General features: G+C 42.4%; 1 long non-coding RNA gene across 1 annotated transcript in view; it reads right to left on the minus strand.

Moving 5' to 3' along the window:
• Nucleotides 1–72,052: 72,052 nt before the first annotated feature.
• Nucleotides 72,053–72,089, minus strand: part of LOC311248980 — a 17,811-nt gene continuing 17,774 nt past the window's right edge. The window contains exon 7 of the long non-coding RNA XR_014620982.1: nt 72,053–72,089. This exon is cut by the window's right edge and continues 241 nt beyond it. This is a non-coding gene — a long non-coding RNA (uncharacterized lncRNA).

The following is a 72,089-nucleotide window of genomic DNA, read 5'->3' on the forward strand; positions in this document are numbered from 1 at the left end:
CAGTTTCTACACTGGTTAGGCTTAGTTACTCTTCGAAGTTGGTTAAGGTTAGAGTTTGTCTTAGAGCATGACGGCAAGTTCTTTTGACGGTTAAGCTTAGGCACTCTTTCAAAGTTGGTTAAGGTTAGAGTTTGTCTTAGAGCAGGGCGATAGAACGCCAGGTAGTTTGCAGGCTGTTCGATGCGGAAATGGGCAAAGACACAGCTCATCACAGTACTTGTGTTGGTGTGCCTAACTTGGCTAACAAGAAGCTATTTGGCTAGCTGGATGCAGTCTGGACAGTGGATATACATCAACAGTCTGGGACTGTGGGACAGTGGACATATACACTTTATCAAGCCCTCCTGGACCACGTTTCAAATAAACAAAGTGAGTTAATGCAGTCTCTCTCTCTCTCTCTCTCTCTCTCTCTCTCTCTCTCTCTCTCTCTCTCTCTCTCTCTCTCTCTCTCTCTCTCTCTCTCTTTCTCTCTCGCTCTCTCTCTCGCTCTCGCTCTCACTCTCACTCTCTCTCTCTCTCTCTCGCTCTCTCTCTCTCTCTCTCTCAACACAGCGTGTTGTTGTTGAACTATAACATTTAATTTCGCCGCAGGTGACGCATAATGGCTGAATGAATGAATGGTAACTTGTTTAAAATGACAAGATATATATATGGGTTCATTATTGGATTGATCATACGTGTACTAGTGTAGTATGAATGAACTCGACTTGACGTTGGAAACGGGGTAATGTTATGTCGAGACTCGAGTCAGTATTCGCTTGGTCAGCTGTCTGCTTGCTTTTTCATCAGATTGCAACGCCGCAACGCCGTTTATTGCTAGACGTTCACAGAAAGGTAGAGAAACTAACTGTGTTCTAATTCATGGCAATAACAAATGGGTCTCATTCCCAGTTATTCTGGAAGACTTATCTTGGAACCACTGAGACAGAATCAATGACAAGTTCACTCTGAGTCCTGAACGTGCTGGTAATATGTCTTAAGTGGCTGAAATGGTCGCACAAATTATATGATCTGATATCTGCTTGGAGAATGGCATTCTGTCTTAAACTCGAAATGCGCGTTCCCGTTCAGGTCATACAAAACAACGCTTCCAGAGCTCCTTATAAGGCAACTAGTGACGCAGCTGTGTGAAAATGGAATGGCGGAAGTGCTTTGCGAGTCTTGCGAGCCATCAAAACTAGATTAGATTAATGTATTGGCATCATATACAGCTCGTGGTACACCTGCCGCAGCGCGCGCGCACACACACACACGCACACGCAGTACTGTATATGAATGAATGAATGAAATATAATATATATAGCCTACGGCGGGCGTAATGAATGAACGCAGTATGGCTTATTATTCCATCATTAAGCCTATACTGTTCATTCGTAGGCGCACACAAGACTTGTTATGGAATATTAATGCAGTCTATTTCCACCGATAGCTTTAGTTCTTATTTATTTATACACTGTCATTTCAGTGTTGGTGTATAGGCTATATAGTGTATTTCAATATAAGTTTAATTGATTAATGATATATTCGAAGGAATGCAGGTTTATAGCTATATCAACCCCCTCCAATGTACAGTAAATGACCAAGTATGGTTTTGTCAATAATCCAATGTACAGTTTTGCTTGTACAGTGTAAGTCTATCCCCCACCCACCCCTCCTAACCAACCTCCTCCAACAGTTTCTACGTCAAATGTACTCTCTTTTCTGGACTCTTTTTGTATAACAAACAGTGGCGGCCGCTGTGAACTACATTTGGGTGGTCGCGAGTTCATTCATACTACACTAGTACACGTATCATCATCAATCCAATAATGAACACATATATATCTTGTCATTTTAAACAAGTTACCATTCATTCATTCAGCCATTATGCATCAGAAATGAACACGCTGTGTTGAGAGAGAGAGAGAGAGAGAGAGAGAGAGAGAGAGAGAGAGAGAGAGAGAGAGAGAGAGAGAGAGAGAGAGAGAGAGAGAGAGAGAGAGAGATAGAGAGAGAGAGAGAGAGAGAGAGAGAGAAAAAAATATATATATTTCTTCTTCTTCTCTCTTTTAACCAGGGAGGGCGGCGCTCTAGCGCCCCCATTGACCAGCCGCCACTGATCACAAACAGTACGGTATTTGCAAATCTGGTATGTCATAAATGTATAGATGTAGCAGTACTGTCTATCTGTGTCGTGTGTGTCATATATGTTATGATGAATTGAAAATGGGGGACCCTGATGTAAACAAGACGAAAGTCTTTCTCTTGTCTGCATCCCCTTAACAATTGTATGTAATTGAGCTGTACTGTACTGTACCCATTCTGCAATCTGTTAATAACGTTTTCAATCAATCAATCAATCAATCAAACAAAGGTCTGTCCCATTGTATACCAATCAATGGGATACATTGCATGTTGACCTGCATTCTTTCAAATGTATATAATGAATTATTAAAACAGATGTGTAACAAATAAGAAATACAAATTCCACAGAAGGCATTAAATAATTATTATTTTCAATCATTTCACAATAATTGCATAATTGTGTTTGAATATCTGAGTAATTAAAGTAATTATACATGTGTCCAAAATAGCTGGTTCAGATATGGTTAAGCAGCTGCCCTGTGATCAGATTAATCCATATTATTTATTTTTCCGACATCAAATGCGTAATTTCTTATCGTACAAATATTGTCATATTTATTTTAATTATGATTAAGTAATTAATTCCAAGGAGGCCTGTAGCGTTGACATGAAGGAATCACTATGAGAACACAGTCTGTCAAGTTAATACAATTTTTAATTAGTCAATCAATCATAAGACTGCTCCTCAGCACTCTTAAATCTGCTCTCAGCCACGATCAAATCTGATCTCAGGAAAATTTGGGGACTCCCGCTCCCAGCCCTAATATGTCTTAAATGGGCCAACATCTGGCTAAGACGACATTTTTAGTCGTAAATTCGTTCGAGAATGAGACCCATTCAGGTTGGTTCCACCTGTGAGATATGATTCCGAAAATAAAGAGGAAAAAATAAACAGAAAAATAAGTCAGATGATTGAGAGGGGCTGGCGTGAGCTGGGAAGTGTAGTTTTTTTTATCCGAAAGCCCAGGGTCTCTTCTCTCAAAAGACTACACTCAAGTTAGGTTGCGCCAAATCCTCACATCAATCCTCACCTTTTTCCGACTCGATGCCCTGAGATTTCTATAAACTAATATTTCACTAATAACAATTAAATTGGTAAACAAATGTACTGCTGAAAATTTACTATTTGACTGCTGTTTTGACTGGGTTAGGGTCTTTACTCTTTACATTTGAAAAATAAAATGTTAATCCATTAATTCATACATTCTGTAGAGACAGTTCTGTATCACATTAGCTCACGCTCAGCGTTTCATGCATATATCTCGCTTCAGCATATATACACTGAATAATTTCACAAATGTACCTTTAAATGCCAGCATTCATCTGGCCACACCCCCATCCGCTTACCTATATAAGCAGGGATGGTGCCACACACTCATCTCCTTCTCAAATTTCATCACAAGCAACGTGTTGCTCATATGCCCACTTGACGTAGAGAAAAATATTTGCTGGAAAAGCAATGTTTACGAGGAGAGGAAGAACAAGGAGATACGTTGACATCATATCTTTATTTTCTCTCTCACTATTTTCGAGAAAATACGGCGATGTTGTCTTTGTCACTGGAGTGTCTGGAAGATGGTGATCATTCTAAAACCCTCCACCGGTTTTCGTATTGGGAGCACGCCGCTGCATGCTTCTCAACTGCAGTTCCTTGTTGTGTTGGTTGGGGTGAAACCTTTCAGGCCACAGCTGAACTGTAGGACGCGCCGCTGTTGTGAGAAGCGGTGGGTTTCAGGTTGGGTGAGTACTGTTGCTGGCAGGCTTCACTTGTCTGTTAGTGCTATGGGGGCTAATTGACAATGTTTATGAAAACCGGCCCCAGGCTAGGGTCCTTTGTTCAGCCTCCTAGGCGACAGAAGACCTTGGTCTGAAGACCATTGTAGTTTTAACTAGTGGGCCGCGACCATTAACACTGGTGATCCCTGTGTTTTCTGGACGAGTGGGTATCTCTCTGTCACCGTGTAGCCCCTTCTTTCATATCCAAATGAGAGTATTCCTTCACGAGGAGATATGTGCATAAGATGTTCGATAGCGGAAGATCTATGTTCAAGTCAGCTACACAGGCCAGTTTGGTATTGTGCTGACTCCGTCGGGTGTTGGTAAAATCACCGTTGTAAAGCTGTGTTGACATCTTGTTTCTCTTTTCTCTTAAAAAGTGAGGAGGGTTTCAGAACGGCGGCCTGTCTGGGTGAGTGTTATATCATTGTGTACAAGTTCAGGTGATAGCTGCTTAGCTTACGGTTAGCCAGTCAGCTGTTAGCTGCGGCGTTAGCCTGCTGGGATCACTGCGTGGCCTACAGAGGTTGGGCCTACTGTTAGCCAGTCAGCTGTTAGCTGCGGCGCTAGCCTGTTGTGATCACTAGGAAACGTTAGCTTGCTGCTATCGGACAAGGCCAGCGCGGGGTAGCTCCGGCTACTCGCGCGCCGCCGCGAGCTCCCCTCTGGTCGCGTGCGCCGTTCGCTCGGCGTCTCGCGAGCAGGGGCAGTAGCGACCGACGGTTGGAGCGGCCGTTAGCTTAATGCTACTCTGTTGAACGTGCTTTGATTATAACATGTTTTACACTCTTGACTACGACGACGTCATCTTTGACAGGGGATGTTCGTCGACCCTGCCCTGAGCCAGGACGGCAAGGATTGCGTCAACAAAAGGGACCGTAGCGACGGGTGGAGCGGCGACGCTGCCCAGATCGAACAACACAGGATGGCTGTGTTTCTACGGTGTCTTGAGACTGCACTTCGCTGATCTACGCTCCGGGTAGGACAAAGGTTTGACCAGACCTTATACGCGTCATCCGGCTTTACCTTCTACATGTTTTGTAAATAACGCTGTTTTCCAAAAACGTGTGTTGCTGCAATGCATTTGGGATACGACGCAAGTTTTGTGTGAACTGTCTTGTCACTGGTAATTAGCTTCTCCGGGCAAATCGGGTTGTTGTTACAGATGTGAAAATGATCTGGTTGTTGTGTGAGAAACATCATGTGTGTTGTTATGTACCGTGTACTCACAACTAAGGTAACTAACCTATGAAGCTATGCTTAGTGACAAATGAGTGAAAGAATATTCTTTTCTCAGCCTGTGATGACAATGAACAGTGTGTTCACATATTAACAGGTTCCTGTTTTAACTGGCCGTATTAAGGGTAAAGTAGGAGGATTGTGTTTTTCCCCACGGTTCCCTGGGGACTTCTTCATCCTCCTATCAGACATGTTGTTGCACTACATTGTGTCTTTGTGTGGTAGGGATGCGATGTAACCCTTAGCTTGATTGCTGAGGTTGTGCTATGACTGCTGGAGAAACTTTATTTTCCTAAAAGAAAAGATTGTTTGGTCGCTGTCGTGTGTGCTTAGCAAGGCCTGTGGCCGATACTAATCGAGAATTATGTATTCTCTCATTATGAAAAAAGGCGTTCCTCTGTAGAGTGTTTTTGCCATTTTTTGTAGGTGATGATGGGTTGTGTGTGTCATGTGACCTGCAACTGGGTTGGACTGGCCACAGAAGCACATGTGTATGTTGGACCGGGGCTCTTAGAGAGCCCTCTCTATTCTGTGTTTTTTCCTTAGTAAAAATCAGATAGCAGGTTAGCTCATGCGCTGTGTGAAGCTGTCAAACGCTTCATAGAGCTGACTATGACTGTGTCATATTCTTTTTTTGTCATTACATCGTATCATGGGTGTGGGGTCGTAAAGGGGTGAACTGGTAACCTTTCCTCTCCCCCTTGTTTCTGTTGGTCAGGGGTACACCCCCTGTCCTTCAAGGTTCCTGTCACGTTGCGGTTCGGCACGTTACGGGGTGGGGGGGAGTTTCCTGGTCCCACGGCCTGGAATATTGGGCGTGTGCACCGCAGAAATTCCCCCGCCATAGAGTACGTCACCGTGCGCGTCTCTGTTGGTAGGACTTCCGTGTGCTGTTCAGGTCCATGTGATGGATCTGTTTCGGGGCGGGTGGTCAGGGCTCCTCCTCACCAAGCGCCTATTCGGGCCTTCTGTGAGTTCGGACTCCTCCTTCCATGTGAGGGAGCCTCCATCAGAGTACAGAGCCTTCCTCCTCAGATTGTCAAAGTGAGTGGACCCTCTAGAAGGTGTCCTATTCTATTGTGTATGTATTCGATTCAATTCGATTATTGAGTGTGTATGGGTTCAGTGCCTCTTCCCCGGAGAGCCCTAAAAAACAATTTTTTACATGGCTCAAGGTGCAATATATTCTTTTCAATCTGTACAGCTCGCGTGGGAAGTCTCTCTGGGGATTCCCGTCTCCTTCCTATGGGAGGGTGGTGGGATGTAAAAATGTGAAAAATGTTTACCCCCGGCTGTGTAGACTGGGATACATACTGTTGGTGCTTCCTTCTTTTCTATTAAAAAAATAGTTGGAGTTAGGAAGTGTCACACCCCTCTTGTCGTTCCCCTGGGCGCCTTGGGGATTCAATGACAGGTCTAAATAGCCTGTTCATTGATGTGGTTGTGTCCCGACGCACGTATAGTGCTAGCTCGCTATAAACAGGCGACTGACTGGCACGCCTTGGTTGCTTGAGGTTAAAACGGCGTTTTTATAGAGCAACTGAGATGGAGGTTTTTCCTCTTCCGACGACCACATCCCACGACCTGGGTTGGTTATCGGCGGATTCTCGTTCATGTCTGGGGGATGATGACGGAATGGATCTGAACATATGTAGAGGGGTCTCACGCCCTGGGGGTGGGCCACCGGGCGCGGTTCGCCCGAACGTCTGGGTGGCGCCTTCTTTTCATGTTAAGACCAACACGCATATCTGTCCTTTCTCCTGGAGTAGGCATGTCGGCGTGGTTAGGGCACGGGACTGGTTCTGGTCACGCTGGTCCGGATCAGTTGAACCCGTTGTCCGCCGGGGATGCAGATCTGCTGTTCTGGTACCCTGAGGGACTTGGGCTTTTTTCAGGGGGGAAAATGCCAGGTCGGTCCGGGTGTCACAGGGTTAAGCACTATGGAGACCCTGGTTGGGTACGTTTTTACTCAGCACTGTCGTAATGGCTTACGGCCGTGCCAACCTGTACACGCTCGATCTCGTCGGATCTCGGCCGTTACACAGGTTGGTCCTGGTTAGTACTTGGTTGGGAGACCTGGGAATACCAAGTACGGTGTGCTTAGGGGCTGGTTCTCCATTCTTTTTCGCTCCTCTCTCACGCATGGCGAAGAGGGGCCTGTTGGGGTGGTCTTTGACCTCCTCTGGTGACCCTGTGCTTCCCGTATCGCCAGGCCCGGTCCGAAGTAATGTTTCGTCGACCCGTAGGCCTGGGTTAACCCTTTTTTGAAAACTGAAACACTTGTACTGCGGTATAGCCGGTGTATGCCCGCAGGTGTGTTTTGGAGTTTTTTCTTGAGGGGTTATAGGAACAACCACCGCATTGGGTAACGCCAAGGTGGTTGATTCCCTGGTGTGTTGGAGCAGTGTCAACTCCCGGGTTCACCGTTTGAGGGTGCCCCTGCACGTTCATGACGTCTGCCAATCGTGTCAGCCTTCTCTGCCTCAACCCCTCTGGGTGGGGTTTTTTAAATGGAGGCTTGGTCATGCAACACCGCCAGCTTACGCTCCTTCCGCCGGGGCGGCTGTGTTCAGCTGTCCCCTCTGGCGCCTGTCTCGTCCGCAGTCTCCAGGCTAGGGTTAATAGCCTGTTGCCTGGTTTTTCCCCGGTGCGCTGCCTGCTTCCGTTGGTTAACCTTTTTTGTGTGCTTACGGCCATGCTGACTGCCTGTTCTGCAGGGTCAGTGTGCCAGGCGGTGTACTATTGGGGGGACAGGGCCCGCTCAGCTGAGGGGCCTTTGTCCGAATACGCTGGCGATGTGGGGGGCGGGGTCACTAAGTGCCCACCTGGTGGGGTCTTGATGCTGGCATCATGGACTTCTCCGGGCCCCCGTTCCAGGGGGTCCAGTCTCTTTGGTGGGTCTGGGTCTTCCTTCACGCTCCGCTGCTACGGCCTTGCCACGGGGTTGGGTTTACCCTTGACCCCGTGATTCTGGGGGCAGTAACGAGGTTTATCCCTCCGTTCGTTCCCGGGTGGCATGCGGGTTGTGCGTGTGTGTAGTCGTGGGGTCAAGCCACGGTCTGCTCACCCTGTGCGTTGAGTTGCTTGAGTGCCTCTTCGCACGGTCGGGTCCGTCGCCCTCCCGTGAAGCCACCAATAGGGGGGGTGCCCTCCATTAGGGTGGGTCGGGGGGGCTCGGCCCTCCCTGATCTGATGGTTGTGGGGGGCCTCAGCAGGGTACATTTGTCGAGCTTCTAGCTCCCGCTCAGCTCCTATTATGCATGAAACGCTGAGCGTGAGCTAGTGTGATACAGAACGTTAGGTTATGACTATAACCAAGTTCTGTTAACACTTAGTGAACGCTCAGCGTCTAGACGCCGCTGCGGCCCTTGATTTTTCATTGTGGTGAAATTTGTTGGGAAGGAGATGAGTGTGTGGCACCATCCCTGCTTATATAGGTAAGCGGATGGGGGTGTGGCCAGATTAATGCTGGCATTTAAAGGTACATTTGTGAAATTATTCAGTGTATATATGCTGAAGCGAGATATATGCATGAAACGCTGAGCGTTCACTAAGTGTTAACAGAACTTGGTTATAGTCATAACCTAACGATTTATGGCGTGATGTCATTCTCGTACCGGTACCGGACCGCTCTGGCTTAAGAGGTTAAAGATGCTATAGATAACGTTTTATATTGAGTAATTGTGACTCAGTCTAATGGTAAATGGCTGCATTTTTATATAGCGCTTTTATCCTAATATTTTACCCATTCACTCACACATTCACACACCAACTGCGGAGGCAACCATGCAAGGTGCCAACCTGCTCATTGTGAGCAATTAGGGGTTAAGTGTCTTGCTCAAGGACACATCGACACGCTGCCCGGGAGGAGCGGGAAACGAACCGGGAACCTCCGGATTGCCAGACGACTGCTCTACCTCCCGAGCAATGCGCTTTGAGTGACAGTCACCCACCTGCACTGGCAGATAACTTTTGGGGGAGAGAGAGATAGAGAGGGATAGAGAGGGATAGAGAGAGAGGAGAGATCGCTCCGTATGAGCCTCTCTCCCTCTCTCTATCTGTTTTCTCTCTCTCTCTCACTGGAAAAGGCCATTTATAAGATAGTTCCCCTTTAAAATCTGAAAATGATCTGCACATTAAAAATAGAACCACAGGTTCCATTTAAATTAGACTCATTGATCACATGCTCTTAAAAACTGAATAATTCTCCTCCTCAGTCCTCGGTTAACTGGGCCTATTTTTACCCCTCTGAAAATAATGTTGGATCATCCTTCATTAACATTACTGTCTTCTGAATGGCCGTAATAGGCTCATTTTCTACAGTACTAAGGCTACAGTAGCAAGTGGTACCAGTGGGATCATATGAAACATTGAGAGGAATCCACAGACACCAAACAGGAATGATACCAAGATATATTACTGGTGACAGATATGATGATAATAATAATAATAATAATAATAATAATAATAATAATAATAATAATAATAATAATAATAATAATAATAATAATAATAATAATAATAATAATAATAATAATAATAATAATAATAATAATAATAATAATAATAATAATAATAATAATAATAATAATAATAATAATAATAATAATAATAATAATAATAATAATAATAATAATAATACTAATTATAATTATAATTATAATAATCATAATCATAATAATAATAATAATAATAATAATAATAATAATAATAATAATAATAATAATAATAATAATAATAATAATAATAATAATAATAATAATAATAATAATAATAATAATAATAATAATAATAATATAATAATAATAACTTTATTTGTATAGCACCTTTCATACAAGAATTGCAGCTCAAAGTGCTTCACAGCAGTAAAAAAAAAAAAGACAGGCATAAAATAAGCATAAAAAGAGCATAAAATGGATAGCAGCAAAATAGACAAAGTCAAGGTAAGGCATAGGGGAGAACGGGGGACATTGTCACAATGTAAACATCCATAGTTTAGATTGTTGTTAGCTAGCTAACTAGTTGTTAGATGCAGACCAGGCTGCAGAAACAAATTAGTGGGGGGGCATAAAATGTTCTCGGGGGGGCACAATGGTTTTTCAACACAGGTTCCTTTTTATACGTTTCAGCTGGGACAGCGGTGCTGTGGCTTGCTTGGCGCTGCCCACCGTGCTGAACGTTAGGTTATGACTATAACCAAGTTCTGTTAACACTTAGTGAACGCTCAGCGTTTCATGCATATATCTCACTTCAGCATATATACACTGAATAATTTCACAAATGTACCTTTAAATGCCAGCATTCATCTGGCCACACCCCCATCCGCTTACCTATATAAGCAGGGATGGTGCCACACACTCATCTCCTTCCCAACAAATTTCACCTCAATGAAAAATCAAGGGCCTGCAGCAGCGTCTAGACGCTGAGCGTTCACTAAGTGTTAACAGAACTTGGTTATAGTCATAACCTAACGTTCTGTATCACACTTAGCTCACGCTCAGCGTTTCATGCATAATAGGAGCTGAGCGGGAGCTAGAAGCTCGACAAATGTACCCTGCTGAGGCCCCCCACAACCATCAGACCAGGGAGGGCCGAGCCCCCCCGACCCACCCTAATGGAGGGCACCCCCCCTATTGGTGGCTTCACGGGAGGGCGACGGACCCGACCGTGCGAAGAGGCACTCAAGCAACTCAACGCACAGGGTGATCAGACCGTTGCTTGACCCCACGACTACACACACGCACAACCCACATGCCACCCGGGAATGAACGGAGGGAAACAACCTCGTTACTGCCCCCAGAATCACGGGGTCAAGGGCAAACCCAACCCCGTGGCAAGGCCGTAGCAGCGGAGCGCGAAGGAAGACCCAGACCAACCAAGGGACTGGACCCCCTGGAACGGGGGCCCGGAGAAGTCCATGATGCCAGCATCAAGACCCCACCAGGTGGGCACGTAGTGCCCCACCCCCCACATCGCCAGCGTATTCGGACAAAGGCCCCTCAGCCGAGCAGGCCCTGTCCCCCCAATAGTACACCGCCTGGCACACTGACCCTGCAACAGGCAGTCAGCATGGCCGTAAGCACACAAAAAAGGTTAACCAACGGAATCAGGCAGCGCACCGGGGAAAAACCAGGCAACAGGCTATTAACCCTAGCCTGGAGACTGCGGATGAGACAGGCGCCAGAGGGGACAGCTGAACACAGCCGCCCCGGCGGAAGGAGCGTAAGCTGGCGGTGTTGCATGACCAAGCCTCCATTTAAAAACCCCCACCCAGAGGGGTTGAGGCAGAGAAGGCTGACACGATTGGCAGACGTCATGAACATGCAGGGGCACCCTCAAACGATGAACCCGGGAGTTGACACTGCTCCAACACACCAGGGAATCAACCACCTTGGTGTTACCCAATGCAGTGGTTGTTCCTATAACCCCTCAAGAAAAAAACTCCAAAACACACCTGCGGGTATACACCGGCTATACCGCAGTACAAGTGTTTCAGTTTTCAAAAAAGGGTTAACCCAGGCCTACGGGTCGACGAAACATTACTTCGGACCGGGCCTGGCGATACGGGAAGCACAGGGTCACCAGAGGAGGTCAAAGACCACCCCAACAGGCCCCTCTTCGCCATGCGTGAGAGAGGAGCGAAAAAGAATGGAGAACCAGCCCCTAAGCACACCGTACTTGGTATTCCCAGGCGGTCTCCCAACCAAGTATTAACCAGGACCAACCTGTGTAGCAGCCGAGATCCGCCGAGATCGAGCGTGTACAGGTTGGCATGGCCGTAAGCCATTACGACAGTGCTGAGTAAAAAACGTACCCAACCAGGGTCTCCATAGCGCTTAACCCTGTGACACCCGGACCGACCTGGCATTTTTCCCCCTGAAAAAAGCCCAAGTCCCTCAGGGTACCAGAACAGCAGATCTGCATCCCCGGCGGACAACGGGTTCAACTGATCCGGACCAGCGTGACCAGAACCAGTCCCGTGCCCTAACCACGCCGACATGCCTACTCCAGGAGAAAGGGCAGATATGCGTGTCGATCTTAACATGAAAAGAAGGCGCCACCCAGACGTTCGGGCGATCCGCGCCTGGTGGCCCACCCCCAGGGCGTGAGACCCCTCTACATATGTTCAGATCCATTCCGTCATCATCCCCCAGACATGAACGAGAATCCGCCGATAACCAACCCAGGTCGTGGGATGTGGTCGTCGGAAGAGGAAAAACCCCCATCTCAGTTGCTTTATAAAAACGCTGTTTTAACCTCAAGCAACCAAGGCATGTCAGTCAATCGCCTGTTTACAGCGAGCTAGCACTATACGTGCGTCGGGACACACCCCCATCAATGAACAGGCTATTTAGACCTGTCATTGAATCCCCAAGGCGCCATGGGGAACGACAAGAGGGGTGTGACACTTCCTAACTCCAACACTTTTTGAATAGAAAAGAAGGAAGCACCAACAGTATGTATCCCAGTCTACACAGCCGGGGGTAAAAAAATGTCACATTTTTACATCCCACCACCCTCCCATAGGAAGGAGACGGGGATCCCCAGAGAGACTTCCCACGCGAGCTGTACAGATTGAAAAGAATATATTGCACCTTGAGCCATGTAAAAAATTGGTTTTAGGGCTCTCCGGGGAAGAGGCACTGAACCCATACACACTCAATAATCGAATTGAATCGAATACATACACAATAGAATAGGACACCTTCTAGAGCAGTGATTCCCAACCTGGGGTCCGCGGACCCCCTGGGGGTCCGCCAGGGGGCGCAGGGGGTCCGCCAGACCACAGATGATTTTTTTTTTTTTTTTTTTTTTTTTTTTTTTATATTTTTATCATCAGAAGCATGAATAGTCTCTCCACTACAATAAAAAATAAAGATAAATAAATAAACATCTAGACATGATTTTTGAACGTTAACAGTAGGCTACCGGGTAGCCGCTAAAACGCGAATCAGTTGACTGTATCACTTTCTGTAGCTATAGTAAGGGCATTTTATCAGATATTTGACCGATCTGCAAACTAAATCCTTACCAACCAATTTCTTCACTAATGTGTTTGTAAAGGTGTGTAGTAAGATGTATTAAAAAGTTGAAGTTCAAATCCTGTATGTTTTTTCGTAACAACTACTCAAAGTTGAGGTACCGAATACCGATTTTCGAACAATCTAAAATGTTCAGTTTGGCCTTGGGTAACTTGTGAGGGGTCAAACTATGGGGTTTTCATGATTCTGAGTTGATTGCAATAATTTATTTTTCACTAAAATCATTCCTTTGTGGAAAAATGGCTATGCCCACCTTTCCCGCTCGGCCCCCCACCCCCCCACAATGCCTTTCCACTGCTAGCATAAAAATTGTTTGATTACTTTACTATTTGCCCTTTTAGGACTTATAATAATATATTATTATTATTATTATTATTATAGTTGGTTGGCATTCAGAGTGAGGAAGTTTAGAGTTAACATGCTGAAGCCATTTGCAACCTTCATTTGATCATGGACAGACTGCTTTTTACGCCTGATATGTAAGTATCTACATTTTTTACTTGAAATATTTCATGTCACTACTTTGGTAATGAAATGTAACATACTGTACAAGTTGTCAACTTTGCTTACTTGTTAGCTGTGTAACAGTAGGCGCAATAATATGGTTAGCTAGCTAACGTTAAATCCATGATGTATTACTCCATGATTAGTTGTCAACTTTTCTTACTTGTTAGCTATGTAACATTAGGCGCAACAACATGGTTATCTAGCTAACGTGAAATCCATGATGTATTACTCCATGATTGTATCCAACTACCATGATGTATTACACACCTCAAACTGAATCTTATGATAATTTTATTTTCTTGAATGCTAGCTTTCTGGCCCATTAGGTTACAGTGGTGTATTGTCTGACAGGATCTTTTGTGTTTAACGTTACTGTGAAGCAGATCTTCTATTTTCCTTTGCAATAATATCTATTACAATGTTAATCATCTACTGTACATGATATTGTCTTTAATGTCACAAAATAATGATATTATGACTGAATAATACAATGTTTATTCTACTTTGTAGGACATATTAGTCTAGCTGCAGTATGGATGGACTCGACTCCACCTTTGCTAAATTGTTTCATCTGAGAAAGCCCGGAGACACCAGCTCAGAGGCTGATACAGCCAACTCCTAAAGGCTACCCTACTTTTTTGGAACAAGCACAAGTAGTTGAAAATGCTAAGATTTTGGAGCGTTTGAAGGAGGCTCAGAACATAGGAAGACTCAGGTACCACAAAAAGTGTAAAGATGATTTATACAACAGATTTGTTGAAGTCACCAAGAACTCAGGCCAAACATTAAAGGCAGAGAAAGAGTCAGCAAAGAAGAGAAGATGCACTTGCTCTGACTTCAGTGCAGCTTCTGCATGCAGTTCTACAAGTTCATGGTCCATTCAGCTTCTGTACAAGAATGTATGCATTCTTTGCAACCAACCTGCATAGATCTACAAAACTTCCAGAGGAAGCTAGAAAGAGATACAGAGTGCCAGATAATTTGACTGCCGATAGACTGAAGGCAAGCTTGCGGAAGACAGCACAGAGTCGCGGGGATGACTGGGGCACTGAAGTTGTTGGACGTCTGGAAGGGATCAATGACCTTGTGGCAGAAGAAACCCTGTACCATTTGCGCTGCAAAACTCTTTTTGAGACAGGTGGCCATTACTCCAAGACTGAAGATAGAGGACAAAGGAAGAAATTGATGAGGAACGAGAGGCTGTTTTTGTTGAATTCTGTGATTGGTTAGACTCAGAACGCGAGCATGGGGTGATGACTCTTGACCAAGTCCACAAAAAGCTACAGCAGTTTGATCTGTAACCAGATAAGAGCCTCTATTCAAAGTATTGGCTAAAGAAGAAACTCCAAGATAAATTCCATGACACCTTGTATTTCACATCACAGGAGAGAAGGGCAGATGTGCTCTGCCTCAAAGATGACACAGACAACATTCTGTGAGAGCATCATGCTAATCTTGAGCATGGAGATGAGAAGACTCAGATCATAAAGACTGCACTAAAGTTTGTATGCAACGACATCGCCATGGTCGATCTAGACCCAAAGTCATATCCCACAGCACACAGTATGACTGACATCCTGTCATAGTCACGGCGAGAGCCTTCCTCACCCCTCATCCTCTCACACCCTTGTATGGGCAGCATCCGACCCCAGGATTCCCACGCTGCCAGTGGGACACTAATTGACACAGCTGTGATGGATTCCCTCGTCAGCGAACTACTACTTCAGCCCACGGATCCTGCTCTACCCTCGTCACAGTGTTAACCTAACTTCCTAGGTACGACAACAAACCCTAGCCTTGCTACTCTATCCTTGTTGAAATAACTTGTCCTAATCTTGTTCTCTCTGTGCCCAGGACCACCGCTCTGGTACACCTCCCACCTGGACACCCTGTGCTGCACAAGGAGTGCACCTGCTCTCGTCCATTGCACATTCTTGTACCTGTTGCACATTCTGATGTTGTAACCCTGTCTGCTTGGGGGTAAACATTAAAGCCAACCTAAAACGCTCCATTCTGTCTCCACCTGTGTTCTGCTATTGGGCTCCGCCAACCCTTGCCCTAACACATCCAGAGTCAGATGTTCCTGAGGCCAATAGTGAAGACCGACGAAGAGTAGCCATTTGGGGGCAGAACTTCATAAAGGCCTGTCGGCCTCGATCAGGAGTTTTGCCATAGATGGGGCTTGCCATACAACTTGATCATAGATTTGGGTCAAAATGGATGCTCAACAAGTTACACCAGCTGGGATACACAGAGTCGTATTCCGAGACACAAAACTACAAATACTGCTTCCTTAATGACAGGAATGGAGATGGCATCCAAGATACTTCTGATACTCTTTATACCATTGTGGAAGAAACTGATGCGCAGATCGATGATGAGGTTGCGGTTGACCTTGAGGATCTATCATTTACGATAGCCAGTGGAAGTGAAACTAGCCATCACAATCGGGTGGTCATGGAGGTTGGGGAAACAACCAATGTATTCACTCAGTTTGTCAGACAATATAGATTTAAGAATTGTCTCTATTCAGGGAAACATTCCTTTCCATTCAGTGGGTTGGATCAAAGTCACCTCTCCGGCACCATCTTTGCCAGATCCCCAGACGACAGCAGCTGTGAGTGAAGTTGAAGGCACTTGACAGAGCTAAGATCCTGAGAGGAGCTGAAGTGAAGATTCTTCCATTCACCAACAGAACAAGGACAGGGATAAACACCATCACATTTCTTCCCATTACTGAGCTCGCCTCTTCCGTGACACAAGACCAGCTACTCCTCACTCTGGGCGATACACTCTGGTCAGCAGAGTATGTCTCTGAACCCCAGTGACTATGGATGGACATTAGGTGTACATGGCTATGAGCCAGTCCCAACACTAGACCCCATGGCTCCTGAGGAGCTACTGCAGTTCACAAGCTGCAACTGTAACTGAGATTGCAGCAACCGGCGGTGCAGCTGCAAGAGGAATGGCGTTAAGTGCATCTCAGCATGTGGAGTCTGTAAAGGAATTGCATGCAAGAATTGTGGTCATGATGGTGGTGAGTCTGGAGAAGACTCAGAGATTGACTCCTGAAGTGATCAGCACTTGTAACTACTTGTAACTACAAATAAAGCTACTTTCGAATTTAAATATAAGAGTGGGCGTGGCCTTTTTTCAACCAAGGAATGATTTTAATGAAAAATAAATTATTGCAATCAACTCAGAATCATGAAAAAACCCTAGTTTGACCCCTCACAAATTACCCAAGGCCAAACAGAACATTTTAGATTTTTCGAAAATCGGTATTCGGTACCTCGACTTTGAGCAGTTGTTACGAAAAAACATACAGGATTTGAACTTCAACTTTTTAATACATCTTACTACACACCTTTACAAACACATTAGTGAAGAAATTGATTGGTAAGGATTTAGTTTGCAGATTTCCATATATTTCCCTTACTACTAGCCTAGCACGCTAGTTAACTTTCTCGGCTCGTCTGCAGTCAGCCGCCAGAGGCGAAAATGTGTGACAAACGAAAAGGAGATGACGGCAGCTCATCTGCAAAAAAAGTTAGGACCTACAGCAATCGCGAAAATTACGTCACCATGGGCTTCACTGAGGGACCAGACAAACGACCTGAGTGTGTGATTTGTGGAGAAAAGTTGGCAAACTCGAGCCTGAAGCCCAGCAAGCTGAAGAGACATCAGGCATCTAAGCACCCAGAAACCGTTGGGAAGGATCCGGACTTTTTTCGGAAGAAAGAACAGTCTCTCAAGGCGAACAAGCCTGTTGACGTTAGAGTAGCGTGGAGCAGGGGTGGCAGTGATTTACAGAAGGCTACCGAAGCCTCCTTTGAGTGTTCGCTTTTAATTGCAAAAGCAAAGAAACCGCACAATATTGGCGAGCAGCTCATCAAACCAGCCTGCATCAAAATGGTTTAGAAACTGTGCGGCCCACAGGTGGCGGATAAACTAAAATCAGTACCACTCTCGAACAATGTAGTGAAAGACCGAATTGATAAGATGTCAAGTGATTGCGAGCAGCAGCTGTCAGAAAAGCTTAGAAAGGGTCCATTTGCCATACAACTTGATGAAACTACAACTGTCGCAGACGAGGCTGTGCTCATCGTTTATGTGCAATATATCGAAAATGAGGATCTGAAGCAGGACATTCTCATGTCAGTCAACCTTACTACCACCACTCGAGGTGAGGATATTTTTACTGCAGTGGATTCTTACTTCATTCAACATAAATGCAAACCGTTCACCATTAGGGCCTGATTTGAGAGGATGAATACAGGATTTGAATATTGGCCAACATTTTGAAATACATATGGTGCAAGATTAGATTTGTTGATTGAAGGCACAAGTCAAAGAAGCATAGTGGGTCTAATTATGATGCATATGCCTGTGTATAAGCAGTTTGTTATTAAAATGACAAAAAAAAAGTATTAAACCCAGCTAGGACAGATTCTCTCTGCTACTGATTGGAATTTCCTGTCTCATATTTAGTTTAATTTGTTGCATTGATTTGTTCCATAAATGCAAACCGTTCACCATTAGGGACTGATTTGAGAGGATGAATACAGGATTTGAATATTGGCCAAACATTTTGAAATGCATATGGTGCAAGATGAGATTTGTTGATTGAAGGCACAAGTTAAAGAAGCATAGTGGGTCTAATTGTGATGCATATGCCTGTGTATAGGCAGTTTGTTATTAAAATGACAAAAAAAAGGTATTAAACCCAGCTAGGACAGATTCTCTCTGCTACTGATTGGAATTTCCTGTCTCATATTTAGTTTAATTTGTTGCATTGATTTGTTCCATAAATGCAAACCGTTCACCATTAGGGCCTGATTTGAGAGGATGAATACAGCATTTGAATATTGGCCAAACATTTTGAAATGCATATGGTGCAAGATGAGATTTGTTGATTGAAGGCACAAGTCAAAGAAGCATAGTGGGTCTAATTGTGATGCATATGCCTGTGTATAAGCAGTTTGTTATTAAAATGAAAAAAAAAAAAAATGTATGGTATCTTATTAGGAGGGGGTCCGCGAATTTCATCAGAGATGTTTGGGGGTCCCTGGGGGGAAAAAGGTTGGGAACCACTGTTCTAGAGGGTCCACTCACTTTGACAATCTGAGGAGGAAGGCTCTGTACTCTGATGGAGGCTCCCTCACATGGAAGGAGGAGTCCGAACTCACAGAAGGCCCGAATAGGCGCTTGGTGAGGAGGAGCCCTGACCACCCCCCCGAAACAGATCCATCACATGGACCTGAACAGCACACGGAAGTCCTACCAACAGAGACGCGCACGGTGACGTACTCTATGGCGGGGGAATTTCTGCGGTGCACACGCCCAATATTCCAGGCCGTGGGACCAGGAAACTCCCTCCCCCCCCCCCCCCCCCCCACCCTGTAACGTGCCGAACCGCAACGTGACAGGAACCTTGAAGGACAGGGGGTGTACCCCTGACCGACAGAAACAAGGGGAAGAGGAAAGGTTACCAGTTGACAAAAAGAGAATATGACACAGTCATAGTCAGCTCTATGAAGCGTTTGACAGCTTCACACAGCGCACGAGCTAACCTGCTATCTGATTTTTACTAAGGAAAAAACACAGAATAGAGAGGGCTCTCTAAGAGCCCCGGTCCAACATACACATGTGCTTCTGTGGCCAGTCCAACCCAGTTGTAGGTCACATGACACACACAACCCATCATCACCTACAAAAAATGGCAAAAACACTCTACAGAGGAACGCCGTTTTTCATAATGAGAGAATACATAATTCTCGATTAGTATCGGCCACAGGCCTTGCTAAGCACACACGACAGCGACCAAACAATCTTTTCTTTTAGGAAAATAAAGTTTCTCCAGCAGTTTTAGCACAACCTCAGCAATCAAGCTAAGGGTTACATCGCATCCCTACCACACAAAAGACTCAATGTAGTGCAACAACATGTCTGATAGGAGGATGAAAAAGTCCCAGGGAACCGGGGGGAAAACACAATCCTCCTGCTTTACCCTTAATACGGCCAGTTAAAACAGGAAAACCTGTTAATATGTGAACACACTGTTCATTGTCATCACAGGCTGAGAAAAGAAAAATCTTTACTCATTTGTCACTAAGCATAGCTTCATAGGTTAGTTACCCCTTAGTTGTGAGTACACGGTACATAACAACACACATGATGTTTCTCACACAACAACCAGATCATTTTCACATCTGTAACAACAACCCGATTTGCCCGGAGAAGCTATTTACCAGTGACAAGACAGTTCACACAAAACTTGCGTCGTATCCCAAATGTATTGCAGCAACACACGTTTTCTTACTGCACCTGGTATTCCCAGGTGGTCTCCCATCCAAGTACTAACCCGGGCCGAACCTGTTTAGCTTCCGAGATTGGGCGTGTTCAGGTTAGTATGGCAGTAATGGAAAACAGCGTTATTTACAAAACATATAGAAGGTAAAGCCAGAAAGACGCGTATAAGGTCTGGCCAAACCTTGTCCTACCCGGAGTGTAGATCAGCGAAGTGCAGTCTCAAGACACCGTAGAAACACAGCCATCCTGTGTTGTTCGATCTGAGCAGCGTCGCCGCTCTACCCGTCGCAACGGTCCCTTTGTTGACGCAATCCTTGCCGTCCTGGCTCAGGGCAGGATCGACGAACATCTCCTGTCAAAGATGACGTCGTAGTCAAGAGTGTAAAACATGTTATAATCAAAGCACGTTCAACAGAGTAGCATTAAGCTAACGGCCGCTCCAACCGTCGGTAGCTACTGCCCCTGCTCGCGAGACGCCGAGCGAACGGCGCACGCGACCAGAGGGGAGCTCACGGCAGCGCGCGAGTAGCCGGAGCTACCTCGCGCTGGCCTTGTCCGATAGCAGCAAGCTAACGTTTCCTAGTGATCACAACAGGCTAGCGCCGCAGCTAACAGCTGACTGGCTAACAGTAGGCCCAACCTCTGTAGGCCACGCAGTGATCCCAGCAGGCTAACGCCGCAGCTAACAGCTGACTGGCTAACCGTAAGCTAAGCAGCTATCACCTGAACTTGTACACAATGATATAACACTCACCCAGACAGGCCGCCGTTCTGAAACTCTCCTCACTTTTTAAGAGAAAAGAGAAACAAGATGTCAACACAGCTTTACAACGGTGATTTTACCAACACCCGACGGAATCAGCACAATACCAAACTGGCCTGTGTAGCTGACTTGAACATAGATCTTCCGCTATCGAACATCTTATGCACATATCTCCTCGTGAAGGAATACTCTCATTTGGATATGAAAGATGGGGCTTAACACGGGACAGAGAGATACCCACTCGTCCAGAAAACACAGGGATCACCAGTGTTAATGGTCGCGGCCCACTAGTTAAAACTACAATGGTCTTCAGACCAAGGTCTTCTGTCGCCTAGGCGGCTGAACAAAGGACCCTAGCCTGGGGCCGGTTTTCATAAACATTGTCAATTAGCCCCCATAGCACTAACAGACAAGTGAAGCCTGCCAGCAACAGTACTCACCCAACCTGAAACCCACCGCTCCTCACAACAGCGGCGCGTCACACAGTTCAGCTGTGGCCTGAAAGGTTTCACCCCAACCAACACAGCAAGGAACTGCAGTTGAGAAGCATGCAGCGGCATGCTCCCAATACAAAAACCGGTGGAGGGTTTTAGAATGATCACCATCTTCCAGACACTCCAGTGACGAAGACAACATCGCCGTATTTTCTCGAAAATAGTGAGAGAGAAAATAAAGATATGATGTCAACGTATCTCCTTGTTCTTCCTCTCCTCGTAAACATTGCTTTTCCAGCCAATATTTTTCTCCACGTCAAGTGGGCATATGAGCAACACGTTGCTTGTGATGAAATTTGAGAAGGAGATGAGTGTGTGGCACCATCCCTGCTTATATAGGTAAGCGGATGGGGAGTGTGGCCAGATGAATGCTGGCATTTAAAGGTACATTTGTGAAATTATTCAGTGTATATATGCTGAAGTGAGATATATGCATGAAATGCTGAGCGTGAGCTAAGTGTGATACAGAACTAAACAGCAGAGAGGCAATTGAAAAATCGAATTTCTCTCTATCTTAAGAACATTCACTTATACAAAAACAGACTGAACGGATATATATATAACAGACCTGCTGGGGCAGCGGACTGAGAGCAGGGGACACAAACAGGCTGGATAAGATGGTCAGGAAGGCCAGTAGCGTGGTTGGGGTGGAGGCGCTGGACTCTAGCGAGAGTGGCGGAGAGGAGGAACCTTGCTAAACTCCAGGCCATCAGGGAAAACCCCTCCCACCCACTATACACAGACTTGGCTGACAGGAGGAGCATGTTCAGTGCCAGGCTCACACTACCTAAATGCAGCACTGAACGGCACAAGAGGTCCTTCATTCCGACATCCATCAGACTATACAATGCATCACTGTGCCTCACTGCATCACTGAGCACAGAGTGACAGTTACCATCTTCCTGGACTCTTACTTTTTAAACAGCACTGTGCAATATTACACCTACTGTAGACTTCAGTATATTTTTACTGTATTTATTTACTGTATCTTTTATTCAATTTTTATTCTATTTCATTTTATTCTATTCTTAGGCCATTTATTTAGTTATTCTTATTCGTAACTTGTTCTGTCTAAATGTTTAATGTTGAGTGATTTGCAGTGTCAAATTTCCCTCATGATAATACATTTCTATTCTATTCTATATCTTCTCCATTTATTCAACACTTCTGAATTCACTGACAAACTGAACTGACAAAAATAAGGTGCATAAAAAAGCTAACAAAATTCCTCCACAGGCTACTCACCATCATTAGTAGAGTGGCAAGCGGCGTTTGGGGACAGAGTGAAATTGTGAGAACTGGGGTCTGGAGCACAGCCCAATTGCTGAATACACGAGAAGAGATAGGAGCGGTTTCAAGGGTGTTTAATGTCAATTGAGCAACACAGGAATTGGGGGGAAATAGAACGGGGTTATGTTCTGTCTTGTGGCTGCCGCGGCGGCAGTGAGCGAGCAAGCGGTCCTGGTGCTTGTCTTGGGAGCTGCTGGGTTGCAGCGGGAGAACAAGTGTTCCTCTTCGGGAACAGGTGACGTCCAGGCAGGGACGGCGGTCCTTTGGGGCACAGGAGAGAAACGGGTTAGAGTAAGCAAACACACGGTATCTAGCAGCAGAGCTTTTGGCAGGGACGTCGTACCTGGGCAGTGGTAATTAATACCACGACAGCTTCTGGTCAGCGTCGAGGTGTAAAAATAGTCCCCCCATCAGGGAAGGATTGAGTGCAGCTGTGGAGAGTGGGGTGCTTGACCACGTGTGAATTAGGGGGATGGAATACAGCTGGGCGTATGAGGGTGAAGGAAGGGGTGACTGGAGAAAGAGAGGATGAGGAGGAGTGCGCAGTGGATGAAGAGGGGGATGAAGAGGAGCGTGTGGAGGACGTGAGGGGAAAAGGAGGGGGAGTGAAGTAGGCCTGTGCCGTGATTATGACAGAAATCTTCTTAAAACACTGTCCCTCCACTCATTCCTGAACTTTTTTGTTAAGTCCTTCTCAAATGCCAACTGAATTAAATTGGCCTTGCGTCGATGAAGCATACTAAGGCGATGTTCTGTAAAGACGTTCTTGAGTTCTTGAAAACGAATTCTCAGAGTGCCGTGCTAGCTTCAGTAGTGTTGTTGTTGACATCAGTGCCCACTAGGGCTATCCCCGACTAATGATTTGGATAGTCGACTTGATTGACCAAAAAAATTATAAAAATTAAAATCAAATTTTTTTACCAGGGCGGACACATCTGACTCAGTGGGCGGGCCCGGTCCCCAAATACCCGCCCATGTAGGGTGACCAAATCCATATGATCCAAATGCAGTACAGTGTGTCGATTTTGTGGGACATTTGTTGAAATTGCGGGACAGTAATGAATATGTATACAATAATCATGTTTACATAATGTATTCATTTTGATCAAAATATAAGCATTTAATGTATTAAAAACACAATAGTGTTGTGTCTTAATTGCTTATTATACTCATGATCACTGTATAGAAGAATACCATGCAATCCAACATGCTGTTAAATTACCTACCTGTAACACTTCCCCCGGTCCTGGTCCCACAGGACCCAGACATTCACAACGCCCCATCAATAACCCTCAGAACATAACATTGCCAACCGGTGGGCTGATGCAGATCTGGCATCAGCTCACACACCAACTTATTATTATTTACTGCCAGTTATGTTTATTATGTTTATTGTCGTTGTTGTCTCCACTTTGTTAGTCTTGTGTTCCCCTGTCTGTGGTTTGTAAATATGTTTTAGTCTGGTTGTTTATTTGTTAATGTTTTCCCAGTGTGCTCTGTGTTCTGTTGTTTCTGTCTACCACACCTGTGTCCTGTTTGTAATTACCCTCTGTGTCTATCAGTGTCTTGTCAATTAGTCTGTGTATATTAGTGTTGTCTGTCCTGCCCTCCTGTGCGCGATCATTGTTTAATGTTACCTATGTTTGTCAGTCGTGTATTGTTCCTGTCTTGTCAAGTAAACTGTTATCGTCACGTTCGACTCCTGTCTCAGCTATATTCACTCTGCCACCTGGGTTCAACATGAAGAAGAAGCATAACCGTAACCTGAATAATCGCGCCGGCTAACCTGAACCCTGCAGAGAGAAGAGACAGAGCGAGCTTCGCGCTCGGGATCCTGGGCACTTCTGTCCTGAGTGCCGACCAGGCGACCGCTCGGGATCTGGCACCATGGGATGCAGTGGCTGGGCCAGCGGCGCCGATGACATCGGGTGCTTGCGCCGCGGCCACTCCTGTGCTGGATTCCTGGGTGGGGAGTCGCCTGGTCCACAGGGGAGCGTCGGGGAAGGGGCGCAGATCCCGACGCCACAGCCCCAGGGGAGGGGGTTCCCAGGGACGCAGGTCTTCCTCGCCGGCCTGGTCGAGGTCTCCTCCGCCCTGGGAGGTTCCAGAGGACGAGCCACCACCATGGCAGACCTGGAGGACGACGCCGGTTTCCGCTGCCGGAGGGACCCCGGTCAAGGGTCCTGCACCGCGTCCTGCCACCAGGGAGCCTCCGGTTTGGGGTTCGGCGATAGGTCTCGCCTCCGTGGAGACCCCAGCCCCAGGTCATACTCCGGAGCCGTTACCCCTACCCTCCATCCTTCCCTATTCCAGTCCTCCTCGTCAGCCCCCTCCTCCCGATCCAGTTCCCGCGAGCCCCGTCCCTCGAACCCCCCTCCTCCCCCCTCACCTTTTCGCTGATGCGGCTTCCGTCCCCCCCACCCTCCCCATTCCCGGGGGGCCTGCTGGGTCGCCTGGGAGTCGACCTTTGAGGGCGGGGTACTGTAACACTTCCCCCGGTCCTGGTCCTGTGCGACCAGGACCCAGACATTCACAACACCCCATCAATAACCCTCAGAACATAACATTGCCAACCGGTGGGCTGATGCAGATCTGGCATCAGCTCACACACCAACTTATTATTATTTACTGCCAGTTATGTTTATTATGTTTATTGTCGTTGTTGTCTCCACTTTGTTAGTCTTGTGTTCCCCTGTCTGTGGTTTGTAAATATGTTTTTTAATCTGGTTGTTTATTTGTTATTGTTTTCCCAGTGTGCTCTGTGTTCTGTTGTTTCTGTCTACCACACCTGTGTACTGTTTGTAATTACCCTCTGTGTCTATCAGTGTCTTGTCAAATAGTCTGTGTATATTAGTGTTGTCTGTCCTGCCCTCCTGTGCGCGATCATTGTTTAATGTTACCTATGTTTGTCAGTCGTGTATTGATCCTGTCTTGTCAAGTAAACTGTTATCGTTATCCTGTCTCAGCTATATTCACTCTGCCACCTGGGTTCAACATGAAGAAGAAGCATAACCGTAACACTACCGACTCCTAGAGGTTATGGCTATAGAGTTAAGATACATGTACCCTGTGATCTCTGTGATACTGAAGTGCATACATGTATTACATTGTCTACTAATTACAATGGTAGTGGCTTCCTTGATTCTAAACCTGTGCAGAACACTACAAACATTTCATTTTTCATTCAATAATAATCTGACAAAATTGTACAATTATTAAAATGATAATACTTTTAATACTTTTTTTTATCATATATACATTACATTTTTTTTTTACTTTAATTAACAGGTTAAATGTAAATAGTTATTTACAGGATGACTATAATAACATGAGCATTAGTAGGCCTGTGTTATGGCCTCTAGAGTGGTATCCTCTAAGTGAAATACATATATACAAATGAAAACAGCAGTGAACAACAGGAAACAACTATATATAATTGCAAATTGCTGTAACACTATGCCTTTCGCATTGCGCGATTTGCGCCTTGAACATAATATGCCTCTGAAAGTTTCAGCACCATGGAGAGCACCATAGTGTCTTAGTGCTTGAGGAATCTATATTTATTACTGGACCGTGCAGCTTACAGTAGAGCCTTCAGTTCTGACCAAGAGCATATTTATAAAAAGCTGCACATGTGAGAGAGAAATTAGTTTTTACTTGTATTTCTCTCTTCACAAGCTCCACGCTGCATCTATTTCTCTGGTCCGTCCACGCACTGGTCAGGAGGGAGAACAACCTCTCTACGAACGCATTCGTGACCGGGATGCTCAGGAAGAATGAAGCCAGCTGGGTCAGGTTGGGGGTCTGGATGTCCTTCAACAGCAGCCCCCACTTCACTCCAACAGTCGCCTCCATCTCCAGACTCCACCACTTCAATCTGACGTGGAACGATTAAACAAAACTCATCCATGGCTAACATGCCGTTGATCTTAATAAGGGCTTCAGCTGTAGCGCACAGGTCAGTGAAGCTGACGTTTCTCTTTAGAGACATGACAGAAAGAGCCTTCAGATAATTCTCATCGGAGAAATCGAACCACTTCTCGAGGTAGAAGACGATGGCAGACCTGTAGAACGATGTGAAGTCTGCTCTTGTCTTTGCCGCTCTCGCATCTGGGAAGTGGCGGAGAAGGACACTGGCCTCTGTTCCAAAGAAGGAATCAGTGAGCCTTTGCTGGAGTTTCCCCACGCAGGGTAGAGAGACAGCTAGCTAGTATGATCGCAGGCAGCCGCAGCATGAGTTGAGATACAGTTGTTGTTGTTGTTGTTGTTGTTGTTGTTGTTGTTGTACAAGGCGCCAATAACAGCTTGCATTATAGTACCTGGCGCGAGCTGTTTATTGCTGCGCAACTTCGCGCCATGCAGGTACTATATAATGCACTTGTGCTGGTTAGACTATATATAGGCTATGTTACATAATGTTATGTAGTACTTGCGGTGCGTGCATTAGTGCATGTTTGGGGATTAATGAGAGGACAAAAAAACAATAATGATTAATAATAATAATAATAATAATAATAATAATAATAATAATAATAATAATAATAATAATAATAATAATAATAATAATAATAATAATAATAATAATAATAATAATAATAATAATAATAATAATAATAATAATAATAATAATAATAATTGTTTACACTTATTGAAATGCGGGAGATTTTTCTTCTGTTGCGGCATGCAGCACAGAGGGCTGAAATCGGGACGTTTGGTCACCCTACGCCCATGCTGCCGGGTCTGGTTAGATGGCTGTTAGCCTTGATGCTATCAAGACATTCCAGTTGGGGTTGGTCGTCACATTTTCTTTGGGGTTGGTTGTCACATGGAGTGCCTAGACCCTACATTTGGCATCACTGTAACAAGTGAATGAGTGTTCTTATTTTTTTTATATATAGGATGGCCTAAAGATGTGTTCCTGTTTATGTTCATGTTAAGATGCATCAAGTTATGTATTTGTCAACTTGTAAATGCAATTAAACTTTCAAATTTAGTTCTGCCTTCTTGTCTTCTTTTTAAGATTTTTTCCCATTAAAACACATAGTGACAACCATCCCCATGATGGGGTTGGTTGTCACAATGTGTCAGTGTGTCTTTGATAGGTGATTAACTCTTTGTTACAATACGTTGGAAAATGAGAGGGATACACATTTCAAGCCAACATCAGAGAGAGGTTACAAATACAGCTTCTGTCAGACCTTATAAGGAAAGTTTGATTGATTGTAACCACACCCCTTTTGAGATGATTTATGACCCCCCCCCCCTAAGTCCCGCCCCCTTCTCTGATTGGTCGATGATTCAAGGAGGCGGGACATCCGGTTTCGAGGGGAGGGACATCTGGTTACGGAAGGGGAGGGGTTTTCAGAATTTTCCGATTTTTTTAAATTTATTTTCAGATTAAACATTTCAGAATAAACATTTAACAATATGTATTTGTGTGTGTATTCCAAGGTTTTCAGATTAAACATTTAAGAATATGTATTTGTGTATCTTAAGAATATAGTTTCACAATAAGTATTCCAAAAGTCTTAAGAATACGTGTGTGTGTGTGTGGTTTAAGAATATGTATTTGTGTATTCCAAAGTCTTAAGAATAAAGTTTCAGAATAAATTTAAGAATAAGTATCTATCTTCAGAAATGTTCAATAGCCGTTCTGTCAGTGTGTAGATTTGTTTAAGCAGAAAGTGCTTTCTTCCAAAGGGGAATTAAGAAAAATATCTCTCTGTCAGTTTGTTGTGTGTGTGTGTGTGTGTGTGACGTTCAGAAAATGTGTGTGTGTGTTCTCTCAAGCGACTGAAATGACGTTCTGGAGGTTCACTACAGTTCTGAAACTGTCACGATTCTGAAAGTGACACCCCCTGTGTTGTCATAGAAGGCGGTAGTATGAAGATAGCGAATGGGAGAGCTTGAAAGTACTTGATACAGCTTCTGTCACGGGGGACCAGATTTATGACAGGGTTCGACTTCTCCTTTCTGTAAAAAAAAACTCACAGCATCCAAAGGTGTGGCTGCGTGGTGATTAGAGCTGTGAAAAAGGTCTAATTCAAATGTTTTTTCAGAAACGGCACATTACTATCGGTGTTGGGACGTGCAGTTTGGGGGAATATTTTTAAGAAAAATACAATGTCACAATCTTTAGACACTTCACCTTAACATTTCTTTTTGTTATATCGATGTAATGTGTCTATATTTTAGTTTCTTGGATAAAGACACAATCTTTAGACACTTGTGTTTAAGCAAACATGTATAGGTTCAGAAAATACAAATGTATTCCCTTAGTGATCTTTGGGTGTCAAAGTGAACCATTTCATTAGCCTGCAGGGGTCTAGGGTTTGAATGTATCGTTAATACGGTCCGGTGAAGCGTTTTATTTAAAATAGATTCTTTTAAATAGGTTGCATTACAGTGTTTTGTATTATTATTCACATTAATTATTACACTTAAAGATATGATTAGGTATAAAAGTTAAAGATATGATAGTTTAGAGTTGTGCTGAAAATATCTGTCTTTGAGGATCTGTGTGTATGAGAGGTGTGAATAAGGCCCACTTAGGTGTTAAAACACCCCATGCTGGTGTGAAGTTTAGGGGACATGCAAACTCAGAGTAAAACTTACAGGCAACATTCAAATACAAATGGTTTATATCTTTGTAACATGAAAGTTAGTGTACAACATTATACTCATAGCATATTTTTAGTTCACACAATGGAAGGGGTCACATGAACACAATTTAAAACAGGTACTAGAATTAACGGATCAGATCCCAAATCCACTGTAACCTCAAGCCTACTCACAAAGGCTATGGTTAATCAAACGTTCTATTATTCTAACCTATATGGGCACTTGCACAATGGACATTCAATTCCATCCATTTAATTCACACAACATATATATCTGAGTTAGGGGGCTAGGGGTTAACGTTTATGAATGTAGCATAAAATCATTAGAATTGTTATCGTATAGCAATAAAACACAAAGTAGGTTCATGAGAACATGCAGATTATTTATTAATTTCAGATTATTTGACTTGTTCCAAGACCAGATGACATTTGAAGGAAATTCAAGATATTATATGAGATGTTTTTAAAAGGGGGAAGAAACTCATTTACTAGATTGAGTCAGACCGGGGTCTGAAGGTGTCCTGGGCTAGGGGTGTCTGTCTGCTGACAGTTTGGGACACGGTGCTTACAGAGAAGCTGTAGTTATTATTTCTTATTTCGTAAAACTAATACAAGGTTGACTGGAAAATGAGTCTTTGACAAGGTTAAGAGGTTGCAGATCAGAGAAAGACTTTTGTCTTGTTTACATCAGAGTCCCCCATTTTCAATTAATCATGGCATACATGACATACAGATAGACAGTAATGCTACATCCAGACATTTTAGGACATACCAGATTGCAGATACACCAGTGTTTGTGATACAAAACAATAGAAAATTGTGAAAACTTGTAAGGGTGTGTCTGTCCAAACTGCTTTAACTGTTTCAATAGGGTATTTCATATGTCTTTAATTAAGACTTATTTTTGGATATAGATCACCTCAAGGCCTGAATGTCCATATACTGTATCAATGCTAGGCCGACATTTATAATGCATTTATAGGTCAAATACCCTTTTACTATGGTTCAAACCTCACCAACACATCTAACCCCCAATTTAATGTAACAGTACCACTGAAAATTAGGACAGAGTTTGGGTAAAAGGCCTTCTATGATAGCTATGTCTGTAATGGACTTTCAAACACTTTGAAACTGTAGGCCATCAATACCTTCCATCCTCTTTTTTAGCCCAAAAAACCCATTCAATATAGTTTTCTGTACCTCAAATGTAATGTTCAGAAAATGTGTATTATTAGGTGTTTGTTGTTGCTGTCATTTAGAGCCACGTCTAGATAAAAGAGGGGTCAATGATCTCAAATGACTACTTGGTAAAAAGGTATAGCATCTTTCATGCATGAATTTCAACTCTACCGTGTTACACACGAGTAAAACAGCCATAATATTTGCAAACACTACAGTTCTAAACAGTGTATTACAAAATATTTGTATCTACTGTAGACAATATGTAATTATATCATTGTCACCTGAAAAAATATTGCAGGATATTTAGCAGAAGCTAGTTTCCATCTGTACACAGAGAACATGATAACACATAATCCTATTGAATTCTGAATTTCTTGTTTATTGGCGGAGGGTCAATGATACACATAAAATAGACATCTAAAATCATGAAACAGACCGATACAGCTAAAATAGTTTTTAGCCACACTAAATATTTGTGTAATATACTCAATATTTTGGATCTGCATTACAAACTACAGTTACACACAGCATGAAATATTCAATCAACACAAAGATGACGGTTCTAGGGTAAATAAAATGTAATTCAGTCAACATATATATCTGAGTTAGTAGGGGCTAGGAGATAGCTAATGTTCAGAAAATATATGTGAGGGTCTGTGTGTGTGTGTGGGGGTGTGTGAAATGGGCCCCCTTAGGTGTCAAAACACCCCACATGGTGGTGAGAAGTTTATCAGTCTAGAGCAGGGGTTCCCAACCTTTTTTCCCCCAGGGACCCCCAAACATCTCTGATGAAATTCCTGGACCCCCCTCCTAATAAAATACCATAAAATACTTTTTCTTGTCATTTTAATACTTTTTTTTGTCATTTTAATAACAAACTGCTTATACACAGGCATATGCATCATAATTAGACCCACTATGCTTCTTTGACTTGTGCCTTCAATCAACAAATCTCATCTTGCACCATATGTATTTCAAAATGTTGGCCAATATTCAAATCCTGTATTCATCCTCTCAAATCAGGCCCTAATGGTGAACGGTTTGCATTTATGTTGAATGAAGTAAGAATCCACTGCAGTAAAAATATCCTCACCTCGAGTGGTGGTAGTAAGGTTGACTGACATGAGAATGTCCTTCTTCAGATCCTCATTTTTTATATACTGCACATAAACGATGAGCACAGCCTCGTCTGCGACAGTTGTAGTTTCATCAAGTTGTATGGCAAATGGACCCTTTCTAGGCTTTTCTGACAGCTGCTGCTCGCAATCACTTGACATCTTATCAATTCGGTCTTTCACTACATTGTTCGAGAGTGGTACTGATTTTAGTTTATCCGCCACCTGTGGGCCGCACAGTTTCTAAACCATTTTGATGCAGGCTGGTTTGATGAGCTGCTCGCCAATATTGTGCGGTTTCTTTGCTTTTGCAATTAAAAGCGAACACTCAAAGGAGGCTTCGGTAGCCTTCTGTAAATCACTGCCACCCCTGCTCCACGCTACTCTAACATCAACGGGCTTGTTCGCCTTGAGAGAATGTTCTTTCCTCCGAAAAAAGTCTGGATCCTTCCCAACGGTTTCTGGGTGCTTAGACGCCTGATGTCTCTTCAGCTTGCTGGGCTTCAGGCTCGAGTTTGCCAACTTTTCTGCACAAATCACACACTCAGGTCGTTTGTCTGGTCCCTCAGTGAAGCCCATGGTGATGTAATTTTCACGATTGCTGTAGGTCCTAACTTTTTTTGCAGATGAGCTGCCGTCATCTCCTTTTCGTTTGTCACACATTTTCGCCTCTGGCGGCTGACTGCAGACGAGCCGAGAAAGTTAACTAGCGTGCTAGGCTAGCTACGGAAAGTGATACAGTCAACTGATTCGCGTTTTAGCGGCTACCCGGTAGCCTACTGTTAACGTTAAAAAATCATGTCTAGATGTTTATTTATTTATCTTAATTTTTTATTGTTATTAAAATGACAAAAAAAAGTATTAAAATGACAAAAAAAAGTTTTTTATGGTATTTTATTAGGAGGGGGGTCCAGGAATTTCATCAGAGATGTTTGGGGGTCCCTGGGGGAAAAAAGGTTGGGAACCCCTGCTCTAGACTGATAAACTTCTCACCACCATGTGGGGTGTTTTGACACCTAAGGGGGCCCATTTCACACCCCCCCACACACACACACAGACCCTCACATATATTTTCTGAACATTAGCTATCTCCTAGCCCCTACTAACTCATATATATATGTTGACTGAATTACATTTTATTTACCCTAGAACCGTCATCTTTGTGTTGATTGAATATTTCATGCTGTGTGTAACTGTAGTTTGTAATGCAGATCCAAAATATTGAGTATATTACACAAATATTTAGTGTGGCTAAAAACTATTTTAGCTGTATCGGTCTGTTTCATGATTTTAGATGTCTATTTTATGTGTATCATTGACCCTCCGCCAATAAACAAGAAATTCAGAATTCAATAGGATTATGTGTTATCATGTTCTCTGTGTACAGATGGAAACTAGTTTCTGCTAAATATCCTGCAATATTTTTTCAGGTGACAATGATATAATTACATATTGTCTACAGTAGATACAAATATTTTGTAATACACTGTTTAGAACTATAGTGTTTGCAAATATTATGGCTGTTTTACTCGTGTGTAACACGGTAGAGTTGAAATTCATGCATGAAAGATGCTATACCTTTTTACCAAGTAGTCATTTGAGATCATTGACCCCTCTTTTAGCTAGACATGGCTCTAAATGACAGCAACAACAAACACCTAATAATACACATTTTCTGAGGATGGAAGGTATTGATGGCCTACATTTTAAACGTTTTTGAAAGTCCATTACAGACATAGCTATCATAGAAGGCCTTTTACCCAAACTCTGTCCTAATTTTCAGTGGTACTGTTACATTAAATTGGGGGTTAGATGTGTTGGTGAGGTTTGAACCATAGTAAAAGGGTATTTGACCTATAAATGCATTATAAATGTCGGCCTAGCATTGATACAGTATATGGACATTCAGGCCTTGAGGTGAGCTATATCCAAAAATAAGTCTTAATTAAAGACATATGAAATACCCTATTGAAACAGTTAAAGCAGTTTGGACAGACACACCCTTACAAGTTATCACTATTTTCTATTGTTTTGTATCACAAACACTGGTGTATCTGCAATCTGGTATGTCCTAAAATGTCTGGATGTAGCATTACTGTCTATCTGTATGTCATGTATGCCATGATGAATTGAAAATGGGAGACTCTGATGTAAACAAGAAAAAAGTCTTTCTCTGATCTGCAACCTCTTAACCTTGTCAAAGACTCATTTTCCAGTCAACATTGTATTAGTTTTACGAAATAAGAAATAATAACTACAGCTTCTCTGTAAGCACCGTGTCCCAAACTGTCAGCAGACAGACACCCCTAGCCCAGGACACCTTCAGACCCTGGTCTGACTCAATCTAGTAAATGAGTTCCTTCCCCCTTTTAAAAACATCTCATATAATATCTTGAATTTCCTTCAAATGTCATCTGGTCTTGGAACAAGTCAAATAATCTGAAATTAATAAATAATCTGCATGTTCTCATGAACCTACTTTGTGTTTTATTGCTACATGATAACAATTCTAATGATTTTATGCTACATTCATAAACGTTAACCCCTAGCCCCCTAACTCAGATATATATGTTGTGTGAATTAAATGGATGGAATTGAATGTCCATTGTACAAGTGCCCATATAGGTTAGAATAATAGAACGTTTTATTAACCATAGCCTTTGTGAGTAGGCTTGAGGTTACAGTGGATTTGGGATCTGATCCATTATTTCTAGTACCTGTTTTAAATTGTGTTCATGTGACCCCTTCCATTGTGTGAACTAAAAATATGCTATGAGTATAATGTTGTACACTAACTTTCATGTTACAAAGATATAAACCATTTGTATTTGAATGTTGCCTGTAAGTTTTACTCTGAGTTTGCATGTCCCCTAAACTTCACACCAGCATGGGGTGTTTTAACACCTAAGTGGGCCTTATTCACACCTCTCATACACACAGATCCTCAAAGACAGATATTTTCAGCACAACTCTAAACTATCATATCTTTAACTTTTATACCTAATCATATCTTTAAGTGTAATAATTAATGTGAATAATAATACAAAACACTGTAATGCAACCTATTTAAAAGAATCTATTTTAAATAAAACACTTCACCGGACCGTATTAACGATACATTCAAACCCTAGACCCCTGCAGGCTAATGAAATGGTTCACTTTGACACCCAAAGATCACTAAGGGAATACATTTGTATTTTCTGAACCTATACACTTTTGCTTAAACACAAGTGTCTAAAGATTGTGTCTTTATCCAAGAAACTAAAATATAGACACATTACATCGATATAACAAAAAGAAATGTTAAGGTGAAGTGTCTAAAGATTGTGACATTGTATTTTTCTTAAAAATATTCCCCCAAACTGCACGTCCCAACACTGATAGTAATGTGCCGTTTCTGAAAAAACATTTGAATTAGACCTTTTTCACGGCTCTAATCACCACTGGCCAAACAGATAATCACGCAGCCACACCTTTGGAGGCTGTGAGTTTTTTTTTGCAGAATGGAGAACTCATACCCGGTCATAAATCTGGTCCCCCGTGACACAATGTTTATCAAGTACTTTCAAGCTCTCCCATTCGCTATCGTCATTCTCCTGCCTTCTATGACAACACAGGGGGTGTCACTTTCAGAATCGTGACAGTTTCAGAACTGTAGTGAACCTCCAGAACGTCATTTCAGTCGCTTGAGAGAACACACACACACATTTTCTGAACACACACACAACAAACTGACAGAGAGATATTTTTCTTAATACCCCTTTGGAAGAAAGCACTTTCTGCTTAAACAAATCTACACACTGACAGAACGGCTATTGAACATTTCTGAATATAGATACGTATTCTTAAATTTATTCTGAAACTTTATTCTTAAGACTGTGGAATACACAAATACATATTCTTAAACCACACACACACACACACACTTATTCTTAAGACTTTTGGAATACTTATTGTGAAACTATATTCTTAAGATACACAAATACATATTCTTAAATGTTTAATCTGAAAACCTTGGAATACACACACAAATACATATTGTTAAATGTTTATTCTGAAATGTTTAATCTGAAAATTAAAAAAAAAATCTGAAAATTCTGAAAACCCCTCCCCTTCCGTAACCAGATGTCCCTCCCCTCCTAAACCGGATGTCCCTCCCCTCGAAACCGGATGTCCCGCCTCATTGAATCCTCAACCAATCAGAGAAGGGGGCGGGACTTAGGGGTCATAAATCATCTCAAAAGTGGCGTGGTTACAATCAATCAAACTTTCCTTATAAGGTCTGACAGAAGCTGTATTTGTAACCTCTCTCTAACATCTTAAGCTTCAATTTAATGTAGTAATGACTATTGAAAGATGTTTTGATGATGAGCAATTCACAAAGAGTGACAACCTCCCCCGTTCTCCCCTACAGTAGCACATTAAATCACATCGTTTTTCACATTAGGATCTAACATCTTAGGCCTCTTTGTTTATGGTTTGATTATCACTGATTCATTTAGATGTTTAGAGCTGTCAGAGTCATAGGTCTTTCTCATACTCCGCCCTTTCTCCCCATTCTAAGGTACATTATAGAGCAATTACAGTTCTGAATTACTTTACAGAACAGTTCTGAATTACTTTACAGAACAACAGCAATAAGTATATCTACTTAAAGTTGTATGCATTTTATGCACAATAAATAATAAGAAAGCCCAGAGCAGTACACTCTTAATTCAATCAACTCAATGGTGTCTGACAGTTCTAGACAGTATTAAAATAGTCAAATAGATTAGACAAAGTAAAATGGAATAGGTAAAAAAATGCAATAGTGTATGCAATAAAATAGTTCTCTTCTACAGTAAATCAAATCAAATCAACTTGCGAACCTTCAATAAACCAGTAGTAGATGATCGTAAAAAAACAAAGTGCTTTAGTAACAAAAGGAGGAGGACCTTAAAGTGAATTCTAAAAGTTACCGGAAGCCAATGCAGAGTGGCCAGCACTAAACTAATGTGTTCTCTCTCTTTTGGTTCTTGTTAATAGTCTAGCTGCTGAGTTTAGGATGAGCTGGAGGCCCGGGAGGCCCAAAAAGAGTGTGTTACAGTAATCAAATCGGCTTGAGATAAAGTCTCAAGTATCCTACTGATGAATGGAAGGTTGAAAATAAGCCTGTAGTTTGTCAGTACATTGATGTCTAGGTTTTCTTTTCTTTCTTTTTTTTTAGCAGGGGTTTTACAACGGCTAAAGCTTGCAATTAATAACAAGTGAGGCAGCGACACGTCCATATTTCACAGTGAGTGACCTGCAAAATAAGTAAAGCCTGCTGCATATTCTATCAGTGACAACAAAAACAATAGATAAGTACAGAGACTGGACACAGAACCGAGAGGCTATTATCCGCAGATGCCGGAACTTGTTCTCTGATGGAATAGTAGGCTAATGGATGGATAATGACGGCGATGGAAGCAATCTCCTCTGTAAATGAATGGACATCTGCTGGACTGTTTTCCCTGAAGAAATCAAAAGGAAAAACCCCATCAATTAATAGACACATGCGGTGAGACAAGGTGTGATGTGAATGACTCCCCCGTCACGTTAGCCTCCTTCAATAGGAACCTTAAGGTTCAGGCGGCCCTTATCTCATATTAACAAGCCCCCCCTCCTCATGTACATTTACAGGATAATGTAAAGCCAAAGCGGACCTTAGACATAATCTGAAACATACCTCTCTGATGCACAAATTAGTTCTCTTAGACTTAAATGTTTTCTGAGGAAATTCTCTCTCTTTCAAACACACACCGGCTAAACCAGTGACTGTGGGGTGCAAGCAAATGTGGGGAGAGCCTGCGCACACAAGAGACATTTTCTGCTTACTTTTCAACCCTAACATCTTACAGTATAATGCTACAGTGACAATGACAAAATAATGTTTTAGCCACTGTAGCCACTGTGCCAAACTCACAAAATGAAGTCTGGGGTCTGTTTCAGTGGAGACGGGTGAAACATAGCTATGGCCACCATGTCTCCTTCAAGCACTCGGCCGTTTCAACCTCGTGAAAATGCGGGCTGTGTTCTCAAAAAGAAAACGAAGGTTCAGATTCTCTCCTCGGAGCGTGTGAGCGGGTGTGTTTTTACTTGTGTATGTGTGAATGCGTGTGCCCGTATTTGAGTCTGTTTGTGTTAACAACTCTAGAGGTGCCAGGCCCTCTCTCCTTGTGTGACAACATGTGTGTGTGTGTGTGTGTGTGTGTGTGTGTGTGTGTGTGTGTGTGTGTGTGTGTGTGTGTGTGTGTGTGTGTGTGTGTGTGTGTGCGTGCGTGCGTGCGTGCGTGCGTGTGTGCGTGTGTGTGTGTGTGTGTGTGTGTTAAGATGTAAACAGAACACAAGCCCAGTCCCTCTTGAGGACGCTGCAGCAGTGATCGGTCCAGATTGGTCAAAAGAAGAGCAATCGGTTCTTGACAGATGACATAGAACTCCTGACAACCAAAATCCATTTTAAGTGTAACCACAATTTAAAAAAAAAAAAAAAAAAAAAAGGAACAACAAACCAAAATAGTTAAAACAAATAAACAATATTAACTTAACATGTCCGAAAAGGAGTAGGAGGTATAGGAGTATTTTCTTTGCTTCCTTTTATTGGTGACATGGGAACGCTCCTGTCGTGTGAGAAGCTGCAGTATTAAGTAAAAGGGAACACTCCTGTCATGTGAGAAGCTGCGGTATTAAGTAAAAGGGAACGCTCCTGTCATGTGAGAAGCTGCGGTATTAAGTAAATGGGAACGCTCCTGTGGTGAATAAATGGGAACAACGGCGTGAACAAAACAAAACACATGGAATTTGATCTTTTCTATTCTGATCTGAGACACATGTGGTCCTAAATCAGATACAGGTCTGATTTTTTGCAATGCGACCTCAGTCTGAACAGTCATGTGACTTTCATGTGACTTCTAGATTGACATCTCTCACAATTTTTACGTCCATCTTCGTTATTTCTTCGTTCATTTGTGCATGCGGGTCAGTTCAGGAGTGTGACCAGTTCACACTGGAATCTGATATTGGTCACATAAAAACATTTAAATAATAATGTTAACAGCCACACAAAAAAATTCTGATCTGATCAATAAATCGTAATTTCAACTTTCCTTGTGACAATATTGTCACCCACTGTAACAGAGAAGCCGTCGGTCTTGCTTAGTTTGTTATTTGATCCAAAGAGAATGGACTCTGTTTTACCTAGGTGTAATGATAGTTTGTTATAAGCGAGCCAGGTGCAGATTCTGCCGACTTCAGAGCTGAGGGCTTTTTCAACCTGCAACTTGTCCCTGTCAGAGACCAGCAGGGCTGAGTTGTCCGCGAACAGGAACAAGTTGCAGTCACAAGCTGATGTCATTTGCATAAATTAGGAACAGTAACGGTCCTAGTACGCTTCCTTGTGGAACACCGCAGCTCACTGGGAGGGGGGGGTAGTGTACCCAGTGGCGGTTGGAATGCCCCATGGGCCCTGAGGCGAGATTGACAGCTCTTGACAGCTCGGGCCAGCTCGCCCCCCCCCCCCCCCCCCGCCCCGGCACGGGACATCCCTCCCTCCTCCCACGTGTGCGCAACACACGTTAATAAGAACGCTCTCTCCCATCTCTCTCTCCTATGATCCCATCTCTCACACACAATTCTGGAAATTCCTGGAATAGTGGAATAAAACAGGAAAAAACATTTCAGAACCACGGAGAGTGTTCTCTGCACTGACGCTGATTTCAAAGATAGCCACTTTTATAGATAATTAATTTGTATTGCAACGGAGTCACGGATCTAGTCGGGCCACGTAGCATTATGTTGACAAAGTTCAAATAGAATAAACAAGTGTAAAACAAAGAATTTTAAACGAAGTTTAGCCTATTAAATCATTTTATAAGCGTTTGTTTATTTGCGGTCTGTGTGAGAACTGAGAAGCATCCATCTGCAGAACAGCCAGCCCAGCTCTCTCTGTCCCCACGCTGGCCATGAGGCTGCGGCGGTATATAAAGCAGACAGATAATAAATACTATTATAGACTAGAGTAAGAAAAGGGCAGTTTACTCACCTATTTGAATGGCATACGACGAGCCTTGCGTTGTGCAAAATCCTCGACAATGTCTTTAATGTCCAACTCCGGGCTCTGGTGTTTTCAATGGACAGGATTGCAAGCCCACTCAGTTTCTCCTGACCCATGGTGCTCCGCAGGTAGGTCTTAATACGTTTTAACTTGGAGAAGGATCGCTCGGCTGTCGCCACAGTCACAGGTAACGTCAGGAATAACAGCATGGCAGTACACACCTCAGTGAACGAGGAAGTTACGGACTGATGATCCACAAACAGCATTTTTGCAAGTTGCGTTCTTCTCGTCCCGTTCTTTTTGACTGTTCTTTTTTGACGGCCACATTTATGTTTGTAAGGCTTAGGCGGCATGGTTGCGGAATATGGATCATTCACTCACTGATGATTTCACTCGCTGTAAGAGACAGACGTCTGCTGTTCGTTTTAATTTCCGCACCAGGTAAATTGTCTCATGACGCAATGACGCATTGATTGCTGGGTAATGTTGTTGTCCTCCAGTAACAAGTCAGATTTTGCACTGGAGGCACAACAGGAGAGACAACATTTCCCAGCAATCATCATTCTTTAATTTATTTTAGGCTACAATCGGGAAGAATAGGAGGGCCTGACAGCGTGGGGACAGCGTGGGGACAGAGAGAGCTGGGCTGTTGTTCTGCAGATGGATGCTTCAGTTCTCACACAGACAGCAAATAAACAAACGCTTATAAAATGATTTAATAGGCTAAACTTCGTTTAAAATTCTTTGTTTTAGACTTGTTTATTCTATTTGAATTTTGTCGACATAATGCTACGTGGCCCGACTAGATCCATGACTCTGTTGCGATACAAATGAATTATCTATAAAAGTGGCTATCTTTGAAACCACTGCTGTGGCGAGCCTGGGGCGAGCCTTTATCGCTACCGGGGAAACATAGGGGGAACATAGGACCCGGGGAACATAGAACCCTTTTGGAACATGGGAAACATAGTGGGAACATAGGACCCGGGGCATGGCGCAATGCAGTCTGTCGATGATGATCCAGTCCCACGAACGGCAACTCCATTCAGTCCCGGCCCGGGCCCCAGACCCCCCGCGGGCCCTAAGGCGGCTGCCTCGGCAGCCTCGCCTATATCGCCGCCGCTGAGTGTACCATTTATTACCTCCACCATCTGTTCTCTCCCCTCCAGGTATAGGATTGCATCCAGCTCACTGATGAACTATCAAAACCAATTGCTTTTAACTTCTCAATCAGAATGGAGTGATTGACAGTGTCGAAAGCCTTTTGGAGGCCCAGCATGACCATGCCGCAGTATTTTCCCGCGTCCACCTCTTGTTTGATAGAATAGAGAAGGCATGTGTCAGTGGAGTGGGATGTTCTGAAGCCAAATTGGAATTCGTAGATTCGTTTTTTTTCCGCTAGGTACTTTTCGACCTGTTCGTAGACAATTTTTTCCATGACTTTCGAGATGGAGGTAAGAATAGAAACAGGGCGGTAGTTGCCTGGGTCTAATTTGCTGCCGTTTTTGTGCAGGGGGGTCACTCTCACAATTTTGAAGTCTTTAGAGGTTTATTATGTGGGTGATGACTGGGGTGATGGCGGCTGCTGAGTCTCTGAGGAATTTGTTTAAAGGTCCTGTGCATTTTAAATGGATTTTTCCAGTGTTTAGCATTGTTTTATAGCAATATGGGGTTAGTATCAATGGGTCTGTGTCTCTAATTACCATATTGGCGGATTGCTCTAATTCAGTTGAGACAATTTCCTCCTCCAGTGAATTAGGTCATTGTGATTTGACTCGCAAGGTGACATAACAAGGAGCTGATGGAGCTGATTGTGATCTGATTGGCTCTGTGATTGTAGCGCATAGTGGAACCCGACACTTCCTCAAACAGGGTTTGACAGAGGCAGAGAACAAGTGAGCGAGAGAGAGAGAGAGAGATAGAGACGGAGGGAGAGAGAGGCATAGTGTAACCCGACACTTCCTCAAACGGGGTTTGACAGAGGCAGAGAACAAGCGATAGAGAGAGAGGGAGAGAGAGAGAGAGAGATAGAGAGAGAGAGAGGGACCGGACCGCGTGTCTTCTCTCACACACAGAGCATTTACACAGGTTGTGTGTAAAATAAATGCTCTGTGCCTCTGTGTGTCCCTCTCTCCCTCTCTCTCTCTCCCTCGCAGTCGGGAGCACTAGCATATCACTGTAATATCATAGCGCATGCTCCCACGCGCACGCCCGTATTCCGATCCGTACAATAATAATCACAGAGGTATATATTGTCATTTGAAACAAGTTACCAATGCATTGTCCCGTGGGATTATGCCCCCCGTGGCGAAATTAATCAGTATCCCCCTCCTCTATCTCTCTCTGTGCCAGTCGCAGACTGTGTGGATGACTGTCACTCAAAGTGCTTATGGGCGGAGCCAGGCCAACACAGCCTGAAATCCACAGGGAGAAAAATGATGGTTTTGAGTACTTGATTAGAAATATAAAACAATGCATTTTTTGGAGAAAAAAAAACATACAGATGTGTTCAATAGACTCACAGGAATTGTGTAAAGTTGCCCAAATAGTGCAAGGAATAGCAATGCATGTCCCCACTCCCCTTTAAAGGAACACGCCAACATTACGGGAAATGTGCTTACCATCTTCTCCAATTTCCTCTCTGCATGTTCAATAGAATGCTATACGGCTGCGAGTCTAGTCTAGCTTAGCACAAATTAATGGAACGGACCACTAGCGTAGCTTAAACCTCTGGGAGAGGTGTTTTTGGCTAAGATAGCCGGTCTGTATCCGCTTCCAATAATTTGTGCTAAGCAAGGCTAGCTTGCAGCTTATTCCATTTTCACGTCAAATGCTCCATTTAACCTCTTAAGTAGTTAACCATTATGCATCTCAGATTGGCTCTACCTGCACGACACACATGTCTCCCCGAAGACACTGTACAGAACAATATTCAATGAAATTATGTCTTTTTTCTATGCAAACCTGAGGCATTTGATTGTATGTCCAGATTTAAAAATAAAAACATTTTGCACAAAATTACACCTTGCCAGTTTGTGGAGGGCTTTGGACACAGAGTAGCAGTGATTATTGACTATTTTGGAGATTTTCACAGAGGAACCATCCAATCTGAAAGTGTGTGCCCAAATGTTTACTAGCTACTACAAGCGCAGTCACACGATGAATTATTTGACAGGTGTTACACCCCAGGGATGTTTCCTCTCAGAGGGCTGGTGTGGCCGTACAAAATGACAAAGATAAAACACAGAGCGCTTATTTTCTTGACAATTTCTTGCCAGGGGACATTGTCTCGGCTGATACAGGTTTTGATGTAAAGGAAAGCCTTGGCCTGTTGTGTGCAGGGTTAGACTCCCAGCCTTTACAAAAGGCTGCCGTCAGCTACATGTAGCCACAAGATGTAGAGAGGACACTAGAAAAATAGCACATCTAAGAATCCACGTCGAAAGAGCCATTGGAAATGCTTGTCAGGAGTATGAAATCTTAACAGGAACCATAACCCTTCAACATGCTACTTCCATGTTTTATTCATTATAGTATATATATATAAACTTTATTTATATATTACCTTTCAGATACAAAATCACAAGGTGCTTTACAGAATTAAAAGCAAAAAACTATGAAACAGACGACACAGTAGCTAACAGCAGTGTTGTAGTACTCGAGTCGCCGGCCAACCGCTGGATATCCGTCCACACACGAATCCTCACAGGGGGAAAAAACAAGAAAGCAACTGTGGCGCTGCCGGAGTGACACTAAAATCGACACAGAAAAACATGAAAAAATAAAAAATAAAAAAATGTAAAACAGAGCACGACAGTTCACCAGAAATACGGAAAGTTCAGCACTGGGTACTCTACCGACGAGACGGAATTATCTGGCACTGGAGTGGAGATCAAACTAGGGTTTTATTGTCTGGGAGCTAACAGTGAAAGGGAGGGGGAAGCTGGGGATAGAACACACACACTACACTTGGGCTGATCTTCGAATTTCTTTTTGGCATTCGAAGCTTCGGGGCCGAGATTCGATTTTAATTCGAAGCTTCGAGATAAAAAAAGAAAAAATTTATAATTTTTTTTTATGTTGTGGGACTTGTACAGCCATTTGTTCAACTTTGTCAGTGCTGTAAAGTTTAAACCTTTTTAAATCTTAGACAAACAAAACACTTTGCTTTCATGAAATATTGTAAGCCGTCATTTGAGGCCTTATAAAAGTAGCACAATGAACACAAATCTGTCAGTGCCGAGTCCGACCTCATCTTAAATAACAAACAGCATTGCTTGTTGTAGTTAACAACAAGAGGCAGAGTTGATATTGCAATTTTTTTTAAATATATATATATAATCTTTTTTTTTATATATTCGAATTTTTTTCCCCCATCGAATAAAGCTTCGAAGTATTTAAGACAGCCCTACACTACACCAGTTGAGGTTTCTCTATGACAACACGTGAAATACAAATTCACTCATAATTCATAATTATTATTAATTTACATATATATATTTTTTTAATTATAATTTTTTATTGGAAAAGTTATCCTCTGTAAAAAAATGCTAGTGAATTTTTTTTTCTTCAAAACTGGCCAAAATGTACAGCTCTGAGCAGGCCTGCACTGCAGTAATGACTGCAGTAATATTCGTGCAGAATATCTGCACAGGTTGACCCAATTTAAATAAATAATAAATAATAGCCAATCAAAATAGGCTATTAATGTCATCTAAGCACGGTCTGTGCAGTTTAACTCTTGCCATTGAATGGGGGATTGAATGATTGACAGCCTTGTTATCCAATCAGCTAATGGTTTCTCTTTTGCTGCTCTGCGGCTCTGCAGCTAGCATGATTGACAGCCTTGTGGCCCAATCAGATAATGGTTTTTCTTGTGCCATACTGCGGCTCTGCAGCTTGTTTACAAAATATTTTTTATCTCAGGAAGATAACTTGTTGGAGCTAATGTAGCAAAAAGGGCTACCACCGCAGCTATCAGGCCCAGGGTGGAGTGTTTTGTTATTGTTCATGAACTTATTGTGCATCGTTTGATGATATATATATACACCTGCGATAAAAGCTAAATGTGACAACAACAACAACAACGTCATCGCCTCGCGGGCACTTTGAATTCTCTAGTACTGTAGATAGCGTTGCAATGGAGGAAGGAGATATTGTCGACTAGCTTGCTTGCTAGCTAACGTTACGCAAGTCTTGTGAATGTCTAAACAGGGCTGATGGCATTGATGAAGATGATATCAATAACAACAATGCCTCTCCATTGTGCATCGTTTGATGATATATATTTTTTTTTTATCTCAGTCATTGTAAAACGAAAGCCTGCAGTGCTTAGCCTCAGCCGAAGTGTAGTAGTTCTAACTTCACTCGGGAGACAAAAGCCAAACATCAATTTGATGCAACAAGCTGGCTCGCGATGCACTATTGTTTACATTTTCCATGGGATTAATGCATGCGGCTCGAGTCGGACTCGTCACATGGAGAAGCTGCACTATTGTGTAAATGTAAATGTATTCAACGATAGATGAGATCGATCGAGATACCGTCTTTATGGGTAAGTCGTGTCTTCTTGGCTTTAGAATGTCAGTTTGTGTAACGTTACTGTAACCGAATTGAAACCGCATCATAACTCCTACATCGACCATGTCACTTTTCAAAAGGCATGAATGAATGAAAACTTTATTTAACAGATTGCAGAATGGGTACAATATACATTACGGCTCAATACACATAATTATTAAGGAGATGCAGACCAGATAAAGACTTTCGTCTTGTTTACATCAGGGTCCCCCATTTTCAATTCATAGTGAAATGTATCTTGTGTTATTAGGAGCCCTGCTAAAGTTGGTAGCTAACATTATTTATAATGTTTCAATATTATCAGGTTGATATTATTAGGTTGATAATGGTGTCAGTGTTTCAGATAGCAAGGTGGAGATCTTTGTTAACTAGTAGAGCTTTGGTTGAGACAGATTACAGTGCTGTCTCTTAAAACTCATAAACAAGTATTGAGCAAGACGAGTTAGTCTGTTGTGTTGTGCGTATTGTATGGGAGGGATAATGATGACTGTGTGTAACTATAGGAGGGATATGAGGACTGTGTGTATGTGGCACTGAATTGATGTAAACAAGACGAAAGTCTTTCTCTGGTCTGCATCCTGTTCCACCCCTCTGGGTCGGTACCGACCCCTTTTGCCATTATGATCATATATCCATATTTTTATGATTGATGGAAATCATTCAATTGCGATTTTAAAATCAACCGTTTTCAAGTATTACCATCACAAATATGTCACAAAAGCATGTAGAATGTAAAACGTTAGGTTGGCAATAGGTTAGCAATAGGTTATAAGTGGCATAATATGGTTTTACCTTCTCGTTTTGTAGAAGTTTAATCCGAGCCGGCGACCATTTTGGAAATAGAAAAAAACGCAAATTGTAGTTTCTTTGCAGCCATTTTGTCGAGGGCACTCATAGGTGTAGAACAGCGTTGACATTTTTCAAAACTACATTTCCCTTCAAGTTCTATGGGGGTTCAAAGTTCAGAGTTGAATTATGGAATATGTCAATAACTGTTATTATTCTTGATAATAAGCCACAAAAGGTAACGATTTGACAAATATTGAAATGCAGTTAGTTTCTCCTCCCTATTGTGAGCATATAGGAACAACTAGATCTGAAATTCGTTTCAAAATGGTTGCACTGTGAGAAAAATTTAAAAGTACAGTCGAGTACAGTAGATATTATTATCTGTTATTATGCATGCCTGGTGATACGAAATCCAAATTGAACTAGGGCATTTGAAAGATACTATATGTATAAATGTGCGAATTGGCTATAATAAGGTAATGTATAAGCATATATTCTATATTCTATAATAATATTTCAAATTGCATTGGTCCGGATGGGAGAATTCAGTACTGTATATACAGAACCTTCGGTTTTATCATATTCCCTTTATTAATTTCCTTAGATCTTTTGTACACATGATCTCAAGAGGGTACTGAACGAGGTCAGTGGCAGTTTTTTAAGTCTTGTCATTATTATCATGGTGTTATTCACTGTCAAATATGAAAAGAAAAATCATAATTCATATTTTCCTTTGTTTCATCAGAATTTAAGCAAGCCTAGTAATAGACACAATATTTCTGACACTGAGAATACATTCATTGAGGTCCATAGATGTACCTAGATACCAAGAATATGCAAATAGCCCTTGTAGAAGTGGAGCAATATTCCATTTACCTAGGTATACATTTTATGCAGATTTTCACCTGGGGTGGAACAGGTTAACAATTGTGTGTATTGAGCCGTACTGTATTGTACCCATTCTGCAATCTGTTAAATAAAGTTTTCATTCATCATTCATTCATTCATTCATTCATTCATTCATTCATTCATTCATTCATTCATTCATTCATTCATTCATTCATCCATTCATTCATTCATTCATTCATTCATTCATTCATTCATTCATTCATTCATTCATGTGTAGAAAGAAGAACTATTACATTCTCATTCTCAAAGACCACAGTCTTAAACACACGCACACACAAAAGATACATGGACTATTGTTATTGGACACAAGCCACACACATGCACCATAATACACCTGTGATTATAGTATGCTTGTTATTACACACACACACACACACACACACACACACACACACACACACACACACACACACACACACACACACACACACACACACACACACACACACACACACACACACACACACACACACACACACACACACACACACACACACACACACACACACTGTTGTGTTAATATAAACCCGCTGTGGTCTCTCTCTGTCTCTCTCTCTCATTCAGTTCTGTTGTGTTAATATAAACCCGCCGTGGTCTCTCTCTGTCTCTCTCTCTCATTCAGTTCTGTTGTGTTAATATAAACCCGCCGTGGTCTCTCTCTGTCTCTCTCTCTCATTCATTCATTCATTCATTCATTCATTCATTCATTCATTCATTCATTCATTCATTCATTCATTCATTCATTCATTCATTCATTCATTCATTCATTCATTGTCCTTGTGTTACATAAAACCCATCTGTGGCTGGGAGGAATAGGGGTGTTTCAGCGTTGGGGATGTTTAAGAAATATAATTTAATATATAATATACTATAATAATTTGTGCTTCACCTAAAAATTCAGCGGTGAGCAGCGGTCAGCAGCCTCCACTGCACTACACACACACTAAAAGACAACGGAACAAAACTACAATCATCACAATGTTCAGTACTTAAGATGCCTAAAGAGACGCCCCGAATTGTCCGCTTTGCTTACACAGATTTGCATTTGTTTGGCTATTGTTTCACGAAGTGAGAACCGGGGACGTTGTCACACTTTTTACTCTAGTGTGAATTGCTCATAATCAAAACATCCTTCAATAGTAATTCCTACATTAAATTGAAGCTTAAGATGTTGGCTTGAAATGTGTATCCCTCTCATTTTCCAACGTATTGTAACAAAGAGTTAATAACCTATCAAAAATACTCATGGGGATGGTTACTTGTCACACACTATGGGGTTGGTTGTCACCATGTGTTTTAAAACTTTTAATGGGAAAATCTTAAAAAGAAGACAAGATTTAGATTTCAGATAATGATTGAAGAAGTGCATCTTTAGTCGACGGCGAAAGATTGGACGGGTTTCGGCTGTCCTAACTGGGGTGGGTAGTTCATTCGACCATTGTGGGGCAAGGACAAGAATAGACAAGAAGGCAGAACTAAACTTGAAAGTTTAATTGCATTGACAAGTTGACAAATACATAACTTAATGCATCTTAATGAACATAAATAGGAAACACATATTTAGGCCATCCTATATAACAAAATAAGAACACAATAAATCGGCCTAACAATAATAGCCTACACAACATGTGACAACCAACCCCAAATAAAATGTGACGACCAACCCCAACTGGAATGTCTTGATAGCATCAAGGCTAACAGCCATCTAACAACTAGTTAGCTAGCTAACAACAATCTAAACTATAGCTATCCCTTCACACTTTTTAAGGGTAATAATTGTTTCATTATAAACCAATTGTGTAAAAGCCTAGAAGAAAAATATTGAGGAGCGGAATATTTACAAATGGACATGAAAAACACAAAAAGTCCTCTCACATCAAATTCAGCTATTTCACTCCAAATATGACAATGTAGGTGAACTCTGACCCCAATTCTGGACATTTAAATACCAAAGTATGGGAGACAGGATACTCTGGTGGTGAAATATAATGAATGTGACAACCTACCCGTGTGACAACGCTCCCGTTCTCCCCTAAATAAACTCCCTTTGAAATGGTGACCGCTGTGTCATTTATGTTAATGTGGGCCCTTTTGAGGACGATTTGCCAACCGGCACTTTGGCGACCTCTAGGGGCTCGGGTGTGCATATTTTTTATACAATATATATATCGAATTTTAATCCCATTTGTTGCCTTCTTCTTCTGGCGTGTGTCTTTAGACCTGCAGCTCCATTGAGGCAAGCCAGGCCAACGTTTTGTCGTCCAGTTCCATCAGACCGCGTTCTCCATACGGTGGCTGGTGTTTGGGGCAACTAGTGATTATATGTTCCACAGTCTGTGCAGGAGCTCCACACTCGCATGAGGCACTGTCCTTGAGGCCCCACCTCTTCATTGAGGCGCCATAGCGTCCGCCGCCGGTCCTTAGGCGGTTGAGGGTTGTCCACTGCTTCCGGGGCAAGTCCTAACCAGGGACGTCCAGAGGGGCATTGATGTAGAGGTGCAGCCTGGATGGTTCTGCTGACCTCCACTGGTCCCTCCATCTCGACCCAGGAGGCCTTTTTTTTATTTGTTGCCTGTCGATAGCCCTTTTCAGGTGACATCCGTTCAGCGGTTCTCGAGTTACATGCCGATATTTGAGGGTTGCGGAAAGTACACGATATTGCGCAAATACTACTCCCGACTCTTGGGGCTCTAGTGCCGCAATCCGGAAGATTATTGGACAGGGTTGTAGCCAATGAGTGTGGCTTTCCAATGATATTACTCCGTAGTAGGGGTGTAACGGTACACAGAAGCCACGGTTCGGTACGTACCTCGGTATTGGGGTCACGGTTCGGTACGAGTTCGGTACAACAGAAAAAATATATTTATAATAATTATTATTAATATACATATTATATTTATGCTAATTATTATAATTATTATTATTAAATAGAATACATTTCTATAGGCTTGCCGTGGTAATTAGTGATACTGGTGTCATTCTGTGTTCAGGCATCCACTTGCTTACTGCCCCTTTAAACTTATCCTTGCTAAGTTTCAGTTTCACTTCCAGAGAGAATTTTACTTCACGACGAGACTGAATACTAGAGAACAGACATATTACAACAATGGCAGAGGATTATTTGGATTTAAACACAGTGGAGCTCAGATGATCTGTCCGGAAAAGTAGGTTCTTTTTTTTATTTGATTCTGCCTGTGAGTCCGGCGGGGGAGAATGTTGATGTGTTTGTTGGCGCGCGCGTGTGTGTTTCTTTCCATTGGTTTCATTTGGTTAACGTTATTGAGCGAACAAGAAAATGAAAGAAAACTTTGTAATGACCCTGCAGCTGTTCCAATGTAAATGTGCCTCCTCCGTGCACTTTCGCCGCTCTGAAGTCTGAGTCGGTGTGCCCGGCCACGCGCGCTGTTCTTGCACGGACCTTGCGAGTGCCTGCATGTGCGTGTGTTTGCGCTGTGGGGCGTATTCGTCGAATGGGTGCGCATACCGCACCGTGACGGCCGTACCGTAAATTCGCGGGACGAATACATGTACCATTACACCAGTGGCGTCGTTATCCCTGGGCTTCCGGGGCTTTAGCCCCGGATGTTTTTCTCCTAGCCCCGGAGCTTTAAAAAATTGTTAAAATTTTTTTATTCATTATTTTTTTTATTTTTATTTTTTTTTGATGTCAGCATCCCCATTGTCTGTGCTGAATGTTTGTTAGTGTTTGGTATTTTTTGTTGGTTTTTAGTACTTTTAAACATCCATTTTTAGTAAGTAGTTTTCATTTGATCCTATAATTTTTTCATTCACCGATTTGTGGACTTTTTTGTGTCCTGAAAGGCGCCTTATAAATCAAATGCAATATTATTATTATTATTATTATTATTATTATTATTATTATTATTATTATTATTATTATTATTATTATTATTATTATTATTATTATTATTATTATTATTATTATTATTATTATTATTATTATTATTATTATTATTATTATTATTATTATTATTATTATTATCATCCAGGAGGGAAAAGACACTTTGGATAGTAGGGACTGCATCTCTGCCTGTCCTGACCAGGAAGCACTTTGCAACTGTGATCTCTGTGGTAAATATTGACGTTGAATTTCATAATTAATATGTGTGAATAAATTGGAGAACCATAAATGTAAAGCCAGATGTACCTTTCAATAGCAGAGTGGACTCAGTGGCTAAACAGTCTCAACTGTCAGTTGAGACAGTTGCATCAGATAACAACAGCAACAGTTATTTCAACCCCCACTCAAGCAATGACTAAAGTAGAGAACAAGCAACACCTTCTCGAACTGACTGTATGTAAATGTGAAGCAGAGACAGCTGGGTTGACCACAGGGCAGACCAGTTTAGACTTGTTGAAGAGATGATTAGTCATGGACACTAAGTCACAAACAAAGTTATCTATTAATCAACTGTTTAGTATCAAAAGAGTAAACCATAATATTAGAAATGTGTAAATTCAAATACACGGGAGATACAGTTGGCAAAAGGTTTATTGAAACAGGCCTCTGTACTCATCAAAGGGGCCACACCAAGGAGGGGGGGCCATAAAGACCCCCCTTCTGATCACTAAGGGAAGAAAGACCACTTCAAGGAAGGGGGGACCATAAAGACCCCCCTTCTTATCACTGAGGGAAGACGACATCACCCACCCCACCCGGAGACAAGAACCAACCCCCCACAAGAAGACGCCGGATTGGACCAACTATATTAGTAAAATGTGCTATTATTAGCTAGAAATTATAGGATATAAGGGCGAACATAGGGTTATTCAGGAGCCCAGACCCCCCCCAGGTCTGCGGCTCCACCGCTCCCCACCCAGAGACTACTGTGAGCTGATTGCATTCTACGTGAGATATTTACAAACACAATACCTAATCAAACCATTAGTAATTGACAACCTAAACACATGCCTGATAACTGAATAATAATAATAATAATAATAATAATAATAATAATAATAATAATAATAATAATAATAATAATAATAATAATAATGATGTTATTGAACTGAACAGAACTACACACAGGCTACAAACAGTGTAGTACAGTGTAGTACCCCCTAATAGGCAAAACATATTTAAATAGATATCACTATGAAACTTTCCCAGTTTGTTATGTATAAACTAAGAAAAAATATATTGCAAGTTTTCTGAAATTTATGTTTATATATGCAAATGAGGCACTTCCCCATTAACTATGTTCACATTTATGGATGCAATAAGGCAAAATGAAGTAAAATAAACAACTAAATGTGTGTTATTGACGTTTTATTGTCACTAGTTTCATAGAAGACATGTTTAGGAAGCAAAATATAACAAAATCTCAAAATCAACAAAAAGGGTATATTTGCCTATTCACCTGGGGTGTCTCGCCTTAAAGGGGAACTCCAACATTTTGGGAAATTAGCTTATTTAACATCTTCCCTGGAGTTAGACAAGAAGATACATACCTTTTTTGTCTCTGTGCGTGCATTTTAGCTTTGGGAATAGACGCTCCGTTAGCATAGCTTAGCTTCATCACTGGAAGTGAGTAGGGGCCGGAGCCTTACAGTGCCTTACAGTGTATTGCAAGGTCTGACATTGACCAAACTTGATATGCATGACCTTGGTGGGCTCTAGGTCAACTCCTGAAAAGGGGGTCAATGTCAGACCTTGCAATCAAAAGTTAGGGGGCACACTGAAATTATGGCAAGGGTTATTAGCCCCCTAACTTTTGATTGCAAAGTCTGACATTGACCCCCTTTTCAGGAGTTGACCTAGAGCCCACCAAGGTCATGCATATCAAGTTTGGTCAATGTCAGACCTTGCAATACACTGTAAGGCACTGTAAGGCTCCGGCCCCTACTCACTTCCAGTGATGAAGCTAAGCTATGCTAACGGAGCGTCTATTCCCAAAGCTAAAATGCACGCACAGAGACAAAAAAAGTATGTATCTTCTTGTCTAACTCCAGGGAAGATGTTAAATAAGCTAATTTCCCAAAATGTTGGAGTTTTCCTTTAAGGCTTAACAGGTATAGCTTACTAATAATTATTTAATAAATATCACTTTTGGTTAATGTTAACATGGTGTTATTCACCGTCAAAGATGGAAAAAATAACTAATAATAATAATAATTTATATTCTCCTTTGGTTCATTACAATTTACTGAAGCATATAGTAACAGACACAATATTTAATACATTCCCTGAGGTCCACAGATGTCCCTAGATACCAAGAACATGCAAATGGAACTTGTAGAAGTGGAGCAATCTTCCATTTACTTGGGTATGTACTTTTAGGTACATTTTCTGAAAAGAATTTTCAAGTATCTGTACATTATCTGCACATGGTAAATAAATACTGACAAAGTATACCCCTTTCTTACATGTATATCCAGGGGTGCGTTGGTGATTTCAAAGCTGGTTGCACTGTGGTTTATTGACGTCACGTGCATGCGCGCACGCGCATAAATATTCCCTCGTGTGCACACAGGATGTAGCCTTCAATATATAAAGAAATTATATTGTCAACAGATATGGTGGAAAAACAAACAATGTTTTAAATGTAATTGTAGTTACATTTGAGCGGGTTGGGTTGATAATTTGATTCATGGCGTTGAATCCCCTTTCACATTCTGGAGTGCTGCATGGAATGACTTTTGTGCATACGGGTATTTTACTGTGTAGTGTAGTGGATGGTTGGATAGGATGAAATAGACACAGAGCTCCCTGCCCCCTCCCCTCAGGTTTGGTGTGAACGATGGTCTGACTCAGGCAGAGCACCGTTCACACCAAACCTGTAAATGTGATTGCCATGAAATGGGTTGCATTCCATGCGCTAGCTATTGTTTTTTTTTTATCCACTTTTTTCTCCTCTTTTTCTATTTTACTCCCATCCCAATTTAGCCGTGCCAATTCTCCCCTCCCCTGTCTCGAACGTTGCTCGCATATGCCCCCCACTGGTCGGTTGTAGGGAGGATAGAAGCCTTGCATCACATGTCCCCTCCGATACATGTGGAGGCAGCCTGTCACATCTTTTCACCTGCCAGCGCGGACTCTCATTTGGCGAGGTGTAACGTGTGGGAGGCTCACACTACCCCCGCCATTTTCCTGTCTCTGCTGTGCAGGCGTCCCCCAACCGACCTGTAGCAGTCACTGTCCACAACGTCCAGATTACCACCCATCGACTTCCACCCGCTAACTCTGCCAATTGAGTTAGTATGACGGCCGGCCCAAGCCGGAGGCAACGCCGACAGCCGGAGTCGAACCCGGTGTCTCTTGCATTGGTGACGAGCGCAATGTCTGCTACGCCACCCAGCCGCTCCATGCGCTATTGTTATGCTTATGCAAGGTAGCCAGGTACATGCGACGAGTCGAGTGCAGCGCGTTCTTGAGTGCACATCCGTGCATGTGCGTGCATGCGCTTCTGCTCACAAAAGCTGGTTGCTCGGCGTGCAACCCCGTCCCATGAGCAACGCACCCCTGTGTATATCCCATGTTTTACAGCAAACATAAAATTAAATTGAAACTTGGATAAACAGTAATATTCTACTTGCCCTCAGATGTATGTGTGGGCACATTTCTCGACGTCATAGTGAATGAGAGCTTGCTCTCAATTCAACAATACTCTCTTATTATTTTTCTTATATTCTTGTGTGACGGATCATACTGGTCTGCGTTGTGTTTGATGTTAAATGAGAATGTCCCGAGGGGGAGTCGAACAGGGGGCTCCCGCGTCCGCGGGCGACGACACAGGCCGCTGCACTAAGAAGTGAATTCACTCCTAACTACCGTACCTATGCGTCTGTTAACCCTGTTATGAGGAAGTGAGTTTAACTTACCAGTTCGCACTGCCACAGTCACTCGTCAACACACCTGTTTCCGTGACTGTGGACATACCCACGGGCTTCCCCGTTACACTCACCTCCCTAAACTCACGCCCCTCAGGACATCCGGGTCACTGGGCACCACTGTGACGGATCATACTGGGTCTGCGTTGTGTTTGATGTTAAATGAGAATATCCCGAGGGGGAGTCGAACAGGGGGCTCCCGCGTCCGCGGGCAATGACACAGGCCGCTGCACTAAGAAGTGAATTCACTCCTAACTACCGTACCTATGCGTCTGTTAACCCTGTTATGAGGAAGTGAGTTTAACTTACCAGCCCGCACTGCCACAGTCACACGTCAACACACCTGTTTCCATGACTGTGGACATACCCACGGGCTTCCCCGCTACACTTGCTTACCTGTCTGTTAAGAGAACAATAAGAAAAGCCACTGTCACATTCATCAAGCCATTCTTAAAGTCCAAATCTGTTCTTACCTAGCCCCTTTCGTGACTGTGACGCACACCAACAAGGTTTGGCCATGTGAAACCACAGTCACTTGCTCCTCAATAGCAAACCAAGCAATGTTGAGCATGAAGGACTGGTTCTGGCCGAACCGTTCATTATACAAGTTGCACGAGGGTTTCGGACAAAAATACGGGATGTTTTGAAAGCTTGGCGTTGCTAATAAACATTTAAAAAAAATTGTATAAACGTGTAACATCACAGAGGTCAGTGTTGCATCAAAATGGCTTACTCTCTTCTTCCGATTTGTGACATGCCGGAACGCTTGGTTAAGAGTGCTCTCGACCACTCTTAGAATTTGGTCTTGCCTGAGAGAAAAGCAACAATAAGAAAACATTGCTGAAACCCAGGTAAGAACAAAATAAGAAGAAATGCTAGTTAAGAACGAAATCTGTTCTTATATCGCTTCATGCATGAGGCTCAATGATCCTTGAAGAATTAAATAAAGATTGAATTGATCTGAATATAGTAATGTGCTTTTAGAAAAAACAATGGATGCTGTACTAGAGTGAAGGACTACTATGCATACAGGAACCATCACTAGGCGGTGGCTTGGGAGTGGGTGGAACAATGAGAACGGATCCAGCAGCCGTTTTCTTCCACAGGTGCCTGCTGCTCTACCCCCACACAGCTTAGATGAAACCGCACAATTGTTCAATGTCGGTTGTCACAGGCTACCGTCTCCTCCGCACTTGTCTCGTCCGTGACAAAGGCGCCTCAGCTTCTCGGCTGTTTTCCTCTTCTCGCACGTCTCTGGTACCGTGTTGGAGGTTTGCTGTGTTCTTTTCTGATTTCCTGCTGGAACATAAATTCTGCACCCGTAGCAACACCGAACTTGCAGGTGTTTGATGAAGCCCTTAGAGCGGGCGTGCTCTCTACCTCGCCACTCGGGAGTCTATTAAGAGACTATCTTTCTGCTGTTGCTGTTCTGTGTCCTGACTCTGCTGCTCCTATCCTTTGTGCTGTAGCTCAGTATCATCCAGTATGCAGGTTGGGCCGGTCCCTGTTATTGTCTCCCTGCTTCAGACTACCGCCTCCAATTGGAACAGCATATATGCAACATGTGTGCCCGTCTCCGCTACGCCGGCCATACATGTGCAGTGAACTGAGGATGTAGCCCTGATGATTCGATGATGGCCCAGAGCTTGAGTGGCGTGTCGCTCAGGCGTTGCGAGTGCAAGAGCCGTAGACAGGACAGAGATAGACAGGGGACAACACTTTATAACAGTGTTAAATCCTTTGCAAAATGTAGCAAAATGTTGCTTGTTTTTTGCTTAACCCCTTAAGCATGATCGCCCCGGTACCGGGTTGAGATTTATTTCACGTCACAGAGGAGACCCAGGGCTTTCGATGGACGTAGACATTTCATAAAACTACACTACCCAGCTCACACCAGCCACTGCTTAATATGAAAGACAACCCTCTACCCAAGAGGTAAAAAAACAAGGGGGTCAAAACATTGAAATATCCTTCTTACCTATAACTATATATTAACCAACAATTTCAGACACCCCTACAGGACCATACTGTACCATCTCAACCTTGTAGACGTGCCTCTCATAAAAACACACCAGAATGCAGCACGTAAGTGTTTGACGCTCAAACTTTCCAAGGGGAGGACTGTTCATCTGTAGACAGTTTTTGCCTAAAGGTACATGCCTAAGTAAATGGAAGATTGCTCCACTTCTGCAAGGTCAATTTACATGTTCTTGGTATCTAGGAACATCTAGGGACCTGGGGGTATGTATTTCCAGTGTCAGAAATACTGTGTCTGTAAATTGTAAATTGTAATGAATAAATTAATTATGATTAATTATGATTTATGATTTTGATGATGATGATCAAAAATGTATACGGGTAGGAGGAAATGCTCACTGAGCTCATTCACCACCTTATTGAGATCATGTGTAAAATCTAAGCAAATAAACCGCAGGAAGATGATTAAACAGAAGGATTTGTAGATACAGTAATTAATGATAATCGACTTTAATTATAAATTCATATTTGACCTTGAACTTGACCTTGACCTTATTATGGCCAAATCATACATCTATGGATAGGGAAAATGCTCCTCTTTCCAATGGCAGGGTTGAATCTGGATTTAGTCATTTCTTGCGGTTTTTACGATAATTAGCATTTTCCGATAAATTTGTATTTACGATAAAACATAAAAACATCGGTAAAAATGAAAATATACACTTTGACTACTGTTTTTGATAGGGTTATGGTCTTTACTCTTGGCTACAAAAAAAAATATTTAAAAACTTTGACCTCTTAACATCCAAGGGCCCATATGTGGACGATTCTTTGCCGACCTCTAGTGGCTCGGATGTGCATTTCTTTTAATACAATATATAGATATAATTAAAGCCCTATTTGTTGCCTGTCGATTGCCCTTTCAGGTGACAAAATCCGTTCAGCGGTTCTCGAGTTACATGCCGATATGTGAGGTGTGCCCCAAAGTACACAAAAGTACACATTACCACCCCCGACTCCCGGGGTTATAGCTCCGTCAATCATTTGGCAATCTCGAAAACCTTTGCACAGCCTTGTAGCCAATGAGTGTGGCTTTCCAATGATACCCCATGATATGATAATTGGGGATCTAATACGGTCTCTATTGATCGATTTATGATAAAGAAAAGCAGGGTCCCCCTCTAGGGGGACCTTAAGGCTTAACAGGTTAAAGTCTTTTTTCATCTTTCAACAAAATCACTTGACGGGATTTACACTCATCCTGGAAACAAAACCGTCTGTGAGATCAAGTACGAGGTCGGAGGCAGCAATGCAGGGTCAGAACTCCCACTTTCTGCCGTCGGGTCGTACAGATTGACATTGTTAATAGATGACAATTTAGCCAAATAACAGTGCCTGGCATCCTCGCTGAGTCTGTCTCGGCGTTGTATTCTCTTGTTTTTCTCCAGTTTGACAGTTGAATGGGTTGGATGACTCCCTGGAAATCTCTTGTGTTGTGTTGTTTACTGTGCCGCTCACTGCAGCTACACTCAGAAGATGTCGCCTGGGTGACATCAACGCTGATACACACACGTAACTGACAAAGACCGATAGGCCTTGTCAAAAGCCTGTAGAACAACCTCAGCTGCACAATGCGCTCTTAGAGAGAAAGATAGACAGAGAGAGAGAGAGAGAGAGAGAGAGAGAGAGAGAGAGAGAGAGAGAGAGAGAGAGAGAGAGAGAGAGAGAGGGGGGGGGGGTAAGAGAGAGAAAGAAAAAGAGTATCCTCATTTAAAGGGAAAACTATTCCCAGTTAGCAATAGACTGAATAGAGGGGTTTTACTAAATCGTTTCAGGGTCAGAAATGGGAGAGAAACATAGAAACATCTCCTCTTTCACATCAGCTTTAGCAGCCGTGTTATGATGTGACATACATTATACAAGATGCACAATGACATTCGAGGCGCAAGGTGGATGTCACACAAAGAAATATGCATTCACGTTAATCCGTTATATTAGGTGACTGATATGACATTGCCGTTGAGTTCTTTGTGGGGGTCTAAATCCAAATTTTCAACGTACATCCGGATGATTGCCTGGCGCTCAGATGCTATTTTGAAAGGCTTTTTTCCCTCTCTTCTAAATGTCATGCAAAGCTGCAGGTTTTTGTGCCTCTGTTTAGTCGAACTCCACCAAAGCCTTTACTCAAAAATAGCTAGGAGTAAAAAAGTAATGAAAGTGAATGCAAAAGCTTACATCAAAAGTTCATGACTTCCATTATTGACTTGCTTTCATTCTCTATTATTGCACCACAGGGCTCGGGAAATATTTAATCCGATACACACAGGTTTATGAAATGTATTCTTAACGCGGTGGGCGCGCAGAGAGCATATTGCATATTTGTTAATCCTTGCAGGATTACTCACCCTCGGCAGAGAGGGGTTCAGCGTCTCGGATTAGATGGAGAACAATAGAGGGAGGAAACTGTCAGACTTTGGCTGTTTTTTGCTAATGTAAAAATATCTATAAATCTACCATATCTATCTATCTAATCTATCTATCTATCGATCTATATTCGTCTATAACTCTATATATTGTAAATTTACTTTTCCCTCGCAACGTATTATTTTTCCTGTTTGTTGCTTTGCTTGTTCACTTTTGAATAAACCTCTGAAAGATGAATTCTACATTTCATTATTGATGATTATCAGATAAACGCGACAACACTCAATGAGGGACAGATGCTCCTTCTGACCTTTTAACCGATCTCCTGGATCGAGAGGTGAACTCTGATGAAGGACCAGGTTAGGCACTATTGACCCTTTGAGCTGTGCTTTCTCTCAGAATTCTATCATTCGCTATTGTTCATTTGTGCATGCGGGTCAATTCAGGAGTGTGACCAGTTCACACTGGAATCTGATATTGGCCACATTTAACAAATATTGTGAACATCCAAAAAAAGAAAATCTGATCCGAGCAATATATCATAATTGAGCACTAAGGGTTGCAGTGTGAACGTAGCCTAATATTCACCGATCGAAGGATAGAATCGTTAAACAATCGCATGGACAGCTGGTCAAACAGACTGTTACGCACCCCAGTAAGGGGACGCAACACAACGCCGTCGCCACAGACACGTTAGGTGAGGGTGCAGTGACGCAAAACCATGAAACAATTTGCTAAATAGTATTTATTTCACAAAAAGAACCAAAACACAGCAACACAGAGAGCAAGGAGGACTACCTAGTGGCACCAAATAAAATAGTAAAAGGAAATGAAAACCCACCCCCCTTTATAGGCGCTGAACGCCCAAAAGTACAGGTGGTGGTGCTGTCACCTATGTGATGCAAAATGTAGACCCCAGGGTATCTTCCTGTCCTCAATGTCCCTGTGTGCGAAACAAAAGATTAATACAAAGAAAAGCAATCACCATAGGCTGGGTGACACAAGGGAAACAAATATGCAAATGGTTAATACAGAAATGTACAGCAAACTAAAGAACACCAAAACACAATGAAGTGAACCAGATCTTTCAGCAGCTCTACCAAATGTACCTAAGAACCAGAGCTTTTACCTCTGAAGAGCCACTGCTCTATATACCTAAGAACCAGAGCTTTTACGTCTGAAGAGCCACTGCTCTATATACCTAAGAACCAGAGCTTTTACCTCTGAAGAGCCACTGCTCTATATACCTAAGAACCAGAGCTTTTACCTCTGAAGAGCCACTGCTCTATATAACTAACAACACACATAATTATCACCAAAGACACAGAGAGACACCCACCACCACAATGAGCCAAAAGAGCTAACTAACACTGCACAAAATGGGATATATAAAGGGAGAGTGGATGTTGATTGCAGATCAACTTCAGCTGCCGTTGCACTGGGGTGAGTTGCTGATTGACCAGCTGGCTGCTGGTGCTGCAACTGGGAGACACCTGAGAATGGGATATGTTACACAGGAGGGAGACAAAAACAGAACAACCAAAACATGCCTATATACACATACACAACAGATAACATACATAACCCCCATATATATACACATAAGGACACAGTCCGTAACACAGACCATCAAGACAAGTGTGTCTGCCTTGCTGAACCACTGAATCTCCAACTGAACACGCTGTACTGTATGTGAAACAAGAGAAGTGCGGCAGGAAGTAAGAAAAGACACTTTTTATGAAATCCTCACTCAGATTCGGTGCCACACAATGCCCATTAGATGACTTCACAAATTACACAGCTCATTATTCTCAGGCAGCAAGCCTTGAAAGCAGAAGACAGAGGGGAGTACAAAGGTTTGCGTCTATAAGGCAGCATGCGTGATTCAAAACGCCAAGAGAAAATACTCTGAGGGTGAATTGTCTCACATCCTAAAACCCAAAGACGGCCGAAACTGGTTCAAGTCAATAAAATGTCTGATTGCTACTGAAGTCTGGGGTGAGGGGGGGGCTGACCACACAAAGACCCACGATCAATATGAAACACTGAGGGCGGGATCCACAAAGGGTTTGTGCGGCTTTATCAGACGGAAAGCCGGTGCATATTGCTCTGAAACTCTGTTTAGTATCCACAAAGGACGCGCAATGGGTAAAATGAGGTGGCGCATGTGTTCCGTCAGCATTGCATCTGGTTAAATTGGCGCATATTAATGAGGTAATATGGGTTGTTTTGTCCCCTTTCTATGCAAATGAACCTCGTCGAAATCTGCTCGGTATCCACAACAGCCCGCGCCAATTGCACAGAGCAATTAATGCTACGCACCTACCGTCTTCACAGACATGGTGTTAAATAAGAGCAGATCCCTAAGCGCTATAAAGAGGCATCATGCCAGCGTCACTGCCAGCGTCACAGGTGATCATGGCAACAGTAATTGTTGCCAGACGCAGGCATCGTAATGCCAGGCGTGACCGTGAAAGAATATTTCAAAGGAGAATATCACTCTGGATGAAATCAAGGATGATATTGAGCAGCCACCCAGAGATCCCATGCAATCGTATTTATTAATGTTGTCGGTGTTATGGATTGATTGATTTAGATTTTGCATCATGATGCAACTTTTATTTGCTACTTGTTTTAACATGTATTCATTATATAAAGCACTTTGAACTGCAATCCGTGTATGAAAGGTGCTATATATTATTATCATTATTGACTGCACTCACGTTCCAATTGTACCACCACCACATATATGGTCCAGAATAAACGTTATTTATAACGTGTCGTCGGGTCCATGAGGATTAGACAGGCCGAGATAGCCTTCACAAAGTGCCGTGATTTGCTTCAAGTCTGGCTGTGAAAAATATGGCTATATAACAGTGGAGGCTGCTGACCAAATTTTTAGGTGAAGCACAAATTATTATATTATATTATATATTAAATAATATTTTTTAAACATCCCCAACGCTGCAACACCCCCATTCCTCCCAGGTGTCAGGCTCCTCATTCGCTTCCATTCATTTTGGGGACCATGTTTAAATATCATACTTGTCATACTGAAGTATAAACAAACTATACTGCTGTGACGATTTCAATAACACAGACCATTCTGAGTCAATGGTATGCAAAACTGTACATTGGAATATCTAACATGTATTTACCACCTTCCTCTGCACGAGGCCACAGATGGGTTTTATGTAACACAAGGACAATGAATGAATGAATGAATGAATGAATGAATGAATGAATGAATGAATGAATGAATGAATGAATGAATGAATTAATGAATGAATGAATGAATGAATGAATGAATGAATGAATGAATGAGAGAGAGAGACAGAGAGAGACCACGGCGGGTTTATATTAACACAACAAAACTGAATGAGAGAGAGAGACAGAGAGAGACCACGGCGGGTTTATATTAACACAACAGAACTGAATGAGAGAGAGAGAGTGTGTGTGTGTGTGTGTGTGTGTGTGTGTGTGTGTGTGTGTGTGTGTGTGTGTGTGTGTGTGTGTGTGTGTGTGTGTGTGTGTGTGTGTGTGTGTGTGTGTGTGTGTGTGTGTGTGTGTGTGTGTGTGTAATAACAAGCATACTATAATCACAGGTGTGTTATGGTGCAGTGCAGGGTCCATGTGTGTGGCTTGTGTCCAATAACAATAGTCCATGTATCTTTTGTGTGTGCATGTGTTTAAGACTGTGGTCTTTGATAATGAGAATGTTATAGTTCTTCTTTCTACACATGAATGAATGAATGAATGAATGAATGAATGAATGAATGAATGAATGAATGAATGAATGAATGAATGAATGAATGATGAATGAATGAAAACTGTATTTAACAGATTTCAGAATGGGTACAATACAGTACGGCTCAATACACACAATTGTTAAGGGGATGCAGACCAGAGAAAGACTTTCGTCTTGTTTACATCAATTCAGTGCCACATACACACAGTCCTCATATCCCTCCTAGTCCTAGTTACACACAGTCATCATTATCCCTCCCATACAATACGCACAACACAACAGACTCAATACTTGTTTAAGAGACAGCACTGTAATCTCTCTCAACCAAAGCTCTACTAGTTAACAAAGATCTCCACCTTGCTATCTGAAACACTGACACCAACATTATCAACCTAATAATATCAACCTGATAATATTGAAACATTATCAATATAACGTTAGCTACCAACTTTAGCAGGGCTCCTAATAACACAAGATACATTTCACTATGAATTGAAAATGGGGGACCCTGATGTAAACAAGACGAAAGTCTTTATCTGGTCTGCATCTCCTTAATGATTATGTGTATTGAGCCGTACTGTATATTGTACCCATTCTGCAATCTGTTAAATAAAGTTTTCATTCATTCATGCCTTTTGAAAAGTGACATGGTCAATGTAGGAGTTATGATGCGGTTTCAATTCGGTTACAGTAACGTTACACAAACTGACATTCTAAAGCCAAGAAGACACTTACCCATAAAGACGGTATCTCGATCGATCTCATCTATCGTTGAATAGTGCAGCTTCTCCATGTGACGAGTCCGACTCGAGCCGCGTGCATTAATCCCATGGGAAATGTAAACAATAGTGCATCGCGAGCCAGCTTGATGCATCAAATTGATGTTTGGCTTTTGTCTCCCGAGTGAAGTTAAACTACTACAATTCGGCTGGTCCAGGCTAAGCACTGCAGGCTTTCGTTTTACAACAACTGAGATTAAAAAAAATATATATATATCATCAAACAGCAGTCTTTTGTGATCTAATCGATCCTTCATTTGCATGAGGATGCTGTCGAAATCCACTATTCTGTTGATGCGTGACACACGTTCCATTTTCGGGACTCTGACTCCCGACAGGTGGTCACTCAGACAGTCACCCAAGCGATTCACCCAAATAAAGTTTTCATTCATTCATTCATTTCCTGTCTCGTTATAACACAAACAGCTCACCATGAACCATGACAAGCTTAATTATGTTAGTTAGCATCCAAGCTAGCGTGATAACATTAGTAGTTATTATCATCCAAGCTAGAAACTGCTAGGCTGCCTGCTTATACCTGCAATAATGTTGTAATCCTCCTGGACAGATAGACTTGTTAAATCATAACAGGTGTGTTGTGCTGGTCCTCAGTAAATGTCCCGCGGTGAAAAATAAGTTGCTATTAAAGTGCCAAATGTTAGATACGAACGTGGCTGCTCTCAGTGCTCTGTTAATAAAATGTTCAATCAATCAATCAATCAATCCCGCGAGGGGAGAAACAGCTGTGTAGCTACAGAGCTGCAGACGTAGGAGCCATACTCTGATTGGATTTTGAAGGTTGTCAATCATTCAACCTCCGTGTATTGGATGTCAAGGGCTGTCAATCAATCAATCAATCAATCCTCCATTCAATGGCAAGAGTTTAACTGCACAGACCGTGCTTAGATGACATTAATAGCCTATTTTGATTGGCTGTTATTTATTATTTATTTAACCCTGGTCAACCTGTGCAGAATATTCTGCACGAATAATTACTGCAGTGCAGGCCTGCTCAGAGCGGTCAATTTTGGCAATTTTTTAAGAAAAAACTATTCACTGACATTTTTTTTACAGAGGAAAACATTTATAATAAAAAAAAATTATAATAATATAATAATATAATAATCGGTGGAAATAGACTGCATTGATATTCCATAATAAGTCTTGTGTGCGCCTACGAATGAACAGTAGCCTATAGGCTTATGGAATAATAAGCCATACTGCTTCATTCATTAAGCCCGCCGGCCCGTAGGCTATATATATATATTATATGTCATTCATTCATTCATATACAGTACTGCGCGCGCGTGTGTGTGTGCGCGCGCGCTGCGGCAGGTGTGTACCGCGAGCTGTATATGATGCCAATACATTAATCTAATCTAGTTTTGATGGGCGCAAGCGTGATTATGAAACCTAGCCGCATTTCTCGGAGACGCTCTCTGATTGGCACTGACTGACGCTAGGTTTCGTAATCACGCGGCTCTCAAAGCACTTCCGCCATTCCATTTCACACAGCTGCGTCAACAGTTGCTTTATAAGGACTGTCGGGGGCGTGGTTTGTATGCAAATGAGCTGAACGGGAACGCGCTTTGGAGTTTACGACATAATGCCATTCTCCAAGCAGATATCAGATCATATAATTTCTGCGACCGTTTCAGCCACTTAAGACATATCTCCAGCACGTTCAGGACTCAGAGTGTACTTGTCATAGATTATGTCTCAGTGGTTCCAAGATAAGTCTTCCAGAATATATCTTTGAAAAAATTTCGGGAATGAGACCCAATACTATTAATCTAATCTAATTTTGATGGATCGCAAAACGCTTCCGCATCCATTTTCCCACGGCTGCATCATTAGTTGCCTTATAAGGAGCTCTGGAGCCGTTGTTTTGTATGCAAATTACCTGAACGGGGACGCGCAATCGCGTTTGAGACATGGTGCCATTCCCCAACGCAGATATCTCAGGTGCGAAAGTTTGAGACACTTAAGACATATTACCAGCGTGTTGAGGACTCAGAGTGAACTTGTCATTGATTCTGTCGGTTCCAAGATAAGTCTTCCAAGAGAACTCTTTGGAAAATATTGGGGAATGAGACCCAATGTCCTTAGTGGATAGCTCGCAAAGACGGAGCAGAATCCACCTGTAAACCCTGCGCAGGTAAGGGTGCAATTCCCACTGCACAATCCATTCTTAGTGGATCCTGGCCTGAATCATTGTCACAGGAATGACAGTATTTTGTTTTGTGTTTTTTACTGTGTGTTTTCTAATGAGAACATTGACATTGGCCTTGAGCAGCGGCATGGATAATGAACTTGACCTAATAGGGGAGGAGTAGCGGCTCATTGACTGTATGTTATTGGATGGTTATGCTGTTTGCCTGCCCCTCTCCCTCATTCTGCTGTGCCTCTGTAATATAAACACGGAAGGAATGATGAATGACAGACGTGCTGCTACACAATGCCTCGTCTCTACACGTCACAATGTACGGTCCTGAACGCCTCTACCATCAGAACCAGCCTTCTCCAAACCAACCACCATCCATCAGAACCAGCCTTCTCCAACCCAACCACCATCCAGCAGAACCAGCCTTCTCCAACCCAACCACCATCCATCAGAACCAGCCTTCTCCAACCCAACCACCATCCATCAGAACCAGCCTTCTCCAACCCAACCACCATCCAGCAGAATGTGTCCCAAATCAGAATTGAAAAGATTAGATGTCGTGTGATTTGTGTTGTTCACACACTTATGACCCCCCCCTCCCAGATCTGAACATACAGATCCAGCTCTTAAAAATCGCACCTCTACTGCAAGGGCGCAGTGTCGTTGTTATGTGTGGGGTCTGTGTGTGCCTTGATCAGGCGTTCCCAGTGTGATGTGTTATGTCTAGCTGTAGTTCCCTGTCCTGGTTTTGTAGTCCTTATCGTTTCCCTTCCAGGTGTACCCATTTGTAATCAACCCAGGTGTGTCTCGTCTCATCATTCCCTCATGTATAAGTGTTCTGTCTTACCCTGTGTCTGATGCTGATCCTGTCTGTGCCGTCTGTGGTCTTGTTTGTCATTATTTTTTATATTCCTTCCTATTCACCAAAACCATGGTAACTATTAATTAAATATATTTTGTTGGACTTTGGCTACCGTCTCCTTATTATGTTACATTGACCAGACATCGAGCCTTCTAATTATCAATGGTAACGTAATAGTCATTAACGCCTCGTTAACAGCACTGCAAGGTTAATGGTGCATGATTACTGCAGTAGCAGAGCAGAGCTCAGAGTCCTAAGAGCTGCATCTGTATGAGCAAAACATTGGGCCACTTTTGCCTGCAGTCTGAAAGTAGCCTAAGTTGACGGTGAAATCGCTCCTTCACATCATGTCCTTCAGTAGTGGGTGAAGTAATGTATAGTAAATGTCTTCTCTGCACCTCCTGATGCATAGTGCAACAAGCAAGGTCAGCTTGGTCACCCTGGCAACAGCGCAACACATTTGGCGTGGCATCAGGCAATTTAATCAAGACCGGCCATTTGTGTGTCAGACGAGCATAGACTTTCTCTTTATCTTTGAAACTGCTGAGTGAAGGGGAACACGCCTTCTTAAAAAGTGTGGAGGAGAGAGAGAAGGGTACGAGAGGAGTCTCCAGGAGGAGAAATGGAGGGGTTGAGACTGAGAGGGGGAGAGAACTGAGGCAGACAACCTGGTAGAATGTCAATGGTCAATGGTCCTCCGCCGTGCTTTTGTAGGGTATTGATCGGGCATCACCTCGGACACCTACAGTACAGTCTATTCATAGACGGATGCTGCGACAGACAGGCTTATGAAATCAGGCCAGGTCGCAGTATATAAAGACAAGCAATCCACCTAACTTTCAATCCACTTAACCTCCCCACCTCGCCCTGGGGTGGTAACAACAGGAGAGTGTGTGCGTGTGTGTTTCTGGTAAATGGACTGCATTTATATTGTCTCTTTTATCCAAAGCACTTTACAACTTATGCCTCACATTGACACATTCACTCACCGATGGCAGAGGCAACCATGCAAGGTGCCAACGTGCTCATCAGGAGCAGTTAGGGGTTAAGTGTCTTTGCTCAAGGACACTTCGACACGCTGCCGGGAGGAGCCAGAATTTAACCGGGAACCATCTGATTACCAGACGATTGCTCTACCTTCTGAGCAACTGTCACCCCTGTTTTTGTGTGTGTGTGTCTTTTGTTTATGTCTGTGTTTTAGTTGTGTGTGCGTGTGTTTTGTTTGTGTGTGTATGTTTTAATTGTGTGTGCGTTTTAGTTCTGTCTGTGTTTTAGTTGTGTGTGTGTGTGTGTGTGTTTTGTTTGAATGTGTGTTTTGTTTGAGTGTGTGTTTTGATTGCGTGTGTGTTTTAGTTGTGCGTGTGTGTTTTGTTTGTGTGCAGGTGTTTTGTTTGTGAGTGTGTGTTTTAGTTGTCTGTTTTGCTTGTGTGTGTGTGTGTGTGTGAGTGTGTTTTGTTGGTGTGTGTGTGTGTGTTATTTGTGTGTGTGCTTTATTTGTGTGTGTTTTGTTTGTGTGTTGGGGGAGGGGTGGTAAAACAAGGGATGGGGGGGGGGGGGGGTAAAGAAAGGATGGGGGGGGGGGGGGGGGGTAAAGGGGTGATTTTGCAACCCATCTGTGGACAGCCAACATTGTTATCATTGCGTCCTGCCCTCTGGTTTATCTCTTGAAGATAATGGCTCCTCATGTCTATAAGGCCTGGCAAGCAATTATCTATGCGCCCTCCATCAACTGTGATTTGTATCTCCGGGGCTCCTCCCTCACCGCTGTCCCCTCCCTGCCTATGATCAATCACTCTGCTGCACACAAACACCAAAAAAAGCTCTTCAGCAGAACACAGCGGTTGTTACTCTGGAGCGGTCAAAGAGAAGGAAACCAAGGATTTGGTTTGGTTTAATCTGGGGGTCAAACCACAATGACCTTTACAAAATAAATCAAGTACTTCAAACTAAAGCTTTAACTAGGGTATGTAGCATCGGCATTGTCAATAGCCGGAGCTCTCATTTTATCCATTTCTTCCTGCACCTACACCCCTTACCCTAAACCAGGTTCATATCCTATTCACTACCCCTACACCCCTTACCCTAAACCGGGCTCGTCCCAATAGGCCTCTTTGTTTATGTTTGATCATCACACATAATATAGACAATTCTAAAATAGACAATAATAAAATAGCAAAATAGAGTAGACAGAGCAAAATAGTACAATAGTGCAGTGCAATAAAATAGTTAGTAAAATAGAATAGACGGAGTAAAATAATGCAACAGTGCAGTTCTGAATGACTGTTTAAACAGTTTAAAACCCCTTAAGCCGAAATTAATATCACGTCATAAATAGATCAATACAGTCCGTATTAATTAATGTTGTGTTTCTTTTTCAAATGTAGCCAATAATAATAATAATAATGCATTTTATTTAAAGGCGCCTTTCTAAGCACCCAAGGTCACCGTACAGGGTTAAAAACAAATACAATTACACACAGTACAAACACAATATTACAGAGTTACACATAGGGGAGCAGTTATAATAAACTTAAAATTAAAGTGAATGTGCCAGAATGAACAGATGTGTTTTGAGACGGGAAACAAAGGTGGGGAGGTTGTCTATTGCACGGATGTCTTGTTGTAGGGAATTCCAGAGGCGGGGGCCAAGCGGGAGAAGGCTCTGGATCCCATGGTTGTCAGACGGAAAGGGGGAAGAAGTTGGAAGGAAGAGGAGGATCTGAGTGACCGAGAGGGAGTGTAGGACTGGAGAAGTTCTGTAAGATAAGGAGGGGCTAGGTTTCGGAGGGCCTTGAAGGTGAGTAGTAATACTTTGTAGTCAGTGTGTGACTTAACAGGCAGCCAGTGAAGTTGGTGGAGAACAGGAGTGATGTGGTTGGTGGAGGGAGTAGTGATAGTGCTGGCGGCTGAGTTCTGGACCAGTTGGAGTTTATAGAGGTACTTGGAGACCAATGAGGAGGGAGTTACAGTAATCCAGGCGGAATGTGACCAGGGCGTGAACATGAGTAGTGGTGCTGGTAGGTGTAAAGGTGTAAAGACCCTAACCCTATCAAAACAGCATTCAAAGTGTATATTTTTAGCACTGTCAAGACTTTTGGTTTATTTAATGTAAGGATCAGATCCATGTAAAGGGGTCTAAATAATTTAACAGGTTTTTTAGCTTGTGAGCTTGCGCAATTGGCACAGCTGCCCTTTTAAATGGTGGCTGATTGTCATTCTAACCAGAGCTGACATGATCACATCGCCTGTTGGTAAAGTAACCTTAATTAGTAAATTAACTTGGCTATGTCACCTATAAACACAATGTAATGTATCACGTTGGCTGCTGGCTGCTAATGCAGCCTGCCGATAATATCTGCATGTACACAGGGTTGTTGGGGAATGCTGGCTAAATGAATGAACGTTGTGCTTAAATGTTTGCCGCTAGCTTGTGGCTAGGCTACACTGTAAAAAAAATAATCGGTAGAAAAACGGTAAAAGTCTGGCAGTTTGGGGACATTGAATTAGTGTAAAATTTACATTGAAATACCCTAATTAAAATAAAGTGGAAAAGCAATACATTTACAGATAATTCTGTTTATTATTTGAGAACCCGAGAACAGAGAATCACTGTTAATTGACAGGTTAGGTTCAGCAGTGAAACACTGTTATTTCACAAGTTTTCCCTACATTTACGATGAAACTCCTTCAATTAAGTGACATAACTCAAAGTTCAGCAGTGAAACACTGTTATTTCACAGGTCTTTCCTAAATTATTACGATCAAACTCCTTCAATAAAGTGACAGAACTTAAAGTTCAGCAGTGAAACACTGTTATTTCACAGGTTTTTCCTAAATTATTATGATCAAACTCCTTCAATAAAGTGACAGAACTTAAAGTTCAGCAGTGAAACACTGTTATTTTACATGTTTTCCCAGAATTATTACAATCAAACTCCTTCAATAAAGTGACAGAACTTAAAGTTCAGCAGTGAAACACTGTTATTTTACATGTTTTCCCAGAATTATTACAATCAAACTCCTTCAATTAAGTGACAGAACTCAAAGTTCAGCAGTGAAACACTGTTATTTTACATGTTTTCCCAGAATTATTACAATCAAACTCCTTCAATTAAGTGACAGAACTCAAAGTTCAGCAGTGAAACACTGTTATTTTACATGTTTTCCCATAATTATTACAATCAAACTCCTTCAATTAAGTGACAGAACTCAAAGTTCAGCAGTGAAACACTGTTATTCTACATGTTTTCCCATAATTATTACAATCAAACTCCTTCAATTAAGTGACAGAACTCAAAGTTCAGCAGTGAAACACTGTTATTTCACAGGTTTTTCCTCAATTATTACGATCAAACTCCTTCAATAAAGTAACAGAACTTAAAGTTCAGCAGTGAAACACTGTTATTTTACAGGTTTTCCCATAATTATTACAATCAAACTCCTTCAATTAAGTGACATAACTCAAAGTTCAGCAGTGAAAGACTGTTATTTCACAGGTTTTTCCTAAATTATTACGATCAAACTCCTTCAATAAAGTGACAGAACTTAAAGTTCAGCAGTGAAACACTGTTATTTTACAGGTTTTCCCATAATTATTACAATCAAACTCCTTCAATAAAGTGACAGAACTCAAAGTTCAGCAGTGAAAGACTGTTATTTCACAGATTTTTCCTAAATTATTACGATCAAACTCCTTCAATAAAGTGACAGAACTTAAAGTTCAGCAGTGAAACACTGTTATTTCACAGGTTTTTCCTCAATTATTACGATCAAACTCCTTCAATAAAGTGACAGAACTTAAAGTTCAGCAGTGAAACACTGTTATTTTACAGGTTTTCCCATAATTATTACAATCAAACTCCTTCAATTAAGTGACAGAACTTAAAGTTCAGCAGTGAAACACTGTTATTTCACAGGTTGTTCCTCAATTATTACAATCAAACTCCTTCAATAAAGTGACAGAACTCAAAGTTCAGCAGAGAAACACTTTTATTGTACAGATTGTTAGAAACAAAAAGCTTCAAGTGTTAACAAACGATCAGGATTGTAAAACTGCTTTATTTTGGAAGCAAGTGTGCTGTATAAAACAGATTCAAATGATTTAAAACTTTAGCTTGCAGTGTTTGTTCAAATATAATGTTTAAATACAGTATGTAAAGTTAAAAACCTATAGAAGTACAATCTAAACACTATGTATGGATCAATATGCATGGCAGCTGCCACCATTGGTGTGTGAATGTGTGTGAATAGGTGAATGAGAGGCCATACGCGCTTTGGATAAAAGCGCTATTGCTATATAAGTGCAGTCCATTGAACATAACATAATGGCCAAGTAGTAAATTAAACTTTATGTCCACAATTCTGAACTATCCCTTCAATGTCATCAGATGATTTCAACTTTTAAAAGCGGAAAAAGCAACATATTGTGCTGTTGAACCGAGGGGGTTGTGGTCAGGTCTACAGTTTTTTAG

This window comes from Notolepis coatsorum (genome assembly GCF_963971535.1).
Source record: "Notolepis coatsorum genome assembly, chromosome: 2".
Lineage (NCBI taxonomy): Eukaryota > Metazoa > Chordata > Actinopteri > Aulopiformes > Paralepididae > Notolepis > Notolepis coatsorum.